At 51.6% G+C, this 70,658-nt stretch overlaps 2 protein-coding genes and 2 long non-coding RNA genes across 4 annotated transcripts; all 4 read left to right on the top strand.

The window, feature by feature from the left end:
- Positions 1–2,524: 2,524 nt before the first annotated feature.
- On the top strand, positions 2,525–9,144 carry LOC140593734 (double homeobox protein 4-like protein 4). The gene is made up of 6 exons (XM_072718806.1): positions 2,525–2,681; positions 3,706–3,771; positions 4,498–4,652; positions 5,431–5,536; positions 6,095–6,249; positions 7,602–9,144. The coding sequence occupies exons 1-6, from the start codon at positions 2,525–2,527 to the stop codon at positions 8,487–8,489; spliced, it is 1,527 nt and encodes a 508-aa protein (XP_072574907.1). The 3' UTR covers positions 8,490–9,144.
- Positions 9,145–24,637: 15,493 nt separating this feature from the next.
- LOC140599931 (double homeobox protein 4-like protein 4) lies at positions 24,638–29,320 on the top strand. The gene is made up of 4 exons (XM_072766430.1): positions 24,638–24,818; positions 25,597–25,702; positions 26,271–26,425; positions 27,778–29,320. Exons 3-4 carry the CDS (start codon positions 26,375–26,377, stop codon positions 28,663–28,665), a joined length of 939 nt encoding a protein of 312 aa, XP_072622531.1. The 5' UTR covers positions 24,638–24,818; positions 25,597–25,702; positions 26,271–26,374; the 3' UTR covers positions 28,666–29,320.
- Positions 29,321–40,972: 11,652 nt separating this feature from the next.
- Positions 40,973–48,432, top strand: LOC140599930 (uncharacterized). The gene is made up of 4 exons (XR_012003011.1): positions 40,973–45,003; positions 45,782–45,887; positions 46,462–46,616; positions 47,968–48,432. It is a non-coding gene; the product is annotated as an uncharacterized lncRNA (long non-coding RNA).
- Positions 48,433–62,006: 13,574 nt separating this feature from the next.
- On the top strand, positions 62,007–68,337 carry LOC112907953 (uncharacterized). The gene is made up of 4 exons (XR_012002818.1): positions 62,007–65,193; positions 65,972–66,077; positions 66,650–66,804; positions 68,157–68,337. It is a non-coding gene; the product is annotated as an uncharacterized lncRNA (long non-coding RNA).
- Positions 68,338–70,658: the final 2,321 nt, after the last annotated feature.

Below are 70,658 nucleotides of genomic sequence, written 5' to 3'. Positions count from 1 at the left end.
CAAGGCACTCAATTCATGTTTCAATAATCTCTCAGAATGTACATGGACTAAAGGCCCCAATTAAAAGATCTAAGGTACCAGAGTGGATTAAAACACAAGATCCGGAATGTCTGGGTGGTTCAGAGATTGAGTGTCTGCCTTCAGATTAGTTTGGAATTCTTTGTGTGCGGCCTGCTTCTCCCTCTGCCTATATCTCTGCCTCTCTCTGTCTCTGTCTCTCTCTCTTGCTCTCTCTCTCTCTCTCGGTCTCTGGCTCTCCCCCTCTCTCTCATGAATACATAAATAAAATCTTTAAAAAAAAAAAAACCAATCCATCGATATGATGTCTACATACCCTAACTTTAGACCTAAGAAAATGGAGGTCCAGGACAGGATGGTTTCCCAGGGCATCTACTGGACATTTAAAGAAGAATTAATACCTATTCTTCTCAAACATTTCCAAAACATAGAAATTGAAGGAATACATCCAAACTTGTTCTATGAGGCCAGCATTACGTCGGTCCAAACCAGAAAAAAAAGAAAAAAAAAAAAACACGAAAAAGGAGAATGACAGACCAATACTCCCAAAGAAACATGGATGCGAAAATTCTCAGTAAAATACTAGCAAATCAAATTCAGCAGTATATTAAAAGAATTATTCACCACAATCTGGTGGGATTTATTCGTGGGTTGCGAGGCTGGTTCAATTTTCACAATTCAATAAACATGATACGCCATATTAATAAAAGAAGGGATAAGAACCGTATGATCTGTCAATAGATGCAGAAAAAAACATTTGACAAAATACAGCATTTTTTCTTGAAAACAAAAAACTCTCAGCAAGGTAGGGATAGAAGGGACATACCTCAGCATCATAAAGGCCATATACCAAATATCCACAACAATATCATGCTCAGGGGGCAAAAACATTATCCTGTAAATAGAAAACCAAAAGACATCACCAAGAAAATTGCGAGAAGTAAAAAAAACTGCAAGAAATGAACACGAATTTGGAATACTTGCAGGATATGAAATTAATGTGGAGAAATGTGTTGCATTTCTATGCAACAATAATTTCTATGCGGCTTCACAGGAGCTGCCGGGAGCCGCCTGGGAGGCGCCTGGGTGTCATTGGAAAGAGAAATTGAGGATTCAATCTCCTTCACAATAACACCAAAAGCAATAAGATACATAAGATTCAGCCTAACCAAAGAGGTGAATGCCCTGTGCTGTGAAAACTATAAAATATTGATGAAAGAAATTGAAGATGACAGACACAAAATGCAAAAACATTACATGTTCAAGGACTGGAAGAACAAATATTGCAAATAAGGTTATACTACTCAAAGCAATCTGCACATTCAATGCAATTGCTATCAACATAGCAACAGCATTTTTCACAGAGCCGGAACAAATAGCCCTAAAATTTTTATGGAACCACAAAAGACTGAAAATAGCCAAAGATACGTAGAAAGAGAAAATCAAGGCTGGGGGCACCACAAATTCAGACTTCAAGTTATATTACAGTTTTCTAGTGATCCAAAGAGTATAGTGCGGGCACAAGAAGAAGACACCTAGATCAATAGAAGAGAATGGAAAACCCGAAACAAGATACAAACCTGTAACTCTGGGCTGAATTAATACTTGACAAAGCAGGAAAGAATATCCAATGGTTAAATGACAGTCTCTTCAGCAAATGATGTTGGGAATACTAGACAGCCACATGCAGGAGAATGGGATTGGAACACTTTCCCACACCATGGATAAAAAAAATAAATTCAAAAGGGATTGAAGACCTAAATGTGAGACCTGAAACCATAAAAGGAAGAAAAGATAGGCAGTGACATCTTTGACTTGGCCATAGGATCTTCTTTCTAGATATGCCCCTGAGACAAGGGAAACAGAAGCAAAAATAAACTGTTGGGACTTCATCAAGACAAAAAGCTCTGCACAGTGAAGGAAACAACCAAAGCTAAGAGGCAACTTACAGAATGAGAAAAGATATTTCTAAAAGACAGATCCAATAAAGATTTAGTATCCAAAATGTAAAGCTCCACATTCAAAACCTGAATTATCCAACTGAACATGGGCAGAAGACACGAATGGACATTTTCTCTAACATGACATTCAGATGGCCACCAGACACATGGAAAGACACTCAATGTCACCCATCATCAGGGAAACGCAAAATCAAAACCACAATGAGATATCACCTGACACTTGCCATAATGGCTAAAAGAAACAGCACAGGAGACAACAGCTATTGGTGAGGATGGGGAGAAAGGAGAACCCTCCTACACTACTGGTGGGAAAGCAAACAGATGCAGCCACGATACAAAAATAGTATGGAGGTTCCTCAGGTTAAAAATAGAACTACCCCAAGACCAGAAATGCACAACTACGTATTTACGCGAAGGATACAAAAGTACACATTCGAAGGGGGATATGATTTTCTTCATGAGCTTTGCAGGTGATTGGACCCGTCTTCCCGGGTCTCCCAGGTCACTAAGCCACGCTCTCCTTGGACACTCATGTCCCTGCGGACATGCCCAGCAGAGGGCGGTCAAGAGCGAGGGGAAGCCGCTGGAGCCGGTCTGAGCACAACAGGAGGAGCTCTGACGGAGCCCGCATTCTTCTCCCCGGGGTAGGCCTGAATCCGTACGAGGCTGCGGAGGGCATTGCCTCCGTGGCCCAAGGACGTGGTAACACACGCACTTGCCCCGAATGGTCCACGTCCACGGGTGCTCTGCGTTCTTTCCTTCAAGGTTGTTGCTCATTCGTGCCCACAGGCTAACCATCGAGGTGCCACCCATCCGCACACGGAGGACGATGGCTGGCGCCCAAGGTCCCGCTCATAGGCCTCCTATCTAAGGGGTCTGATTTCCGTCTCCTGCCTGGCTGGCCAGTGCGGCTTCACAGGAGCTGCCGGGGAGCCGCCGGGGAGCCGCCTGGGAGGCGCCTGGGTGTCATTGGAAACTGCTTCCCCAGATTCCGAGGCTGCCTCCAGACCAAACTGAGAGGCTGACCAGTCCAGATTGGCGGGCCCAGGGTTCAAAACCCACGGGGACCTCAAAGTACATGTTTGTTAAAAAAATACATCCATATATATATATATGAATGTATGTATATAATTTGGAGAAATATATACATATGTATCTCGAAATTACAAAGTCATTGCTACAAATACACCTAAAAAGGAAAAGTGGAACACTCCCAATGAAAAATGACCAAAGTGAAAAGAAATAAACCACACAAGTTTAACTGGAACAAGTAAAAAATAAAGGAAAAAAATTAAAACGGCTTTCCAGGGAGGCGAAGCAGGAGGCTGGTGCCGGGCGGCCAAGGCGGCCAGAGTTCCACAACCTCGGGCCGGAATCCTGAGCGATTGTACGAGGGCCACGAAGGGGTCCGGGCAGAGACACGGTGCACAGGGCCTCCAGGGCGCGTCTCTGTGTCAGAGCTGAGATCCCGAGCGGCCTGAGGGTGCCGGGAAGGCGCCCGTCAGCCCAAGGGCAGGGGGCGGACCCATCCGACGCAAGCCAAGCTCCAACTCTTGCTTCGGGTGGTCCCGAGGCCCCCGTCCCGGAAGACCTCCCTGGTCCCCCCGAGGTCCGCCCCACGGAGGGCAGGGCCACCCAGGAAGCTGTGGGAAGGCCGAGGGGTGGGCCATCCTGGGGCGGGGCCACCCAGGCCGTGGGAAGTCCCGCGCTGCCGCATCCTGCCCAGTCGACCTGCGGGCGCCTGAGAGCGAGCTCCTCCTGCAGCATATGGCTTCCAGCGGCACCCCCGGCGGTGAGTGGCCATCGCGGGGATGCCCCAGGGGCTCTGACGACTTTCCAGGCTTAAGCACAAGAGAAGTCACCACCCGGATCGCTGGGACGCCCGTGGGAGGGCGGGGCTCCCCTGGGGTCTGGGCAAAGGGGCTGGAGAGAGGCTTGCATAGGGCTGCCGGCGGAGGGAACCCTGGACTGGGCCGAGATTCCCAGCAGGAGTCCCGCTTCTGTAAGGCTGCCAGCTGGATCTCGGGGCGCAGAAATTGGGTCAAGGTGGATCACTTCTTAGACGAGTTGACCACTGTAGAACTTTCACCTCGAGGGACCCACGGTGGGCATGGGTTTTCGCATGTTCCCTTGAGGTTTCCTGGTGGACATATGGTCCTCTTTGGTTTTCCCGACGGGCTTTCCACCCCGCCCCACCACCTCTTCAAACCCGACGCCCACCGGAACCCCCACCCAGGGTCTTCTCCATACCTTGGCCTGGAATCACATACCTAGCTCAAGGCTGCCCTTTCCCTAGATCCTTGACAATCACCCATTCCCAAGGGCAGATGCGGAACGGCCTGCCGTTGTCCAGTGGAACAACCCCCTCAGGCTTAGGTGGGTCCATGAGTGGCAAAGGGATGGGTGCCCCTGGATGGGGACGTTTTCGACATCCCAGACACAGAGGCTCTGAGAGCACATCGCCGGTCGATGCTCCTCTGAAAGCCTTCCTCCCGTCGCTGCTCTCTTCCCCACACAGGCCCACTCCCACGAGCACCCCGACGAAGGAGGCTCGTGTTGACGGCAAGCCAGAAGGGGGCCCTGCAGGCATTCTTCCAGGAGAACCCTTACCCCGGCATCACTGCCAGAGAACACCTGGCCCGAGAGCTGGCCATCTCCGAGTCTAGAATCCAGGTAGGCAGCCCCAGTGCTTTTCTCATGGACTCTGGGGGAGGAAGAATGCACACACATGGGGCTAGGTGATTGCCCGTCCTTCTGCGTGGTCAGCTGGGGAGCTCAGAACCTATGGCCTGGGCTGTGCGGGCCCTAGGAGACCTTGCCCTTGGAGGTCCTTCCAAGACCTTCACTCAAGGGACGAGGGAACACTGGGGCCCAAGGCCTGAGGCCTGACGACAGGTCCATGCCCATGGGCTGAGTGTCCCCAGAGATCCTGTGTCCTGACCAATCACTTTCCCACATGAAACACTGTGAGTCCTCCTACAGGGGTGGGGAAGAGACACATAGAGACGCACGTATGCCTATCCATGACGGCACACCTGTCTTTTCCCTCCAGTGGAGAGGAAGCCTAGCCTGCGCACGGGTCCATTGGTGAGGAGAATGACACCCGTTTCCAGTGTCTTCTTGGTCAGTCAAAGTGTCCTCAGCTCCCTACAGGGGACTTCAGCAGGAGCTCCATCCTCTGCCCATGCGGATGACCAAAGAAGAAATGACTCTTGTCCCCATGCCATCTGTTGTAGGTTTCCCTACAGTTCCCGTTCCTCAGGTTAGACCAACGCCTACTTCCTCGTACACCAGAGGGCCATGCAAATAGCACGTGCCACTGGAGGCACCAAGCCAGCTCTGGCTTTCCCTGGGTTGTTGGTTGGTCTTGGGGCCTCGTGTCCCTGCCACATGTGTGGGGTTTCCTGCCCTCCCGCGTTACCTGAACGTTGCTTCTTCTTTTGCCCCTTAGGTCTGGGTCCAAAACCAGAGAACGAGACAGCTAAGGCAGAGCCGCCGACTGGACTCCAGAATTCCCCAAGGAGAAGGGCCACCGAATGGAAAGGGACAGCCTCCAGGTGACTCCCCGGCACCCAAGAAGGGTCCCCTCCTGAGCCACTCCTTGACACAGGGAGTGTGACCTGTGTGCTGACCTGGCTGTGGCAGAAGCCTCAGGAAGGACCCCAAGCTCTGCTCTCAGGCTCTAGCCACCCTTGTGACCCCAGATGGCGACACCCCGCCTGCCATTCCTGGGCAGGCAGCAGGCGGGCTGTTTCTGGGTCAGGAAGTATCTGCATCTTCCTGTCCTGAACCTGCTAGCCAGGACACAGGCCTCTTCTTCCATCAGCTCACCATTGTTATTCAAATGCTGGCTCTGGGACTCACTCCAGGCTCTGTCTCCTTGGCCTCAGGGAAGGAGAGCCTATGAAGACAGAGAACATGGAGAAAAGCTCTCTCTCTCTCTCTCTCTCTCTCTCTCTATCTCACACACACACACACACACACACACACACGCAGTCATATGAATTCAGACACCGTCACACACCATCACACACACCCTGACACCCACTTCTGTCTCCACACTGGCTGTGCTATTGGCGTCCGAGCCCTCCTCTCCAACCTTGTTCTCTCTTTAGGACGTGTCCCGAAGGAAGGCAGGAGAAAACGGACATCCATTTCTGCATCCCAAACCAGTATCCTCCTTCAAGCCTTTGAGGAGGAGCGGTTTCCTGGCATTGGTATGAGGGAAAGCCTGGCCAGAAAAACAGGCATTCCAGAAGCCAGAATTCAGGTGAGTTTTTACAGAGTGTCACGGGCGTTGTTCCCTGTGGAAGGGAAGGTATCCCTTCCATGGTGCTGGAGAGACGTGGGCTCCTGGGGAGGGGCTACCCGCGGGGTGTGTGGCAGAGACACCAAGGGCAGAGTGTTGACCAAGCCTGGAAGAACCCGTCCAAAGGAAGAATTTCCAAACTCAATGTTGGTTAGCACACATGCTTGTAGAAATGGTGACCGGACCAAAGTGGGAATATGTCCAAGTTGGCCCCTCTCGAGAGAAGCCATAGTCTCAGCGGCTTCAAACTCAGCCCAATTATCCATGGAGTATGCCCCCAAGATGCCATTAGTGTGCGTGGGCTTGCCGTCCTTTGTGTGGAGACCGGTGTGATGCTGCCCTGGGCCTCAGGACCATGGGGCTAAAACGGATCCTGCCCAGGAGCCACACCTTGTGTGGATAACCTAATCAGCCGGGATTACAGGCCCTAATCCAGGTGAGGGAGAGGATTCAGGGAGCCCAGCTGTGTGCGGCTCTTCTGCCTTAGTTCTGCACACAGCGCTTTACGGGATGGGAGGTGTGAGGCAGCTTCAGGGAGATATAGGCAGATTCTCTGAAAGACTCTTGGTTGGTGCAAGAGCGTGAGGAGGCTGCTTCAGGGGGCACGCCTTGGCTTTCCTCTGACGCGTCTTTTCCAGGATCAGAAGGGAAACTCCAGGAGCTCACCTGAGCTCCTCTTTTCCTCCAGCCAGGACGGGAGGGAGGGCCGATGCAAACGTAGCTGTTCTGGATGTGGAAGACTGGCTGCCCACGCCTTTCGCTCGGCCCATCACAGATGTGCCTGCAGTCCGACCACGTAGCCATGAGTCCAAGGCTCTGAGGCAGAGGATGTGGTTTTCCACACGTTCACACCCAAGAGTAGATGGGGGCAGAGGTGTTGAGGGCAGCCGGGAGCAGACCTCAGGACGTGGACTATCCTGGGTAAAGTGGGGCAGGCCGTCGGATGAGTCTCGGTCCCAGGACTCAGGGCACGGCTGATCCCCAGGCCGCAATTGGCAAAGAAGGCGAGGGCAGGGCAGGGAGCGAAGAGCGGCAGAAGCACTTGCCAGGCAAAGTGACACAGGCCCAGTATGCTCCCGGCTAGGTAGCCAAGGTTGCCCAGGGCATGCACATGGTTTTCGAGGGCCCATGGAAAGGTAGGGACAGCCGTGGCCTGAGGTTCAGCCCCAACCATTCACTGCGTCTTTCCTGGAGAGAGCACAGGGTGGGGTGGGTGTGTGCGGTGGGTGAGGTGGGACAGGGCAGGTCACGGGTAAGCCGACTTGGCATCCCGTCCTCCTTCTGATGGCCACAACCCCTATTGTCTGTCCCAGGTTTGGTTTCAGAACAGAAGAGCTCGGCACCCAGGGCAGAGCCCAAGTGGGCCCGAGAATGCTTTGGCGGCAAACCACAAACCCAGTCCTCGCGGGACGGTCCCATTGGACCAAAGCCACCTGTGGAGGGTCCCCAGGAGCTCTCCAAATCTGGCTCCCTTTGATCCTTTGGCAAGCATGCAGACGCAGGCTGCAGGGACACCTCCTGTCTCCTCCGTGGATGTTGTCCCTCCAGTTTCCTGTGGGGGCTTTGGGCGCCTGATTCCGGGGGCCAGCCTGGTCCCACCCACCTTAGGTGGGCAAGGAGGAAACACTGCTGCTCCCAGAGACCTGGGGAGCCGATCCTGCCCAGGACTGACTCGAGGAGGGGGCCTCTCACCAGGTCACGCTGACCTTGGCCTCCCCTCCCCTGGGAGATGCCAGCAGCCGAAAGAGCACCCCAGCAAGGCGCCCCTGCTCTTACAAGTTGGCCCGCGGCCTCCACCTGCTGATCCCCCTCAACACTGGGGTCATGCAGGTCCCTCGGGCACCGATCAGGCCATGCCGAGGAGGGGCCAAAGTTCCCAGGCAGTCATGGGCACAGCAGGGTCCCAGGATGGGACAGGGCAGCAGCCCGCCCCCGGGGAGAGCCCCGCTTGGTGGCAACAGCCTCCCCCTCCTGCAGGGCCATGTGTCCCGCTGCCCCCACAACACCAGCTGTGTACGGACACCTCCAGTTTCCTGCAAGAGCTTCTCTCAGCCGATGAGATGGAAGAAGATGTACACCCCTTGTGGGTGGGGCCTCTGCGGGAGGAAGAACCTCCAGGACCCCTGGAAGCACCCCTCAGCGAGGACGATTATCACGCTCTGCTGGAAATGCTACAGGACTCCTTGTGGCCTCAGGCCTAGGATCAGGGAGGCCCTGTCCTCCCCACGCCCAACCCATTCATTCAGGCATCCAGGGGAACATGGGGCCCTAGCGTGACTCAGAGGAGGGGGAACCCACAGTTCAGCCAGGGGCCCGATGGAGCCTGAGGCCAGGAGGAGCAGCCATCATGCTCCAGGTCTGGACTGTGTTGCCCAGGGACACGGATGCATCTAGGCTGTCAGGGTGGGAATGGCCTAAGGGGCAAAGCCTGGGGTCTCCCCCGTCAGCCTCCTGTCCCAGGCTACAGCGGGAATGTCCTGGGGCCTTGGCCTGGCATCTTGCCAGAGCACTGCCAACGGTCAGCAAGTGGCAGCCAGAGGGGTGGCCACAGGCACTCGGGGCGGTCAGTGTGAGACGGTCCCACGGGGGTGCGTTCCAGAACCTCAGCCGTGTGTGTGCCTTTGTGCATGTGCATGTGTTTTCCTTCTGTGGGACCCATCAGCAGGCCCCTGGACCCTCAAGGATCCCTGGCTATTCAGGAAGCAGCAGACGTTAGCGGTCAGCCTGTCACAGGTCTTCCCTCAGCCGGGTCACCCCTCTTCCCTGCCAAGAGTCACTTGAGGAAACCTCATCCCGGCTGTTCAAGCTCCATGGGATGACCCATGGCTACAATAAACATCTCTCTGCCTCCCCCGAGCCATTTCGTGGTGTCATTTGTCCCCTGGGCCTTCGGTCTCCCTTCATTCCTGCCTGTCTTGCAACATTCGCAATGCTTCCCGTGCTTGTGCCCGAAACGGGCTGTGGAGACACCAAGACGCCCACCTGCAGCTCCCAACTTGGCACAGACACACGCACAGGCCTCACTCACCCTCCCCACACACAGCCACCACACTGGATGGAGGCGCTGCTTGTGTGAGCACTCCTCCAAGGGGTCGACGGGGACGCCCAGGGACACACACTCCACGCACGCAATCTTGCCATGGTGGTGTCAGCTGAGGCCTGATTCACCCCTAACCCCGATCCTCTTGGGCGGGCAGTGAATCTCCCCACTCCTCCCTCATGGTCGCCTCCTCCCTCTAGCCTTGTCTCCCTCTATTTCTCTAAATCTCTCTCTCTTTCTCTCCTCTGTCTCTCACTCTGTCTCTCTGTCTCTCTCTGTCTCTCTGTCTATCTCTGTCTCCTGACCCCTCTACCTCATTTTCTCTCACAGGTAGACACACACAGAGGTCACACTGTCACGGGAGCTTCCTTTGCAACTTATTGTCTGGTCATTGAACCTCAGGAAAGGAATGTCGGTGGAAAATTTGGAAGAATAGGGGAGTGGGGGTGGGGTCGGTCCCTTCGGGTTTACTATGCCCCTGACATGGCCCTCACGCCTTGGAGATGAGAGCTGACATCCTCGTCTGAGGCCTCCGGATCCAACACGTAAGTTTCAGCGTTTGCGAGGAAGCGGAGTTCTGAGAGGTGGCCCTTATACCCCAACCTCTCTGCCTCCCCTAGTCACCTCTGTGCACACATACGTGTCCACCATTATCTGTATCTGCATTTCCTTTTCTGTGAAATGCTTTAGAGATTTATGGGGGTGCATGGTGAGAGAGAGCGAGCGAGAGAGCTCGTGCACTGGCAGGAGAGAAGCAGGACCCCACTGAGCAGGGAGCCCCACTTGAGGCTCCATCCTGGACCCTGGGATCATGACCTGAGCCCAGGTGGACACCCAAGCGACGGGGCTGCACAGGCACTCGAGATGTCCCTTTCTATGTGCATCTGGCTCCATGGAAGGGATTGTGTGGACCTGTCCATAGGTAGAGCCGATGCTAGACGCCCTCCACTCATAGTTTCCATAGACACAGTGGGTGGGTCCGGCCGCTTCCCAGAAGGGAATGGGTTGCGACGTCGGAATCCATGGTGTCTGGCGAGGGTGGCCTCAGGACAGATGGGGCTTTCACTAGGTCTAGGGAAACCCCGGGGAAGCATGGCCCCCTTGCTGAGGTGGGAGGACTGCTCTCTCAGTGTGTTGAGGAGAGGTCCCTGGACCCTCGGCCATGGCACGTCTACACCCATGTCGCGGAGGTACGACCGGGGTTACACTCACACTGGGTCTCAAGGCCACACGTCAGCCCTGGAGGCTGTCCCGCCCACGGGTGGCCTGGGCCATCCCTATCCCTGAGCTTTCCAGGGGCCCTGGCATCCATGCAAACCATAGCCACCACGCTGGGAACGAGCCTGGAGGAGAAGGTGTCCAGGTGGGAGCTGGCAGGATGGCTGAGGGTCGTGGCCTTGGAGGCAGGGACCAAGGGCCTTGAACTGGTAAGGACCACCTCACCCCCACTGTCCACCCAAATGGGAATCCTCCAAATGATCCTATGGTTCCGGCCCAGCCTGAGAACTAGGGGCCAGGGTCCACGGGGCTGGTAGACATCCTCCAGGGGCTGCTGGAGGGCTGCTCCCCGTCCTGGTGCTAGACCTCCGCGGGCACTGCCTGGCAACCGACCACCCACAACGTAGTCAGAACAAAGTCCCTGCAAGGGCACTTAGCGACGCCCGTGGCCCTTTGCCGCCATCAGCTCCAATCAGGTTTTGGCCCCTGGAGCTCCCTCGGGGGCGCACCCACTCCTGAAAGGCTCTGCATTTAGGACACCACCCGCAGGAAAGTCTGCGGTGCCCTCGGTGGGGGCCCCCCGCCCTCCCAGCTCCTTGCACTGCAGCCCCAAGCAGACGAGCCCGGCAGGAGATGGACGTCGGAGAGCTGCCCGCTGCCATGCACGGGGTCATCCTTAGGGATCCCAGGAGACGCCTTCCCTCCGTCTCTGCAGATGAGGTGCCCTTCAGCTACAGCCCTGGGGCTCCCAGGACCGACACACAGGCACCACCCGCACGCACCTGACACACACGCGCTCCCGCCCACCGTGACCAGATGCCCATGAACGGCCATCCGCCCGGCCAGACGGGTCCCTTCAGCACACGTTCCTCCCGGCTGCCCCTGTCCCCTTGTGCTTCACCTAATGCGGAAGTGGAGGAGACACTCCCGGGCAGCAAGAGCACAGGTCTCCAACAGGGGAGGCCCTATATTTTGGGGTTTTGAAACTCAGTCCTGCGTCTGAGATTAAATTAAAAGAAAAAAGAAAAAAACCTCGGACACAGGGAGGGTGAATGCAGGGTTCTGACACAAACTGCAGAGACAAGAGGGCTTGATGGCTCTTCTGTGAAGGCTCACTGCATCTGGGGAGCGGGATGTTCATCTCCAGGAAAGGAAACCAGGGCCCCCAAACTCATCCCACCCATCAGCACTGAGAGCTCTCAGCGAGCAGCTTGTCGCCGCCTGGTGGAGACGAGAGACGCTTACACTGAGCCCTGCCTCCGAGCCCTGCAGGGGTATCTCCACTAAGGCAAGTGGGCACCTGACAATCAGGGGAACGGGTCCTCCCCCAGAAGACTGGCACAGACCACTGGCTCCCACCAAGAGTACTGATCACAGAAGCCTGCAAAGCTTCAGCTCTACGGGAAAGTAGGATCTAGCTTCCTTTGCACTTTGTTCTTTATTATTTTTTATTAATTTTCTTCTTTATAAACTCCTAATTTTAATTGTTATGTACATATTTTGTATGTCTCTTATTTTGATTACTTTCCTTGTACTTTAAATTTCCTTCTTATTTTGGGATCTAGATTCTTTTTAAAAGCAGGCCAAGAATCTGGAGGGGCAAGATGGCGGGAGAGTAGGGTCCCCAAATCACCTACCCCACCAAATTACCTAGATAACCTTCAAATCATCCTGAAAATCTACGAATTCGGCCTGAGATTTAAGAGAGAGCAGCTGGAATGCTACAGTGAGAAGAGTTCGCGGTTCTATCAAGGTAGGAAGACGGGGGAAAAAGAATTAAAGAAAAAAAAGGCATCCAAGGAGGAGGGACCCCGCAAGGAGCCGGGCTACGGCTGGGGCGAGCGCCCCCAGGACAGAAAAGCTCCGTCCTGGAGAAGCAGGAGCTGCACCAATCTTCCCGGGCTCAAAGGCACTCGCAGGGAGTTAGAGCAGGACCCCAGGAGGGCGGGGATACCCTCAGGCTCCCTGGGACAGTAACACAACAACTGCGCCCCGGGGAGAGTGCGCCAAGCTCCCTAAAGGGCTGCAGCGTGCACACGGCTGGACCCGGGCGCAGCTCCCAAGGGGCTCAGGTGGCAGCTCCGCGTGGAAGGGCCTGTGTGGCCCCGGGAGCAGCTCAGGGGCGGCACAGGCAGAGGCTACGTGCAGAGGGAGCTGCGCGGCCGGAAGCGTGATTCCAGCAGTGCAGGCCCGGGAGGACAGGGCGCGGGGGACACAGCCCACGATCTGGCGCTCCCCCCGGAACAGGCAGAAGCCGGAAGGGCCCAGGACAGCAAGGACACTCCTACCGCAGTGCGGCCCTGAGCTGAGCAGATCAGCAACCGTGCCCCCAGAGCATCCAGGCCCCTGCAGACAGGGAGCTCCATAGTTACTGCAGGAGCTAAATCCAGGTCTCCAAAGCTGGCTGCCACCACTGTTGTTGTTCCTCCTGGGGCCTCACAGGATAAACAGCCCCAACTGAGCCTCACAGTGGCCTCACCTGATAAACGGCTTACACATCTTTCACTGAGACCTGCACCAGGCAGGGGACTGAGCAGCTCCCCCAAATGGTAACACCTGAAAATCAGAACAGCAGGCCCTCCCCCAGAAGACCACCTAGACCAACAGGGGAAAAACAAACTATTGACCAACCAACACTGGAAAGTTCCAGAGGAAGTCAAGGGATTTACAGTACACAAAATCCAGGATACTACCCCTTGTTTTCTGTTTTCTAATTTCTGTTTACTTACCCCCCCTTTTTTTTCTTTTCTTTTTTCCTGTTTTTATCTTTTTTGCTTTTTTCTTTTATTCTTTTTCTTTTCTCCGTTCTCTTCTCTCCTTTTCTCCTTTTCCCAATAAAACGTGTTTCTGGTCACTCTACACAGAGGAAAATAACTAGAAGGAAAACCTGACCTCAAAAGAAAGAATCAGAAACAGTCCTCTCTCCCAAAGAGCTACAAAATCTGGATTACAATTCAATGTCAGAAAGCCAATTCAGAAACACTATTACAAAGCTACTGGTGTCTCTAGAAAAAGCATAAAGGACTCAAGAGACTTCATGACTGCAGAATTTAGATCTAATCAGGCAGAAATTAAAAATCAATTGAATGAGATGCAATCCAAAATAGAAGTTCTAACGACGAGAGTTAACGAGGTGGAAAAACGAATGAGTGACATAGAGACAGGTTGATGTCAAAGAAGGAAACTGAGGAAAAGAGACAAACAATTAAAAGACCATGAAGATAAATTAAGGGAAATAAACGACAGCCTGAGGAAGAAAAACCTACGTTTAATTGGGGTTCCCGGGGGCACCGAAAGGGACAGAGGGCCAGAATATGTATTTGAACAAATCATAGCTGAAAAATTTCCTAATCTGGGAAGGGAAACAGGCATTCAGATCCAGGAAATAGAGAGATCCCCCCCCCCCCAAAATCAATAAAAACCGTTCAACACCTCGACATTTAATAGTTAAGCTTGCAAATTCCAAAGATAAAGAGAAGATCCTTAAAGCAGCAAGAGACAAGAAATCCCTGACTTTTATGGGGAGGAGTATTAGGGTAACAGCAGACCTCTCCACAGAGACCTGGCAGGCCAGAAAGGGCTGGCAGGATATATTCAGGGTCCTAAATGAGAAGAACATGCAACCAAGAATACTTTATCCAGCAAGGCTCTCATTCAGAATGGAAGGAGAGATAAAGAGCTTCCAAGACAGGCAAGAACTGAAAGAATATGTGACCTCCAAACCAGCTCTGCAAGAAATTTTAAGGGGGACTCTTAAAATTTCCCTTTAAAGAGAAGTCCAGGGATCCCTGGGTGGCGCAGCGGTATAGCGCCTGCCTTTGGTCCAGGGCGCGATCCTGGAGACCCAGGATCGAATCCCATGTCGGGCTCCCAATGCATGGAGCCTGCTTCTCCCTCTGCCTATGTCTCTGCCCCTCTCTCTCTCTGTCTCTCTGTGACTATCATAAATTAAATAAATAAATAAATAAATAAATAAATAAATAAATAAAAGTCCAGTGGAACAATCCACAAAAACAAGGACTGAATAGATATCATATCTTTCAATAGTAACTCTGAACGTGAACGAGCTTAATGACCCCATTAAAAGGTGCAGGGTTTCAGACTGGATAAAAAAGCAGGACCCATCTATTTGCTGTCTACAAGAGACTCATTTTAGACAGAAGAACACCTACAGCCTGAAAATAAAAGGTTGCATAACCATTTACCATTCAAATGGTCCTCAAAAGAAAGCAGGGGTAGCCATCCTTATCTCAGATAAACTAAAATTTACCCCGACGGCTGTAGTGAGAGATGAAGAGGGACATTATATCATACTTAAAAGATCTGTCCAACAAGAGGACTTAACAATCCTCAATATATATGCCCCGAATCTGGGAGCTGCCAAAAATATCAATCAAATAATAACCAAAGTGAAGAAATACTTAGATAATAATACACTTACACTTGGTGACTTCAATCTAGAGTTTTCTACACTCGATAGGTCTTCTAAGCACAACATCTCCAAAGAAACAAGAGCTTTAAATGATACACTGGACCAGATGGATTTCACAGATATCTACAGAACTTTACATCCAAACTCAACTGAATACACATTCTTCTCAAGTGCACATGGAACTTTCTCCAGAAGAGACCACATACTGGGTCAAAATCGGGTCTGAACCGATACCAAAAGATTGGGATCATCCCCTGCATATTCTCAGACCATAATGCCTTGAAATTAGAACTAATTCACAGCAAGAAATTTGGAAGGACCTCAAACACGTGGAGGTTAAGGACCATCTTGCTAAAAGATGAGAGGGTCAACCAGGAAATTAAGGAAGAATTAAAAAGATTCATGGCAACTAATGAGAATGAAGATACAACCGTTCAAAATCTTTGGGATGCAGCAAAAGCAGTCCTGAGGGGGAAATACATCACAATACAAGCAACCATTCAAAAACTGGAAAGAACTCAAATACAAAAGCTAACCTTACACCTAAAGGAGCCAGAGAAAGAACAGCAAATAGATCCTACACACAACAGAAGAGTAGAGTTAATTAAGATTTGAGCAGAACTCAACGAAATCGAGACCAAAAGAACTGTGGAATAGATCAACAAAACCAGGAGCTGGTTCTTTGAAAGAATTAATAAGATAGATAAACCATTAGCCAGCCTTATTAAAACGAAGAGAGAGAAGACTAGAATTAATAAAATCATGAATGAGAAAGGAGAGATCACTACCAACACCAAGGAAATACAAACGATTTTTAAAATATATTATGAACAGCTATACGCCAATAAATTAGGCAATCTAAAGGAAATGGACGCTTTCCTGGAAAGCGACAAACTACCAAAAGTGGAACAGGAAGAAATAGAAAACCTGAACAGGCCAATAACCAGGGAGGAAATTGAAGCAGTCATCAAAAACCTCCCAAGACACAAAAGTCCAGGGCCAGATGGCTTCCCAGGGGAATTTTATCAAACGTTTAAAGAAGAAACCATACCTATTCTACTAAAGCTGTTTGGAAAGATAGAAAGAGATGGGAGTACTTCCAAATTCATTCTATGAGGCCAGCATCACCTTAATTCCAAAACCAGACAAAAACCCCAGCAAAAAGGAGAATTACAGACCAATATCCCTGAAGAACATCGATGCAAAAATCCTCAACAAGATAGTAGCCAATAGGATCCAAGAGTACATTAAGAAAATTATTCACCATGACCAAGTAGGATTTATCCCTGGGACACAAGGCTGGTTCAACACTCGTAAAACAATCAATGTGATTCATCATATCAGCAAGAGAAAAACCAAGAGCCATATGATCCTCTCATTGGATGCAGAGAAAGCATTTGACAAAATACAGCATGCATTCCTGATCAACACTCTTCAGAGTGTAGGGATAGAGGGAATATTCCTCAACATCTTAAAATCCATCTACAAAAAGCCCACAGCAAATATCATTCTCAATGGGGAAGCACTGGGAGCCTTACCCCTAAGATCAGGAACAAGACGGGGATGTCCACTCTCACCACTGCTATTCAACATAATACTGGAAGTCCTAGCCTCAGAAATCAGACAACAAAAAGACATTAAAGGCATTCAAATTGGCAAAGAAGAAGTCAAACTCTCTCTCTTCGCCAATGACATGATACTCTACATAGAAAACCCAAAAGACTCCACCCCAAGGTTGCTAGAACTCATACAGCAATTTGGTAGCGTGGCAGGATACAGAATCAATGCCCAGAAGTCAGTGGCATTTCTATACACTAACAATAAGATTGAAGAAAGAGAAATTAAGGAGTCAATCCCATTTACAATTGCACCCAAATGCATAAGATACCTAGGAATACACCTAACCAAAGAGGTAAAGGATCTATACCCTAAAAACTATGGAACACTTCTGAAAGAAATTGAGGAAGACACAAAGAGATGGAAAAATATTCCATGTTCATGGATTGGAAGAATTAATATTGTGAAAATGTCAATGTTACCCAGGGCAATTTACACATAATGCAATCCCTATCAAAATACCATGGACTTTCTTCAGAGAGTTAGAACAAATTATTTTAAGATTTGTGTGGAATCAAAAAAGACCCCGAATAGCGAAATGAACAAAGGGTAGTGGAAGGAGAGGTGGGCAGGGTTTGCAATAACTGGGTGATGGGCACTGAGGAGGACAGTTGATGGGTTGAGCACTGTGTGTTATACTAAATGTCCTTATATTGAAATTCAATGAAAACAAAAAACAAAATGTGAAGCAAAAATGACCATAACAGCAAACCCCCTAAAAAACAAGATCCTGGGTGTATTTTGGCCTGCTTTAAAAAAAATCTAGATCCCAAAATAAGAAAGAAACTTAAAGTGCAAGGAAAGTAATCAAAATAAGAAATATATAAAGTATATACATAACAAATAAAATTATCGCTTTATAAAAGAGAAAATAAAATATAATGAAGAAAGAACAAAATACAAAGGAAGCTAGATGCTACTTTCCCCGTAGAGCTGAGTTTTGCCAGCCTCTGTGACCAGCACTCTTGGTGGGATCCAGTGGTCTGTGTGGGTCTTCTGAAGGAGGGCCCGTGTCCTTGATTGTCAGGTGCAAACTTGCCTTAGTGGAGATGCACCTGCAGGGCTCAGAGGCTGGGCTCGGTGTAAGCACCTCTGGCCTCCACCACGTGGCACTTTGCTGCTCCCTGAGGACTCTCAGTGCTGATGGGAAAGATGAGTGTAAGGGCCCTGGGTTCCTTGTCCCTGGAGCTGAAGATCCCGCCCCCCAATCTACAGTGAGCCTTCACAGAAGAGCCATCAAGACCTCTTGTCTCTGCAGTTTGTGTCAGAACTCTGCGTTCACCCTGCCTGTGTCCAAACTTTTTTTTTTAATTCACCTAAGACGCAGGACTGAGTTTCAAAATTTAGGGGTGCCCCTGGTGGAGACCTGTGTTCTTCTGGCCTGGGAAGGATTATCCACTTCTCCAGTAGGTGTAGCATTAGGGGACAAGGGGCAGCCAGGAGGAATGTGTGCTGAAGGGACCCGACTGGCCAGGCGGAAGGCCCTTCATGGGCATCTGGTCATGGTGGGTGGGAACGCTTGTGTGTCAGGTGCGTGCTGGTGTCACCTGTATGTCGGCCCTGGGAGCCCCAGAGCTGAAGCTCAAGAGCACCTCATCTGCAGAGACTGAGGGAAGGCGTCTCCTGGAATCCCTAGGGGTGACCCCGTGCAGGGTATTGGGCGGCTCTCCAATGTCTGCCTCCTGCCTGGCTCCTACCTGTGGGGCTGGAGCTCAAGGACCTGGGAAGGCGGGGCACCCCCACTGAGGGCCGCAGACTTCCCTGTGGTCAGCGTCCTAAATGCAGAGCATTTCAGGAGCGGGTGCACCCCCAAAGTGAGCTCCAGGGGCCAAGTCCTTATTGGAGCTGATGGCGGAAAAGGCCCATGGGCATCGCTAGGTGCACCTTGCAGGGACTTTGTTCTTCCTACATTGCAGATGGTCGGTCACCAGGCAGTGCCTGCAGAGGACTAGCACCAGGACCGGGAGCAGCCCTCCAGCCCCTGGAGGATGTCTACCAGCCCCGTGGACCTGGTCCCTAGTTCTCAGGCTGGGCTGGAACCATAGGATCATTTGGAGAATTTCTACTTGGGTGGTCGGTGGGGTGAGGTGGTGCGTACCGATTCAAGGCACTTGGTCCCTGACTCCAAGGCCACAACCCACAGCCATCCTGCCAGCTCTACCCGGACACTTTCTCCTCCAGGCTCATTCCAAGCATGGCGGCTATGGTTTGTGCAGATGCCAGGGCCCCTGGAAAGCTCAGGCATAGGGATGGCTCAGGCCACCCAAGAGCAGGACAGGCTCCAGGGCTGATGTGTGGCCTTGAGACCCAGTGTGGCTGCAACCCCAGTCGTACCTCCCCAACGTGGGTGTAGATGTGTCATAGCTGAGGGTCCAGGGACCTCTCCCCAACAGTCTAAGATAGCAGTCCTCCCACATCAGCAAGTGGGCCATGCTTCCCTGGGGTTTCCCTAGACCTAGCTGAAGCCATATCTGTCCCGAGGCGACCCTGGCCAGACACCATGGATTCTGGCGTTGCAACCCATTCTGTTCCGGGGAGGGAACTGGACCTACCCACTGTGTCTATGGAAACTATTGGTGGAGGGAGTCTAGAATCCGCTCTACCTACAGCTAGGTCCACACATTCCCCACTCCATGGAGCCAGATGCACATAGGAAGGGACATCCTGAGGTGGTTGGGTGGCCTAGTTGCTTGGGTGTTAGCCTGGACTCAGGTCATGTTCCCAGGGTCCAGGAAGGAGCCTCATGTGGGGCTCTCTGTTCAGCGGGAGCCTGCTTCTCCCTCTTGCCCCTGCCTGTGCTTACAGAACTAGAAATAATCTGGATTAATTATAAAATACATATATTTTTAAAATATATACATTTTAAATACAGATAGTACAGTGTGAAAAATATAAACCAGAAGATTCAAGACACAATGGTGAGCAAAATGGATGTATGAATAGCTTTATCAATCTGTTAAAAATGTTCAAATTTACGGTTTTAAAACCACTTGGATCTAAATATTAATCAAAGATACTATAGAAAGAGAAGATCAACATTAAAATAACCTTTGGGTTCTTGTGTTTCTTGGGCTAGAAGAGAGCTCTCGATTAATTTTAGATCTGAGTAACCAATTTGAAGAAAAGGGAAACGGATGTGTGTAAATTCCAAACTAATACAGAGGCAAAAGTAAGATGACTCCTAACTCTGGGAAAAGAACTAGGGGTGGTGGAAGGGGAGGAGGGTGGGGGGTGCTGGTGACAGGGTGACGGGCAATGAGGGGGGCAGATCTGTCCATATAAACTTGGCAGGCCAGAAAGTTCTGGAAGGAAATATTCGATGTACTGAATGGGAAAAGTATGCAGCCACAAACTTTCGTTATACAACAAGGCTGTCAGTCATTCAGGATAGAAGGAGAGATTAAGAATTTCCCAGAGAGACGACAAATAAAGGAGTTCATGACCACTAAACCAGTCCGGCAAGAAATTTTTAAGGGGGACTCTTTTAGTGGGGCGGGGGGGAATGCCAAAAGCAACAAAGACTAGAAAGGACCAGAGAACATCACCAGAAACACCAACACTACTGGTCACCCCAAGGCACTCAATTCATGTTTCAATAATCTCTCAGAATGTACATGGACTAAAGGCCCCAATTAAAAGATCTAAGGTACCAGAGTGGATTAAAACACAAGATCCGGAATGTCTGGGTGGTTCAGAGATTGAGTGTCTGCCTTCAGATTAGTTTGGAATTCTTTGTGTGCGGCCTGCTTCTCCCTCTGCCTATATCTCTGCCTCTCTCTGTCTCTGTCTCTCTCTCTTGCTCTCTCTCTCTCTCTCGGTCTCTGGCTCTCCCCCTCTCTCTCATGAATACATAAATAAAATCTTTAAAAAAAAAAACCAATCCATCGATATGATGTCTACATACCCTAACTTTAGACCTAAGAAAATGGAGGTCCAGGACAGGATGGTTTCCCAGGGCATCTACTGGACATTTAAAGAAGAATTAATACCTATTCTTCTCAAACATTTCCAAAACATAGAAATTGAAGGAATACATCCAAACTTGTTCTATGAGGCCAGCATTACGTCGGTCCAAACCAGAAAAAAAAGAAAAAAAAAAAAAACACGAAAAAGGAGAATGACAGACCAATACTCCCAAAGAAACATGGATGCGAAAATTCTCAGTAAAATACTAGCAAATCAAATTCAGCAGTATATTAAAAGAATTATTCACCACAATCTGGTGGGATTTATTCGTGGGTTGCGAAGCTGGTTCAATTTTCACAATTCAATAAACATGATACGCCATATTAATAAAAGAAGGGATAAGAACCGTATGATCTGTCAATAGATGCAGAAAAAAACATTTGACAAAATACAGCATTTTTTCTTGAAAACAAAAAACTCTCAGCAAGGTAGGGATAGAAGGGACATACCTCAGCATCATAAAGGCCATATACCAAATATCCACAACAATATCATGCTCAGGGGGCAAAAACATTATCCTGTAAATAGAAAACCAAAAGACATCACCAAGAAAATTGCGAGAAGTAAAAAAAACTGCAAGAAATGAACACGAATTTGGAATACTTGCAGGATATGAAATTAATGTGGAGAAATGTGTTGCATTTCTATGCAACAATAATTTCTATGCGGCTTCACAGGAGCTGCCGGGAGCCGCCTGGGAGGCGCCTGGGTGTCATTGGAAAGAGAAATTGAGGATTCAATCTCCTTCACAATAACACCAAAAGCAATAAGATACATAAGATTCAGCCTAACCAAAGAGGTGAATGCCCTGTGCTGTGAAAACTATAAAATATTGATGAAAGAAATTGAAGATGACAGACACAAAATGCAAAAACATTACATGTTCAAGGACTGGAAGAACAAATATTGCAAATAAGGTTATACTACTCAAAGCAATCTGCACATTCAATGCAATTGCTATCAACATAGCAACAGCATTTTTCACAGAGCCGGAACAAATAGCCCTAAAATTTTTATGGAACCACAAAAGACTGAAAATAGCCAAAGATACGTAGAAAGAGAAAATCAAGGCTGGGGGCACCACAAATTCAGACTTCAAGTTATATTACAGTTTTCTAGTGATCCAAAGAGTATAGTGCGGGCACAAGAAGAAGACACCTAGATCAATAGAAGAGAATGGAAAACCCGAAACAAGATACAAACCTGTAACTCTGGGCTGAATTAATACTTGACAAAGCAGGAAAGAATATCCAATGGTTAAATGACAGTCTCTTCAGCAAATGATGTTGGGAATACTAGACAGCCACATGCAGGAGAATGGGATTGGAACACTTTCCCACACCATGGATAAAAAAAATAAATTCAAAAGGGATTGAAGACCTAAATGTGAGACCTGAAACCATAAAAGGAAGAAAAGATAGGCAGTGACATCTTTGACTTGGCCATAGGATCTTCTTTCTAGATATGCCCCTGAGACAAGGGAAACAGAAGCAAAAATAAACTGTTGGGACTTCATCAAGACAAAAAGCTCTGCACAGTGAAGGAAACAACCAAAGCTAAGAGGCAACTTACAGAATGAGAAAAGATATTTCTAAAAGACAGATCCAATAAAGATTTAGTATCCAAAATGTAAAGCTCCACATTCAAAACCTGAATTATCCAACTGAACATGGGCAGAAGACACGAATGGACATTTTCTCTAACATGACATTCAGATGGCCACCAGACACATGGAAAGACACTCAATGTCACCCATCATCAGGGAAACGCAAAATCAAAACCACAATGAGATATCACCTGACACTTGCCATAATGGCTAAAAGAAACAGCACAGGAGACAACAGCTATTGGTGAGGATGGGGAGAAAGGAGAACCCTCCTACACTACTGGTGGGAAAGCAAACAGATGCAGCCACGATACAAAAATAGTATGGAGGTTCCTCAGGTTAAAAATAGAACTACCCCAAGACCAGAAATGCACAACTACGTATTTACGCGAAGGATACAAAAGTACACATTCGAAGGGGGATATGATTTTCTTCATGAGCTTTGCAGGTGATTGGACCCGTCTTCCCGGGTCTCCCAGGTCACTAAGCCACGCTCTCCTTGGACACTCATGTCCCTGCGGACATGCCCAGCAGAGGGCGGTCAAGAGCGAGGGGAAGCCGCTGGAGCCGGTCTGAGCACAACAGGAGGAGCTCTGACGGAGCCCGCATTCTTCTCCCCGGGGTAGGCCTGAATCCGTACGAGGCTGCGGAGGGCATTGCCTCCGTGGCCCAAGGACGTGGTAACACACGCACTTGCCCCGAATGGTCCACGTCCACGGGTGCTCTGCGTTCTTTCCTTCAAGGTTGTTGCTCATTCGTGCCCACAGGCTAACCATCGAGGTGCCACCCATCCGCACACGGAGGACGATGGCTGGCGCCCAAGGTCCCGCTCATAGGCCTCCTATCTAAGGGGTCTGATTTCCGTCTCCTGCCTGGCTGGCCAGTGCGGCTTCACAGGAGCTGCCGGGGAGCCGCCGGGGAGCCGCCTGGGAGGCGCCTGGGTGTCATTGGAAACTGCTTCCCCAGATTCCGAGGCTGCCTCCAGACCAAACTGAGAGGCTGACCAGTCCAGATTGGCGGGCCCAGGGTTCAAAACCCACGGGGACCTCAAAGTACATGTTTGTTAAAAAAATACATCCATATATATATATATGAATGTATGTATATAATTTGGAGAAATATATACATATGTATCTCGAAATTACAAAGTCATTGCTACAAATACACCTAAAAAGGAAAAGTGGAACACTCCCAATGAAAAATGACCAAAGTGAAAAGAAATAAACCACACAAGTTTAACTGGAACAAGTAAAAAATAAAGGAAAAAAATTAAAACGGCTTTCCAGGGAGGCGAAGCAGGAGGCTGGTGCCGGGCGGCCAAGGCGGCCAGAGTTCCACAACCTCGGGCCGGAATCCTGAGCGATTGTACGAGGGCCACGAAGGGGTCCGGGCAGAGACACGGTGCACAGGGCCTCCAGGGCGCGTCTCTGTGTCAGAGCTGAGATCCCGAGCGGCCTGAGGGTGCCGGGAAGGCGCCCGTCAGCCCAAGGGCAGGGGGCGGACCCATCCGACGCAAGCCAAGCTCCAACTCTTGCTTCGGGTGGTCCCGAGGCCCCCGTCCCGGAAGACCTCCCTGGTCCCCCCGAGGTCCGCCCCACGGAGGGCAGGGCCACCCAGGAAGCTGTGGGAAGGCCGAGGGGTGGGCCATCCTGGGGCGGGGCCACCCAGGCCGTGGGAAGTCCCGCGCTGCCGCATCCTGCCCAGTCGACCTGCGGGCGCCTGAGAGCGAGCTCCTCCTGCAGCATATGGCTTCCAGCGGCACCCCCGGCGGTGAGTGGCCATCGCGGGGATGCCCCAGGGGCTCTGACGACTTTCCAGGCTTAAGCACAAGAGAAGTCACCACCCGGATCGCTGGGACGCCCGTGGGAGGGCGGGGCTCCCCTGGGGTCTGGGCAAAGGGGCTGGAGAGAGGCTTGCATAGGGCTGCCGGCGGAGGGAACCCTGGACTGGGCCGAGATTCCCAGCAGGAGTCCCGCTTCTGTAAGGCTGCCAGCTGGATCTCGGGGCGCAGAAATTGGGTCAAGGTGGATCACTTCTTAGACGAGTTGACCACTGTAGAACTTTCACCTCGAGGGACCCACGGTGGGCATGGGTTTTCGCATGTTCCCTTGAGGTTTCCTGGTGGACATATGGTCCTCTTTGGTTTTCCCGACGGGCTTTCCACCCCGCCCCACCACCTCTTCAAACCCGACGCCCACCGGAACCCCCACCCAGGGTCTTCTCCATACCTTGGCCTGGAATCACATACCTAGCTCAAGGCTGCCCTTTCCCTAGATCCTTGACAATCACCCATTCCCAAGGGCAGATGCGGAACGGCCTGCCGTTGTCCAGTGGAACAACCCCCTCAGGCTTAGGTGGGTCCATGAGTGGCAAAGGGATGGGTGCCCCTGGATGGGGACGTTTTCGACATCCCAGACACAGAGGCTCTGAGAGCACATCGCCGGTCGATGCTCCTCTGAAAGCCTTCCTCCCGTCGCTGCTCTCTTCCCCACACAGGCCCACTCCCACGAGCACCCCGACGAAGGAGGCTCGTGTTGACGGCAAGCCAGAAGGGGGCCCTGCAGGCATTCTTCCAGGAGAACCCTTACCCCGGCATCACTGCCAGAGAACACCTGGCCCGAGAGCTGGCCATCTCCGAGTCTAGAATCCAGGTAGGCAGCCCCAGTGCTTTTCTCATGGACTCTGGGGGAGGAAGAATGCACACACATGGGGCTAGGTGATTGCCCGTCCTTCTGCGTGGTCAGCTGGGGAGCTCAGAACCTATGGCCTGGGCTGTGCGGGCCCTAGGAGACCTTGCCCTTGGAGGTCCTTCCAAGACCTTCACTCAAGGGACGAGGGAACACTGGGGCCCAAGGCCTGAGGCCTGACGACAGGTCCATGCCCATGGGCTGAGTGTCCCCAGAGATCCTGTGTCCTGACCAATCACTTTCCCACATGAAACACTGTGAGTCCTCCTACAGGGGTGGGGAAGAGACACATAGAGACGCACGTATGCCTATCCATGACGGCACACCTGTCTTTTCCCTCCAGTGGAGAGGAAGCCTAGCCTGCGCACGGGTCCATTGGTGAGGAGAATGACACCCGTTTCCAGTGTCTTCTTGGTCAGTCAAAGTGTCCTCAGCTCCCTACAGGGGACTTCAGCAGGAGCTCCATCCTCTGCCCATGCGGATGACCAAAGAAGAAATGACTCTTGTCCCCATGCCATCTGTTGTAGGTTTCCCTACAGTTCCCGTTCCTCAGGTTAGACCAACGCCTACTTCCTCGTACACCAGAGGGCCATGCAAATAGCACGTGCCACTGGAGGCACCAAGCCAGCTCTGGCTTTCCCTGGGTTGTTGGTTGGTCTTGGGGCCTCGTGTCCCTGCCACATGTGTGGGGTTTCCTGCCCTCCCGCGTTACCTGAACGTTGCTTCTTCTTTTGCCCCTTAGGTCTGGGTCCAAAACCAGAGAACGAGACAGCTAAGGCAGAGCCGCCGACTGGACTCCAGAATTCCCCAAGGAGAAGGGCCACCGAATGGAAAGGGACAGCCTCCAGGTGACTCCCCGGCACCCAAGAAGGGTCCCCTCCTGAGCCACTCCTTGACACAGGGAGTGTGACCTGTGTGCTGACCTGGCTGTGGCAGAAGCCTCAGGAAGGACCCCAAGCTCTGCTCTCAGGCTCTAGCCACCCTTGTGACCCCAGATGGCGACACCCCGCCTGCCATTCCTGGGCAGGCAGCAGGCGGGCTGTTTCTGGGTCAGGAAGTATCTGCATCTTCCTGTCCTGAACCTGCTAGCCAGGACACAGGCCTCTTCTTCCATCAGCTCACCATTGTTATTCAAAGGCTGGCTCTGGGACTCACTCCAGGCTCTGTCTCCTTGGCCTCAGGGAAGGAGAGCCTATGAAGACAGAGAACATGGAGAAAAGCTCTCTCTCTCTCTCTCTCTCTCTCTCTCTCTATCTCACACACACACACACACACACACACACACACACACACGCAGTCATATGAATTCAGACACCGTCACACACCATCACACACACCCTGACACCCACTTCTGTCTCCACACTGGCTGTGCTATTGGCGTCCGAGCCCTCCTCTCCAACCTTGTTCTCTCTTTAGGACGTGTCCCGAAGGAAGGCAGGAGAAAACGGACATCCATTTCTGCATCCCAAACCAGTATCCTCCTTCAAGCCTTTGAGGAGGAGCGGTTTCCTGGCATTGGTATGAGGGAAAGCCTGGCCAGAAAAACAGGCATTCCAGAAGCCAGAATTCAGGTGAGTTTTTACAGAGTGTCACGGGCGTTGTTCCCTGTGGAAGGGAAGGTATCCCTTCCATGGTGCTGGAGAGACGTGGGCTCCTGGGGAGGGGCTACCCGCGGGGTGTGTGGCAGAGACACCAAGGGCAGAGTGTTGACCAAGCCTGGAAGAACCCGTCCAAAGGAAGAATTTCCAAACTCAATGTTGGTTAGCACACATGCTTGTAGAAATGGTGACCGGACCAAAGTGGGAATATGTCCAAGTTGGCCCCTCTCGAGAGAAGTCATAGTCTCAGCGGCTTCAAACTCAGCCCAATTATCCATGGAGTATGCCCCCAAGATGCCATTAGTGTGCGTGGGCTTGCCGTCCTTTGTGTGGAGACCGGTGTGATGCTGCCCTGGGCCTCAGGACCATGGGGCTAAAACGGATCCTGCCCAGGAGCCACACCTTGTGTGGATAACCTAATCAGCCGGGATTACAGGCCCTAATCCAGGTGAGGGAGAGGATTCAGGGAGCCCAGCTGTGTGCGGCTCTTCTGCCTTAGTTCTGCACACAGCGCTTTACGGGATGGGAGGTGTGAGGCAGCTTCAGGGAGATATAGGCAGATTCTCTGAAAGACTCTTGGTTGGTGCAAGAGCGTGAGGAGGCTGCTTCAGGGGGCACGCCTTGGCTTTCCTCTGACGCGTCTTTTCCAGGATCAGAAGGGAAACTCCAGGAGCTCACCTGAGCTCCTCTTTTCCTCCAGCCAGGACGGGAGGGAGGGCCGATGCAAACGTAGCTGTTCTGGATGTGGAAGACTGGCTGCCCACGCCTTTCGCTCGGCCCATCACAGATGTGCCTGCAGTCCGACCACGTAGCCATGAGTCCAAGGCTCTGAGGCAGAGGATGTGGTTTTCCACACGTTCACACCCAAGAGTAGATGGGGGCAGAGGTGTTGAGGGCAGCCGGGAGCAGACCTCAGGACGTGGACTATCCTGGGTAAAGTGGGGCAGGCCGTCGGATGAGTCTCGGTCCCAGGACTCAGGGCACGGCTGATCCCCAGGCCGCAATTGGCAAAGAAGGCGAGGGCAGGGCAGGGAGCGAAGAGCGGCAGAAGCACTTGCCAGGCAAAGTGACACAGGCCCAGTATGCTCCCGGCTAGGTAGCCAAGGTTGCCCAGGGCATGCACATGGTTTTCGAGGGCCCATGGAAAGGTAGGGACAGCCGTGGCCTGAGGTTCAGCCCCAACCATTCACTGCGTCTTTCCTGGAGAGAGCACAGGGTGGGGTGGGTGTGTGCGGTGGGTGAGGTGGGACAGGGCAGGTCACGGGTAAGCCGACTTGGCATCCCGTCCTCCTTCTGATGGCCACAACCCCTATTGTCTGTCCCAGGTTTGGTTTCAGAACAGAAGAGCTCGGCACCCAGGGCAGAGCCCAAGTGGGCCCGAGAATGCTTTGGCGGCAAACCACAAACCCAGTCCTCGCGGGACGGTCCCATTGGACCAAAGCCACCTGTGGAGGGTCCCCAGGAGCTCTCCAAATCTGGCTCCCTTTGATCCTTTGGCAAGCATGCAGACGCAGGCTGCAGGGACACCTCCTGTCTCCTCCGTGGATGTTGTCCCTCCAGTTTCCTGTGGGGGCTTTGGGCGCCTGATTCCGGGGGCCAGCCTGGTCCCACCCACCTTAGGTGGGCAAGGAGGAAACGCTGCTGCTCCCAGAGACCTGGGGAGCCGATCCTGCCCAGGACTGACTCGAGGAGGGGGCCTCTCACCAGGTCACGCTGACCTTGGCCTCCCCTCCCCTGGGAGATGCCAGCAGCCGAAAGAGCACCCCAGCAAGGCGCCCCTGCTCTTACAAGTTGGCCCGCGGCCTCCACCTGCTGATCCCCCTCAACACTGGGGTCATGCAGGTCCCTCGGGCACCGATCAGGCCATGCCGAGGAGGGGCCAAAGTTCCCAGGCAGTCATGGGCACAGCAGGGTCCCAGGATGGGACAGGGCAGCAGCCCGCCCCCGGGGAGAGCCCCGCTTGGTGGCAACAGCCTCCCCCTCCTGCAGGGCCATGTGTCCCGCTGCCCCCACAACACCAGCTGTGTACGGACACCTCCAGTTTCCTGCAAGAGCTTCTCTCAGCCGATGAGATGGAAGAAGATGTACACCCCTTGTGGGTGGGGCCTCTGCGGGAGGAAGAACCTCCAGGACCCCTGGAAGCACCCCTCAGCGAGGACGATTATCACGCTCTGCTGGAAATGCTACAGGACTCCTTGTGGCCTCAGGCCTAGGATCAGGGAGGCCCTGTCCTCCCCACGCCCAACCCATTCATTCAGGCATCCAGGGGAACATGGGGCCCTAGCGTGACTCAGAGGAGGGGGAACCCACAGTTCAGCCAGGGGCCCGATGGAGCCTGAGGCCAGGAGGAGCAGCCATCATGCTCCAGGTCTGGACTGTGTTGCCCAGGGACACGGATGCATCTAGGCTGTCAGGGTGGGAATGGCCTAAGGGGCAAAGCCTGGGGTCTCCCCCGTCAGCCTCCTGTCCCAGGCTACAGCGGGAATGTCCTGGGGCCTTGGCCTGGCATCTTGCCAGAGCACTGCCAACGGTCAGCAAGTGGCAGCCAGAGGGGTGGCCACAGGCACTCGGGGCGGTCAGTGTGAGACGGTCCCACGGGGGTGCGTTCCAGAACCTCAGCCGTGTGTGTGCCTTTGTGCATGTGCATGTGTTTTCCTTCTGTGGGACCCATCAGCAGGACCCTGGATCCTCAAGGATCCCTGGCTCTTCAGGAAGCAGCAGACGTTAGCGGTCAGCCTGTCACAGGTCTTCCCTCAGCCGGGTCACCCCTCTTCCCTGCCAAGAGTCACTTGAGGAAACCTCATCCCGGCTGTTCAAGCTCCATGGGATGACCCATGGCTACAATAAACATCTCTCTGCCTCCCCCGAGCCATTTCGTGGTGTCATTTGTCCCCTGGGCCTTCGGTCTCCCTTCATTCCTGCCTGTCTTGCAACATTCGCAATGCTTCCCGTGCTTGTGCCCGAAACGGGCTGTGGAGACACTATGACGCCCACCTACAGCTCCCAACTTGGCACAGACACACGCACAGGCCTCACTCACCCTCCCCACACACAGCCACCACACTGGATGGAGGCGCTGCTTGTGTGAGCACTCCTCCAAGGGGTCGACGGGGACGCCCAGGGACACACACTCCACACACGCAATCTTGCCATGGTGGTGTCAGCTGAGGCCTGATTCACCCCTAACCCCGATCCTCTTGGGCGGGCAGTGAATCTCCCCACTCCTCCCTCATGGTCGCCTCCTCCCTCTAGCCTTGTCTCCCTCTATTTCTCTAAATCTCTCTCTCTTTCTCTCCTCTGTCTCTCACTCTGTCTCTCTGTCTCTCTGTCTCTCTCTGTCTCTCTGTCTATCTCTGTCTCCTGACCCCTCTACCTCATTTTCTCTCACAGGTAGACACACACAGAGGTCACACTGTCACGGGAGCTTCCTTTGCAACTTATTGTCTGGTCATTGAACCTCAGGAAAGGAATGTCGGTGGAAAATTTGGAAGAATAGAGGAGTGGGGGCGGGGTCGGTCCCTTCGGGTTTACTATGCCCCTGACATGGCCCTCACGCCTTGGAGATGAGAGCTGACATCCTCGTCTGAGGCCTCCGGATCCAACACGTAAGTTTCAGCGTTTGCGAGGAAGCGGAGTTCTGAGAGGTGGCCCTTATACCCCAACCTCTCTGCCTCCCCTAGTCACCTCTGTGCACATATACGTGTCCACCATTATCTGTATCTGCATTTCCTTTTCTGTGAAATGCTTTAGAGATTTATGGGGGTGCATGGTGAGAGAGAGCGAGCGAGAGAGCTCGTGCACTGGCAGGAGAGAAGCAGGACCCCACTGAGCAGGGAGCCCCACTTGAGGCTCCATCCTGGACCCTGGGATCATGACCTGAGCCCAGGTGGACACCCAAGCGACGGGGCTGCACAGGCACTCGAGATGTCCCTTTCTATGTGCATCTGGCTCCATGGAAGGGATTGTGTGGACCTGTCCATAGGTAGAGCCGATGCTAGACGCCCTCCACTCATAGTTTCCATAGACACAGTGGGTGGGTCCGGCCGCTTCCCAGAAGGGAATGGGTTGCGACGTCGGAATCCATGGTTCTGACGAGGGTGGCCTCAGGACAGATGGGGCTTTCACTAGGTCTAGGGAAACCCCGGGGAAGCATGGCCCCCTTGCTGAGGTGGGAGGACTGCTCTCTCAGTGTGTTGAGGAGAGGTCCCTGGACCCTCGGCCATGGCACGTCTACACCCATGTCGCGGAGGTACGACCGGGGTTACACTCACACTGGGTCTCAAGGCCACACGTCAGCCCTGGAGGCTGTCCCGCCCACGGGTGGCCTGGGCCATCCCTATCCCTGAGCTTTCCAGGGGCCCTGGCATCCATGCAAACCATAGCCACCACGCTGAGAACGAGCCTGGAGGAGAAGGTGTCCAGGTGGGAGCTGGCAGGATGGCTGAGGGTCGTGGCCTTGGAGGCAGGGACCAAGGGCCTTGAACTGGTAAGGACCACCTCACCCCCACTCTCCACCCAAATGGGAATCCTCCAAATGATCCTATGGTTCCGGCCCAGCCTGAGAACTAGGGGCCAGGGTCCACGGGGCTGGTAGACATCCTCCAGGGGCTGCTGGAGGGCTGCTCCCCGTCCTGGTGCTAGACCTCCGCGGGCACTGCCTGGCAACCGACCACCCACAACGTAGTCAGAACAAAGTCCCTGCAAGGGCACTTAGCGACGCCCGTGGCCCTTTGCCGCCATCAGCTCCAATCAGGTTTTGGCCCCTGGAGCTCCCTCGGGGGCGCACCCACTCCTGAAAGGCTCTGCATTTAGGACACCACCCGCAGGAAAGTCTGCGGTGCCCTCGGTGGGGGCCCCCCGCCCTCCCAGCTCCTTGCACTGCAGCCCCAAGCAGACGAGCCCGGCAGGAGACGGACGTCGGAGAGCTGCCCGCTGCCATGCACGGGGTCATCCTTAGGGATCCCAGGAGACGCCTTCCCTCCGTCTCTGCAGATGAGGTGCCCTTCAGCTACAGCCCTGGGGCTCCCAGGACCGACACACAGGCACCACCCGCACGCACCTGACACACACGCGCTCCCGCCCACCGTGACCAGATGCCCATGAACGGCCATCCGCCCGGCCAGACGGGTCCCTTCAGCACACGTTCCTCCCGGCTGCCCCTGTCCCCTTGTGCTTCACCTAATGCGGAAGTGGAGGAGACACTCCCGGGCAGCAAGAGCACAGGTCTCCAACAGGGGAGGCCCTATATTTTGGGGTTTTGAAACTCAGTCCTGCGTCTGAGATTAAATTAAAAGAAAAAAGAAAAAAACCTCGGACACAGGGAGGGTGAATGCAGGGTTCTGACACAAACTGCAGAGACAAGAGGGCTTGATGGCTCTTCTGTGAAGGCTCACTGCATCTGGGGAGCGGGATGTTCATCTCCAGGAAAGGAAACCAGGGCCCCCAAACTCATCCCACCCATCAGCACTGAGAGCTCTCAGCGAGCAGCTTGTCGCCGCCTGGTGGAGACGAGAGACGCTTACACTGAGCCCTGCCTCCGAGCCCTGCAGGGGTATCTCCACTAAGGCAAGTGGGCACCTGACAATCAGGGGAACGGGTCCTCCCCCAGAAGACTGGCACAGACCACTGGCTCCCACCAAGAGTACTGATCACAGAAGCCTGCAAAGCTTCAGCTCTATGGGAAAGTAGGATCTAGCTTCCTTTGCACTTTGTTCTTTATTATTTTTTATTAATTTTCTTCTTTATAAACTCCTAATTTTAATTGTTATGTACATATTTTGTATGTCTCTTATTTTGATTACTTTCCTTGTACTTTAAGTTTCCTTCTTATTTTGGGATCTAGATTCTTTTTAAAAGCAGGCCAAGAATCTGGAGGGGCAAGATGGCGGGAGAGTAGGGTCCCCAAATCACCTACCCCACCAAATTACCTAGATAACCTTCAAATCATCCTGAAAATCTACGAATTCGGCCTGAGATTTAAGAGAGAGCAGCTGGAATGCTACAGTGAGAAGAGTTCGCGGTTCTATCAAGGTAGGAAGACGGGGGAAAAAGAATTAAAGAAAAAAAAGGCATCCAAGGAGGAGGGACCCCGCAAGGAGCCGGGCTACGGCTGGGGCGAGCGCCCCCAGGACAGAAAAGCTCCGTCCTGGAGAAGCAGGAGCTGCACCAATCTTCCCGGGCTCAAAGGCACTCGCAGGGAGTTAGAGCAGGACCCCAGGAGGGCGGGGATACCCTCAGGCTCCCTGGGACAGTAACACAACAACTGCGCCCCGGGGAGAGTGCGCCAAGCTCCCTAAAGGGCTGCAGCGTGCACACGGCTGGACCCGGGCGCAGCTCCCAAGGGGCTCAGGTGGCAGCTCCGCGTGGAAGGGCCTGTGTGGCCCCGGGAGCAGCTCAGGGGCGGCACAGGCAGAGGCTACGTGCAGAGGGAGCTGCGCGGCCGGAAGCGTGATTCCAGCAGTGCAGGCCCGGGAGGACAGGGCGCGGGGGACACAGCCCACGATCTGGCGCTCCCCCCGGAACAGGCAGAAGCCGGAAGGGCCCAGGACAGCAAGGACACTCCTACCGCAGTGCGGCCCTGAGCTGAGCAGATCAGCAACCGTGCCCCCAGAGCATCCAGGCCCCTGCAGACAGGGAGCTCCATAGTTACTGCAGGAGCTAAATCCAGGTCTCCAAAGCTGGCTGCCACCACTGTTGTTGTTCCTCCTGGGGCCTCACAGGATAAACAGCCCCAACTGAGCCTCACAGTGGCCTCACCTGATAAACGGCTTACACATCTTTCACTGAGACCTGCACCAGGCAGGGGACTGAGCAGCTCCCCCAAATGGTAACACCTGAAAATCAGAACAGCAGGCCCTCCCCCAGAAGACCACCTAGACCAACAGGGGAAAAACAAACTATTGACCAACCAACACTGGAAAGTTCCAGAGGAAGTCAAGGGATTTACAGTACACAGAATCCAGGATACTACCCCTTGTTTTCTGTTTTCTAATTTCTGTTTACTTACCCCCCCTTTTTTTCTTTTCTTTTTTCCTGTTTTTATCTTTTTTGCTTTTTTCTTTTATTCTTTTTCTTTTCTCCGTTCTCTTCTCTCCTTTTCTCCTTTTCCCAATAAAACGTGTTTCTGGTCACTCTACACAGAGGAAAATAACTAGAAGGAAAACCTGACCTCAAAAGAAAGAATCAGAAACAGTCCTCTCTCCCAAAGAGCTACAAAATCTGGATTACAATTCAATGTCAGAAAGCCAATTCAGAAACACTATTACAAAGCTACTGGTGTCTCTAGAAAAAGCATAAAGGACTCAAGAGACTTCATGACTGCAGAATTTAGATCTAATCAGGCAGAAATTAAAAATCAATTGAATGAGATGCAATCCAAAATAGAAGTTCTAACGACGAGAGTTAACGAGGTGGAAAAACGAATGAGTGACATAGAGACAGGTTGATGTCAAAGAAGGAAACTGAGGAAAAGAGACAAACAATTAAAAGACCATGAAGATAAATTAAGGGAAATAAACGACAGCCTGAGGAAGAAAAACCTACGTTTAATTGGGGTTCCCGGGGGCACCGAAAGGGACAGAGGGCCAGAATATGTATTTGAACAAATCATAGCTGAAAAATTTCCTAATCTGGGAAGGGAAACAGGCATTCAGATCCAGGAAATAGAGAGATCCCCCCCCCCCAAAATCAATAAAAACCGTTCAACACCTCGACATTTAATAGTTAAGCTTGCAAATTCCAAAGATAAAGAGAAGATCCTTAAAGCAGCAAGAGACAAGAAATCCCTGACTTTTATGGGGAGGAGTATTAGGGTAACAGCAGACCTCTCCACAGAGACCTGGCAGGCCAGAAAGGGCTGGCAGGATATATTCAGGGTCCTAAATGAGAAGAACATGCAACCAAGAATACTTTATCCAGCAAGGCTCTCATTCAGAATGGAAGGAGAGATAAAGAGCTTCCAAGACAGGCAAGAACTGAAAGAATATGTGACCTCCAAACCAGCTCTGCAAGAAATTTTAAGGGGGACTCTTAAAATTTCCCTTTAAAGAGAAGTCCAGGGATCCCTGGGTGGCGCAGCGGTATAGCGCCTGCCTTTGGTCCAGGGCGCGATCCTGGAGACCCAGGATCGAATCCCACGTCGGGCTCCCAATGCATGGAGCCTGCTTCTCCCTCTGCCTATGTCTCTGCCCCTCTCTCTCTCTGTCTCTCTGTGACTATCATAAATTAAATAAATAAATAAATAAATAAATAAATAAATAAATAAATAAAAGTCCAGTGGAACAATCCACAAAAACAAGGACTGAATAGATATCATATCTTTCAATAGTAACTCTGAACGTGAACGAGCTTAATGACCCCATTAAAAGGTGCAGGGTTTCAGACTGGATAAAAAAGCAGGACCCATCTATTTGCTGTCTACAAGAGACTCATTTTAGACAGAAGAACACCTACAGCCTGAAAATAAAAGGTTGCATAACCATTTACCATTCAAATGGTCCTCAAAAGAAAGCAGGGGTAGCCATCCTTATCTCAGATAAACTAAAATTTACCCCGACGGCTGTAGTGAGAGATGAAGAGGGACATTATATCATACTTAAAAGATCTGTCCAACAAGAGGACTTAACAATCCTCAATATATATGCCCCGAATCTGGGAGCTGCCAAAAATATCAATCAAATAATAACCAAAGTGAAGAAATACTTAGATAATAATACACTTACACTTGGTGACTTCAATCTAGAGTTTTCTACACTCGATAGGTCTTCTAAGCACAACATCTCCAAAGAAACAAGAGCTTTAAATGATACACTGGACCAGATGGATTTCACAGATATCTACAGAACTTTACATCCAAACTCAACTGAATACACATTCTTCTCAAGTGCACATGGAACTTTCTCCAGAAGAGACCACATACTGGGTCAAAATCGGGTCTGAACCGATACCAAAAGATTGGGATCATCCCCTGCATATTCTCAGACCATAATGCCTTGAAATTAGAACTAATTCACAGCAAGAAATTTGGAAGGACCTCAAACACGTGGAGGTTAAGGACCATCTTGCTAAAAGATGAGAGGGTCAACCAGGAAATTAAGGAAGAATTAAAAAGATTCATGGCAACTAATGAGAATGAAGATACAACCGTTCAAAATCTTTGGGATGCAGCAAAAGCAGTCCTGAGGGGGAAATACATCACAATACAAGCAACCATTCAAAAACTGGAAAGAACTCAAATACAAAAGCTAACCTTACACCTAAAGGAGCCAGAGAAAGAACAGCAAATAGATCCTACACACAACAGAAGAGTAGAGTTAATTAAGATTTGAGCAGAACTCAACGAAATCGAGACCAAAAGAACTGTGGAATAGATCAACAAAACCAGGAGCTGGTTCTTTGAAAGAATTAATAAGATAGATAAACCATTAGCCAGCCTTATTAAAACGAAGAGAGAGAAGACTAGAATTAATAAAATCATGAATGAGAAAGGAGAGATCACTACCAACACCAAGGAAATACAAACGATTTTTAAAATATATTATGAACAGCTATACGCCAATAAATTAGGCAATCTAAAGGAAATGGACGCTTTCCTGGAAAGCGACAAACTACCAAAAGTGGAACAGGAAGAAATAGAAAACCTGAACAGGCCAATAACCAGGGAGGAAATTGAAGCAGTCATCAAAAACCTCCCAAGACACAAAAGTCCAGGGCCAGATGGCTTCCCAGGGGAATTTTATCAAACGTTTAAAGAAGAAACCATACCTATTCTACTAAAGCTGTTTGGAAAGATAGAAAGAGATGGGAGTACTTCCAAATTCATTCTATGAGGCCAGCATCACCTTAATTCCAAAACCAGACAAAAACCCCAGCAAAAAGGAGAATTACAGACCAATATCCCTGAAGAACATCGATGCAAAAATCCTCAACAAGATAGTAGCCAATAGGATCCAAGAGTACATTAAGAAAATTATTCACCATGACCAAGTAGGATTTATCCCTGGGACACAAGGCTGGTTCAACACTCGTAAAACAATCAATGTGATTCATCATATCAGCAAGAGAAAAACCAAGAGCCATATGATCCTCTCATTGGATGCAGAGAAAGCATTTGACAAAATACAGCATGCATTCCTGATCAACACTCTTCAGAGTGTAGGGATAGAGGGAATATTCCTCAACATCTTAAAATCCATCTACAAAAAGCCCACAGCAAATATCATTCTCAATGGGGAAGCACTGGGAGCCTTACCCCTAAGATCAGGAACAAGACGGGGATGTCCACTCTCACCACTGCTATTCAACATAATACTGGAAGTCCTAGCCTCAGAAATCAGACAACAAAAAGACATTAAAGGCATTCAAATTGGCAAAGAAGAAGTCAAACTCTCTCTCTTCGCCAATGACATGATACTCTACATAGAAAACCCAAAAGACTCCACCCCAAGGTTGCTAGAACTCATACAGCAATTTGGTAGCGTGGCAGGATACAGAATCAATGCCCAGAAGTCAGTGGCATTTCTATACACTAACAATAAGATTGAAGAAAGAGAAATTAAGGAGTCAATCCCATTTACAATTGCACCCAAATGCATAAGATACCTAGGAATACACCTAACCAAAGAGGTAAAGGATCTATACCCTAAAAACTATGGAACACTTCTGAAAGAAATTGAGGAAGACACAAAGAGATGGAAAAATATTCCATGTTCATGGATTGGAAGAATTAATATTGTGAAAATGTCAATGTTACCCAGGGCAATTTACACATAATGCAATCCCTATCAAAATACCATGGACTTTCTTCAGAGAGTTAGAACAAATTATTTTAAGATTTGTGTGGAATCAAAAAAGACCCCGAATAGCGAAATGAACAAAGGGTAGTGGAAGGAGAGGTGGGCAGGGTTTGCAATAACTGGGTGATGGGCACTGAGGAGGACAGTTGATGGGTTGAGCACTGTGTGTTATACTAAATGTCCTTATATTGAAATTCAATGAAAACAAAAAACAAAATGTGAAGCAAAAATGACCATAACAGCAAACCCCCTAAAAAACAAGATCCTGGGTGTATTTTGGCCTGCTTTAAAAAAAATCTAGATCCCAAAATAAGAAAGAAACTTAAAGTGCAAGGAAAGTAATCAAAATAAGAAATATATAAAGTATATACATAACAAATAAAATTATCGCTTTATAAAAGAGAAAATAAAATATAATGAAGAAAGAACAAAATACAAAGGAAGCTAGATGCTACTTTCCCCGTAGAGCTGAGTTTTGCCAGCCTCTGTGACCAGCACTCTTGGTGGGATCCAGTGGTCTGTGTGGGTCTTCTGAAGGAGGGCCCGTGTCCTTGATTGTCAGGTGCAAACTTGCCTTAGTGGAGATGCACCTGCAGGGCTCAGAGGCTGGGCTCGGTGTAAGCACCTCTGGCCTCCACCACGTGGCACTTTGCTGCTCCCTGAGGACTCTCAGTGCTGATGGGAAAGATGAGTGTAAGGGCCCTGGGTTCCTTGTCCCTGGAGCTGAAGATCCCGCCCCCCAATCTACAGTGAGCCTTCACAGAAGAGCCATCAAGACCTCTTGTCTCTGCAGTTTGTGTCAGAACTCTGCGTTCACCCTGCCTGTGTCCAAACTTTTTTTTTTAATTCACCTAAGACGCAGGACTGAGTTTCAAAATTTAGGGGTGCCCCTGGTGGAGACCTGTGTTCTTCTGGCCTGGGAAGGATTATCCACTTCTCCAGTAGGTGTAGCATTAGGGGACAAGGGGCAGCCAGGAGGAATGTGTGCTGAAGGGACCCGACTGGCCAGGCGGAAGGCCCTTCATGGGCATCTGGTCATGGTGGGTGGGAACGCTTGTGTGTCAGGTGCGTGCTGGTGTCACCTGTATGTCGGCCCTGGGAGCCCCAGAGCTGAAGCTCAAGAGCACCTCATCTGCAGAGACTGAGGGAAGGCGTCTCCTGGAATCCCTAGGGGTGACCCCGTGCAGGGTATTGGGCGGCTCTCCAATGTCTGCCTCCTGCCTGGCTCCTACCTGTGGGGCTGGAGCTCAAGGACCTGGGAAGGCGGGGCACCCCCACTGAGGGCCGCAGACTTCCCTGTGGTCAGCGTCCTAAATGCAGAGCATTTCAGGAGTGGGTGCACCCCCAAAGTGAGCTCCAGGGGCCAAGTCCTTATTGGAGCTGATGGCGGAAAAGGCCCATGGGCATCGCTAGGTGCACCTTGCAGGGACTTTGTTCTTCCTACATTGCAGATGGTCGGTCACCAGGCAGTGCCTGCAGAGGACTAGCACCAGGACCGGGAGCAGCCCTCCAGCCCCTGGAGGATGTCTACCAGCCCCGTGGACCTGGTCCCTAGTTCTCAGGCTGGGCTGGAACCATAGGATCATTTGGAGAATTTCTACTTGGGTGGTCGGTGGGGTGAGGTGGTCCGTACCGATTCAAGGCACTTGGTCCCTGACTCCAAGGCCACAACCCACAGCCATCCTGCCAGCTCTACCCGGACACTTTCTCCTCCAGGCTCATTCCAAGCATGGCGGCTATGGTTTGTGCAGATGCCAGGGCCCCTGGAAAGCTCAGGCATAGGGATGGCTCAGGCCACCCAAGAGCAGGACAGGCTCCAGGGCTGATGTGTGGCCTTGAGACCCAGTGTGGCTGCAACCCCGGTCGTACCTCCCCAACGTGGGTGTAGATGTGTCATAGCTGAGGGTCCAGGGACCTCTCCCCAACAGTCTAAGATAGCAGTCCTCCCACATCAGCAAGTGGGCCATGCTTCCCTGGGGTTTCCCTAGACCTAGCTGAAGCCATATCTGTCCCGAGGCGACCCTGGCCAGACACCATGGATTCTGGCGTTGCAACCCATTCTGTTCCGGGGAGGGAACTGGACCTACCCACTGTGTCTATGGAAACTATTGGTGGAGGGAGTCTAGAATCCGCTCTACCTACAGCTAGGTCCACACATTCCCCACTCCATGGAGCCAGATGCACATAGGAAGGGACATCCTGAGGTGGTTGGGTGGCCTAGTTGCTTGGGTGTTAGCCTGGACTCAGGTCATGTTCCCAGGGTCCAGGAAGGAGCCTCATGTGGGGCTCTCTGTTCAGCGGGAGCCTGCTTCTCCCTCTTGCCCCTGCCTGTGCTTACAGAACTAGAAATAATCTGGATTAATTATAAAATACATATATTTTTAAAATATATACATTTTAAATACAGATAGTACAGTGTGAAAAATATAAACCAGAAGATTCAAGACACAATGGTGAGCAAAATGGATGTATGAATAGCTTTATCAATCTGTTAAAAATGTTCAAATTTACGGTTTTAAAACCACTTGGATCTAAATATTAATCAAAGATACTATAGAAAGAGAAGATCAACATTAAAATAACCTTTGGGTTCTTGTGTTTCTTGGGCTAGAAGAGAGCTCTCGATTAATTTTAGATCTGAGTAACCAATTTGAAGAAAAGGGAAACGGATGTGTGTAAATTCCAAACTAATACAGAGGCAAAAGTAAGATGACTCCTAACTCTGGGAAAAGAACTAGGGGTGGTGGAAGGGGAGGAGGGTGGGGGGTGCTGGTGACAGGGTGACGGGCAATGAGGGGGGCAGATCTGTCCATATAAACTTGGCAGGCCAGAAAGTTCTGGAAGGAAATATTCAATGTACTGAATGGGAAAAGTATGCAGCCACACACTTTCGTTATACAACAAGGCTGTCAGTCATTCAGGATAGAAGGAGAGATTAAGAATTTCCCAGAGAGACGACAAATAAAGGAGTTCATGACCACTAAACCAGTCCGGCAAGAAATTTTTAAGGGGGACTCTTTTAGTGGGGCGGGGGGGAATGCCAAAAGCAACAAAGACTAGAAAGGACCAGAGAACATCACCAGAAACACCAACACTACTGGTCACCCCAAGGCACTCAATTCATGTTTCAATAATCTCTCAGAATGTACATGGACTAAAGGCCCCAATTAAAAGATCTAAGGTACCAGAGTGGATTAAAACACAAGATCCGGAATGTCTGGGTGGTTCAGAGATTGAGTGTCTGCCTTCAGATTAGTTTGGAATTCTTTGTGTGCGGCCTGCTTCTCCCTCTGCCTATATCTCTGCCTCTCTCTGTCTCTGTCTCTCTCTCTTGCTCTCTCTCTCTCTCTCGGTCTCTGGCTCTCCCCCTCTCTCTCATGAATACATAAATAAAATCTTTAAAAAAAAAAAACCAATCCATCGATATGATGTCTACATACCCTAACTTTAGACCTAAGAAAATGGAGGTCCAGGACAGGATGGTTTCCCAGGGCATCTACTGGACATTTAAAGAAGAATTAATACCTATTCTTCTCAAACATTTCCAAAACATAGAAATTGAAGGAATACATCCAAACTTGTTCTATGAGGCCAGCATTACGTCGGTCCAAACCAGAAAAAAAAGAAAAAAAGAAAAACACGAAAAAGGAGAATGACAGACCAATACTCCCAAAGAAACATGGATGCGAAAATTCTCAGTAAAATACTAGCAAATCAAATTCAGCAGTATATTAAAAGAATTATTCACCACAATCTGGTGGGATTTATTCGTGGGTTGCGAGGCTGGTTCAATTTTCACAATTCAATAAACATGATACGCCATATTAATAAAAGAAGGGATAAGAACCGTATGATCTGTCAATAGATGCAGAAAAAAACATTTGACAAAATACAGCATTTTTTCTTGAAAACAAAAAACTCTCAGCAAGGTAGGGATAGAAGGGACATACCTCAGCATCATAAAGGCCATATACCAAATATCCACAACAATATCATGCTCAGGGGGCAAAAACATTATCCTGTAAATAGAAAACCAAAAGACATCACCAAGAAAATTGCGAGAAGTAAAAAAAACTGCAAGAAATGAACACGAATTTGGAATACTTGCAGGATATGAAATTAATGTGGAGAAATGTGTTGCATTTCTATGCAACAATAATTTCTATGCGGCTTCACAGGAGCTGCCGGGAGCCGCCTGGGAGGCGCCTGGGTGTCATTGGAAAGAGAAATTGAGGATTCAATCTCCTTCACAATAACACCAAAAGCAATAAGATACATAAGATTCAGCCTAACCAAAGAGGTGAATGCCCTGTGCTGTGAAAACTATAAAATATTGATGAAAGAAATTGAAGATGACAGACACAAAATGCAAAAACATTACATGTTCAAGGACTGGAAGAACAAATATTGCAAATAAGGTTATACTACTCAAAGCAATCTGCACATTCAATGCAATTGCTATCAACATAGCAACAGCATTTTTCACAGAGCCGGAACAAATAGCCCTAAAATTTTTATGGAACCACAAAAGACTGAAAATAGCCAAAGATACGTAGAAAGAGAAAATCAAGGCTGGGGGCACCACAAATTCAGACTTCAAGTTATATTACAGTTTTCTAGTGATCCAAAGAGTATAGTGCGGGCACAAGAAGAAGACACCTAGATCAATAGAAGAGAATGGAAAACCCGAAACAAGATACAAACCTGTAACTCTGGGCTGAATTAATACTTGACAAAGCAGGAAAGAATATCCAATGGTTAAATGACAGTCTCTTCAGCAAATGATGTTGGGAATACTAGACAGCCACATGCAGGAGAATGGGATTGGAACACTTTCCCACACCATGGATAAAAAAAATAAATTCAAAAGGGATTGAAGACCTAAATGTGAGACCTGAAACCATAAAAGGAAGAAAAGATAGGCAGTGACATCTTTGACTTGGCCATAGGATCTTCTTTCTAGATATGCCCCTGAGACAAGGGAAACAGAAGCAAAAATAAACTGTTGGGACTTCATCAAGACAAAAAGCTCTGCACAGTGAAGGAAACAACCAAAGCTAAGAGGCAACTTACAGAATGAGAAAAGATATTTCTAAAAGACAGATCCAATAAAGGTTTAGTATCCAAAATGTAAAGCTCCACATTCAAAACCTGAATTATCCAACTGAACATGGGCAGAAGACACGAATGGACATTTTCTCTAACATGACATTCAGATGGCCACCAGACACATGGAAAGACACTCAATGTCACCCATCATCAGGGAAACGCAAAATCAAAACCACAATGAGATATCACCTGACACTTGCCATAATGGCTAAAAGAAACAGCACAGGAGACAACAGCTATTGGTGAGGATGGGGAGAAAGGAGAACCCTCCTACACTACTGGTGGGAAAGCAAACAGATGCAGCCACGATACAAAAATAGTATGGAGGTTCCTCAGGTTAAAAATAGAACTACCCCAAGACCAGAAATGCACAACTACGTATTTACGCGAAGGATACAAAAGTACACATTCGAAGGGGGATATGATTTTCTTCATGAGCTTTGCAGGTGATTGGACCCGTCTTCCCGGGTCTCCCAGGTCACTAAGCCACGCTCTCCTTGGACACTCATGTCCCTGCGGACATGCCCAGCAGAGGGCGGTCAAGAGCGAGGGGAAGCCGCTGGAGCCGGTCTGAGCACAACAGGAGGAGCTCTGACGGAGCCCGCATTCTTCTCCCCGGGGTAGGCCTGAATCCGTACGAGGCTGCGGAGGGCATTGCCTCCGTGGCCCAAGGACGTGGTAACACACGCACTTGCCCCGAATGGTCCACGTCCACGGGTGCTCTGCGTTCTTTCCTTCAAGGTTGTTGCTCATTCGTGCCCACAGGCTAACCATCGAGGTGCCACCCATCCGCACACGGAGGACGATGGCTGGCGCCCAAGGTCCCGCTCATAGGCCTCCTATCTAAGGGGTCTGATTTCCGTCTCCTGCCTGGCTGGCCAGTGCGGCTTCACAGGAGCTGCCGGGGAGCCGCCGGGGAGCCGCCTGGGAGGCGCCTGGGTGTCATTGGAAACTGCTTCCCCAGATTCCGAGGCTGCCTCCAGACCAAACTGAGAGGCTGACCAGTCCAGATTGGCGGGCCCAGGGTTCAAAACCCACGGGGACCTCAAAGTACATGTTTGTTAAAAAAATACATCCATATATATATATATGAATGTATGTATATAATTTGGAGAAATATATACATATGTATCTCGAAATTACAAAGTCATTGCTACAAATACACCTAAAAAGGAAAAGTGGAACACTCCCAATGAAAAATGACCAAAGTGAAAAGAAATAAACCACACAAGTTTAACTGGAACAAGTAAAAAATAAAGGAAAAAAATTAAAACGGCTTTCCAGGGAGGCGAAGCAGGAGGCTGGTGCCGGGCGGCCAAGGCGGCCAGAGTTCCACAACCTCGGGCCGGAATCCTGAGCGATTGTACGAGGGCCACGAAGGGGTCCGGGCAGAGACACGGTGCACAGGGCCTCCAGGGCGCGTCTCTGTGTCAGAGCTGAGATCCCGAGCGGCCTGAGGGTGCCGGGAAGGCGCCCGTCAGCCCAAGGGCAGGGGGCGGACCCATCCGACGCAAGCCAAGCTCCAACTCTTGCTTCGGGTGGTCCCGAGGCCCCCGTCCCGGAAGACCTCCCTGGTCCCCCCGAGGTCCGCCCCACGGAGGGCAGGGCCACCCAGGAAGCTGTGGGAAGGCCGAGGGGTGGGCCATCCTGGGGCGGGGCCACCCAGGCCGTGGGAAGTCCCGCGCTGCCGCATCCTGCCCAGTCGACCTGCGGGCGCCTGAGAGCGAGCTCCTCCTGCAGCATATGGCTTCCAGCGGCACCCCCGGCGGTGAGTGGCCATCGCGGGGATGCCCCAGGGGCTCTGACGACTTTCCAGGCTTAAGCACAAGAGAAGTCACCACCCGGATCGCTGGGACGCCCGTGGGAGGGCGGGGCTCCCCTGGGGTCTGGGCAAAGGGGCTGGAGAGAGGCTTGCATAGGGCTGCCGGCGGAGGGAACCCTGGACTGGGCCGAGATTCCCAGCAGGAGTCCCGCTTCTGTAAGGCTGCCAGCTGGATCTCGGGGCGCAGAAATTGGGTCAAGGTGGATCACTTCTTAGACGAGTTGACCACTGTAGAACTTTCACCTCGAGGGACCCACGGTGGGCATGGGTTTTCGCATGTTCCCTTGAGGTTTCCTGGTGGACATATGGTCCTCTTTGGTTTTCCCGACGGGCTTTCCACCCCGCCCCACCACCTCTTCAAACCCGACGCCCACCGGAACCCCCACCCAGGGTCTTCTCCATACCTTGGCCTGGAATCACATACCTAGCTCAAGGCTGCCCTTTCCCTAGATCCTTGACAATCACCCATTCCCAAGGGCAGATGCGGAACGGCCTGCCGTTGTCCAGTGGAACAACCCCCTCAGGCTTAGGTGGGTCCATGAGTGGCAAAGGGATGGGTGCCCCTGGATGGGGACGTTTTCGACATCCCAGACACAGAGGCTCTGAGAGCACATCGCCGGTCGATGCTCCTCTGAAAGCCTTCCTCCCGTCGCTGCTCTCTTCCCCACACAGGCCCACTCCCACGAGCACCCCGACGAAGGAGGCTCGTGTTGACGGCAAGCCAGAAGGGGGCCCTGCAGGCATTCTTCCAGGAGAACCCTTACCCCGGCATCACTGCCAGAGAACACCTGGCCCGAGAGCTGGCCATCTCCGAGTCTAGAATCCAGGTAGGCAGCCCCAGTGCTTTTCTCATGGACTCTGGGGGAGGAAGAATGCACACACATGGGGCTAGGTGATTGCCCGTCCTTCTGCGTGGTCAGCTGGGGAGCTCAGAACCTATGGCCTGGGCTGTGCGGGCCCTAGGAGACCTTGCCCTTGGAGGTCCTTCCAAGACCTTCACTCAAGGGACGAGGGAACACTGGGGCCCAAGGCCTGAGGCCTGACGACAGGTCCATGCCCATGGGCTGAGTGTCCCCAGAGATCCTGTGTCCTGACCAATCACTTTCCCACATGAAACACTGTGAGTCCTCCTACAGGGGTGGGGAAGAGACACATAGAGACGCACGTATGCCTATCCATGACGGCACACCTGTCTTTTCCCTCCAGTGGAGAGGAAGCCTAGCCTGCGCACGGGTCCATTGGTGAGGAGAATGACACCCGTTTCCAGTGTCTTCTTGGTCAGTCAAAGTGTCCTCAGCTCCCTACAGGGGACTTCAGCAGGAGCTCCATCCTCTGCCCATGCGGATGACCAAAGAAGAAATGACTCTTGTCCCCATGCCATCTGTTGTAGGTTTCCCTACAGTTCCCGTTCCTCAGGTTAGACCAACGCCTACTTCCTCGTACACCAGAGGGCCATGCAAATAGCACGTGCCACTGGAGGCACCAAGCCAGCTCTGGCTTTCCCTGGGTTGTTGGTTGGTCTTGGGGCCTCGTGTCCCTGCCACATGTGTGGGGTTTCCTGCCCTCCCGCGTTACCTGAACGTTGCTTCTTCTTTTGCCCCTTAGGTCTGGGTCCAAAACCAGAGAACGAGACAGCTAAGGCAGAGCCGCCGACTGGACTCCAGAATTCCCCAAGGAGAAGGGCCACCGAATGGAAAGGGACAGCCTCCAGGTGACTCCCCGGCACCCAAGAAGGGTCCCCTCCTGAGCCACTCCTTGACACAGGGAGTGTGACCTGTGTGCTGACCTGGCTGTGGCAGAAGCCTCAGGAAGGACCCCAAGCTCTGCTCTCAGGCTCTAGCCACCCTTGTGACCCCAGATGGCGACACCCCGCCTGCCATTCCTGGGCAGGCAGCAGGCGGGCTGTTTCTGGGTCAGGAAGTATCTGCATCTTCCTGTCCTGAACCTGCTAGCCAGGACACAGGCCTCTTCTTCCATCAGCTCACCATTGTTATTCAAAGGCTGGCTCTGGGACTCACTCCAGGCTCTGTCTCCTTGGCCTCAGGGAAGGAGAGCCTATGAAGACAGAGAACATGGAGAAAAGCTCTCTCTCTCTCTCTCTCTCTCTCTCTCTCTCTATCTCACACACACACACACACACACACACACACACACACACACACGCAGTCATATGAATTCAGACACCGTCACACACCATCACACACACCCTGACACCCACTTCTGTCTCCACACTGGCTGTGCTATTGGCGTCCGAGCCCTCCTCTCCAACCTTGTTCTCTCTTTAGGACGTGTCCCGAAGGAAGGCAGGAGAAAACGGACATCCATTTCTGCATCCCAAACCAGTATCCTCCTTCAAGCCTTTGAGGAGGAGCGGTTTCCTGGCATTGGTATGAGGGAAAGCCTGGCCAGAAAAACAGGCATTCCAGAAGCCAGAATTCAGGTGAGTTTTTACAGAGTGTCACGGGCGTTGTTCCCTGTGGAAGGGAAGGTATCCCTTCCATGGTGCTGGAGAGACGTGGGCTCCTGGGGAGGGGCTACCCGCGGGGTGTGTGGCAGAGACACCAAGGGCAGAGTGTTGACCAAGCCTGGAAGAACCCGTCCAAAGGAAGAATTTCCAAACTCAATGTTGGTTAGCACACATGCTTGTAGAAATGGTGACCGGACCAAAGTGGGAATATGTCCAAGTTGGCCCCTCTCGAGAGAAGCCATAGTCTCAGCGGCTTCAAACTCAGCCCAATTATCCATGGAGTATGCCCCCAAGATGCCATTAGTGTGCGTGGGCTTGCCGTCCTTTGTGTGGAGACCGGTGTGATGCTGCCCTGGGCCTCAGGACCATGGGGCTAAAACGGATCCTGCCCAGGAGCCACACCTTGTGTGGATAACCTAATCAGCCGGGATTACAGGCCCTAATCCAGGTGAGGGAGAGGATTCAGGGAGCCCAGCTGTGTGCGGCTCTTCTGCCTTAGTTCTGCACACAGCGCTTTACGGGATGGGAGGTGTGAGGCAGCTTCAGGGAGATATAGGCAGATTCTCTGAAAGACTCTTGGTTGGTGCAAGAGCGTGAGGAGGCTGCTTCAGGGGGCACGCCTTGGCTTTCCTCTGACGCGTCTTTTCCAGGATCAGAAGGGAAACTCCAGGAGCTCACCTGAGCTCCTCTTTTCCTCCAGCCAGGACGGGAGGGAGGGCCGATGCAAACGTAGCTGTTCTGGATGTGGAAGACTGGCTGCCCACGCCTTTCGCTCGGCCCATCACAGATGTGCCTGCAGTCCGACCACGTAGCCATGAGTCCAAGGCTCTGAGGCAGAGGATGTGGTTTTCCACACGTTCACACCCAAGAGTAGATGGGGGCAGAGGTGTTGAGGCAGCCGGGAGCAGACCTCAGGACGTGGACTATCCTGGGTAAAGTGGGGCAGGCCGTCGGATGAGTCTCGGTCCCAGGACTCAGGGCACGGCTGATCCCCAGGCCGCAATTGGCAAAGAAGGCGAGGGCAGGGCAGGGAGCGAAGAGCGGCAGAAGCACTTGCCAGGCAAAGTGACACAGGCCCAGTATGCTCCCGGCTAGGTAGCCAAGGTTGCCCAGGGCATGCACATGGTTTTCGAGGGCCCATGGAAAGGTAGGGACAGCCGTGGCCTGAGGTTCAGCCCCAACCATTCACTGCGTCTTTCCTGGAGAGAGCACAGGGTGGGGTGGGTGTGTGCGGTGGGTGAGGTGGGACAGGGCAGGTCACGGGCAAGCCGACTTGGCATCCCGTCCTCCTTCTGATGGCCACAACCCCTATTGTCTGTCCCAGGTTTGGTTTCAGAACAGAAGAGCTCGGCACCCAGGGCAGAGCCCAAGTGGGCCCGAGAATGCTTTGGCGGCAAACCACAAACCCAGTCCTCGCGGGACGGTCCCATTGGACCAAAGCCACCTGTGGAGGGTCCCCAGGAGCTCTCCAAATCTGGCTCCCTTTGATCCTTTGGCAAGCATGCAGACGCAGGCTGCAGGGACACCTCCTGTCTCCTCCGTGGATGTTGTCCCTCCAGTTTCCTGTGGGGGCTTTGGGCGCCTGATTCCGGGGGCCAGCCTGGTCCCACCCACCTTAGGTGGGCAAGGAGGAAACACTGCTGCTCCCAGAGACCTGGGGAGCCGATCCTGCCCAGGACTGACTCGAGGAGGGGGCCTCTCACCAGGTCACGCTGACCTTGGCCTCCCCTCCCCTGGGAGATGCCAGCAGCCGAAAGAGCACCCCAGCAAGGCGCCCCTGCTCTTACAAGTTGGCCCGCGGCCTTCACCTGCTGATCCCCCTCAACACTGGGGTCATGCAGGTCCCTCGGGCACCGATCAGGCCATGCCGAGGAGGGGCCAAAGTTCCCAGGCAGTCATGGGCACAGCAGGGTCCCAGGATGGGACAGGGCAGCAGCCCGCCCCCGGGGAGAGCCCCGCTTGGTGGCAACAGCCTCCCCCTCCTGCAGGGCCATGTGTCCCGCTGCCCCCACAACACCAGCTGTGTACGGACACCTCCAGTTTCCTGCAAGAGCTTCTCTCAGCCGATGAGATGGAAGAAGATGTACACCCCTTGTGGGTGGGGCCTCTGCGGGAGGAAGAACCTCCAGGACCCCTGGAAGCACCCCTCAGCGAGGACGATTATCACGCTCTGCTGGAAATGCTACAGGACTCCTTGTGGCCTCAGGCCTAGGATCAGGGAGGCCCTGTCCTCCCCACGCCCAACCCATTCATTCAGGCATCCAGGGGAACATGGGGCCCTAGCGTGACTCAGAGGAGGGGGAACCCACAGTTCAGCCAGGGGCCCGATGGAGCCTGAGGCCAGGAGGAGCAGCCATCATGCTCCAGGTCTGGACTGTGTTGCCCAGGGACACGGATGCATCTAGGCTGTCAGGGTGGGAATGGCCTAAGGGGCAAAGCCTGGGGTCTCCCCCGTCAGCCTCCTGTCCCAGGCTACGGCGGGAATGTCCTGGGGCCTTGGCCTGGCATCTTGCCAGAGCACTGCCAACGGTCAGCAAGTGGCAGCCAGAGGGGTGGCCACAGGCACTCGGGGCGGTCAGTGTGAGACGGTCCCACGGGGGTGCGTTCCAGAACCTCAGCCGTGTGTGTGCCTTTGTGCATGTGCATGTGTTTTCCTTCTGTGGGACCCATCAGCAGGACCCTGGATCCTTAAGGATCCCTGGCTCTTCAGGAAGCAGCAGACGTTAGCGGTCAGCCTGTCACAGGTCTTCCCTCAGCCGGGTCACCCCTCTTCCCTGCCAAGAGTCACTTGAGGAAACCTCATCCCGGCTGTTCAAGCTCCATGGGATGACCCATGGCTACAATAAACATCTCTCTGCCTCCCCCGAGCCATTTCGTGGTGTCATTTGTCCCCTGGGCCTTCGGTCTCCCTTCATTCCTGCCTGTCTTGCAACATTCGCAATGCTTCCCGTGCTTGTGCCCGAAACGGGCTGTGGAGACACTATGACGCCCACCTACAGCTCCCAACTTGGCACAGACACACGCACAGGCCTCACTCACCCTCCCCACACACAGCCACCACACTGGATGGAGGCGCTGCTTGTGTGAGCACTCCTCCAAGGGGTCGACGGGGACGCCCAGGGACACACACTCCACGCACGCAATCTTGCCATGGTGGTGTCAGCTGAGGCCTGATTCACCCCTAACCCCGATCCTCTTGGGCGGGCAGTGAATCTCCCCACTCCTCCCTCATGGTCGCCTCCTCCCTCTAGCCTTGTCTCCCTCTATTTCTCTAAATCTCTCTCTCTTTCTCTCCTCTGTCTCTCACTCTGTCTCTCTGTCTCTCTGTCTCTCTCTGTCTCTCTGTCTATCTCTGTCTCCTGACCCCTCTACCTCATTTTCTCTCACAGGTAGACACACACAGAGGTCACACTGTCACGGGAGCTTCCTTTGCAACTTATTGTCTGGTCATTGAACCTCAGGAAAGGAATGTCGGTGGAAAATTTGGAAGAATAGGGGAGTGGGGGCGGGGTCGGTCCCTTCGGGTTTACTATGCCCCTGACATGGCCCTCACGCCTTGGAGATGAGAGCTGACATCCTCGTCTGAGGCCTCCGGATCCAACACGTAAGTTTCAGCGTTTGCGAGGAAGCGGAGTTCTGAGAGGTGGCCCTTATACCCCAACCTCTCTGCCTCCCCTAGTCACCTCTGTGCACATATACGTGTCCACCATTATCTGTATCTGCATTTCCTTTTCTGTGAAATGCTTTAGAGATTTATGGGGGTGCATGGTGAGAGAGAGCGAGCGAGAGAGCTCGTGCACTGGCAGGAGAGAAGCAGGACCCCACTGAGCAGGGAGCCCCACTTGAGGCTCCATCCTGGACCCTGGGATCATGACCTGAGCCCAGGTGGACACCCAAGCGACGGGGCTGCACAGGCACTCGAGATGTCCCTTTCTATGTGCATCTGGCTCCATGGAAGGGATTGTGTGGACCTGTCCATAGGTAGAGCCGATGCTAGACGCCCTCCACTCATAGTTTCCATAGACACAGTGGGTGGGTCCGGCCGCTTCCCAGAAGGGAATGGGTTGCGACGTCGGAATCCATGGTGTCTGACGAGGGTGGCCTCAGGACAGATGGGGCTTTCACTAGGTCTAGGGAAACCCCGGGGAAGCATGGCCCCCTTGCTGAGGTGGGAGGACTGCTCTCTCAGTGTGTTGAGGAGAGGTCCCTGGACCCTCGGCCATGGCACGTCTACACCCATGTCGCGGAGGTACGACCGGGGTTACACTCACACTGGGTCTCAAGGCCACACGTCAGCCCTGGAGGCTGTCCCGCCCACGGGTGGCCTGGGCCATCCCTATCCCTGAGCTTTCCAGGGGCCCTGGCATCCATGCAAACCATAGCCACCACGCTGGGAACGAGCCTGGAGGAGAAGGTGTCCAGGTGGGAGCTGGCAGGATGGCTGAGGGTCGTGGCCTTGGAGGCAGGGACCAAGGGCCTTGAACTGGTAAGGTCCACCTCACCCCCACTGTCCACCCAAATGGGAATCCTCCAAATGATCCTATGGTTCCGGCCCAGCCTGAGAACTAGGGGCCAGGGTCCACGGGGCTGGTAGACATCCTCCAGGGGCTGCTGGAGGGCTGCTCCCCGTCCTGGTGCTAGACCTCCGCGGGCACTGCCTGGCAACCGACCACCCACAACGTAGTCAGAACAAAGTCCCTGCAAGGGCACTTAGCGACGCCCGTGGCCCTTTGCCGCCATCAGCTCCAATCAGGTTTTGGCCCCTGGAGCTCCCTCGGGGGCGCACCCACTCCTGAAAGGCTCTGCATTTAGGACACCACCCGCAGGAAAGTCTGCGGTGCCCTCGGTGGGGGCCCCCCGCCCTCCCAGCTCCTTGCACTGCAGCCCCAAGCAGACGAGCCCGGCAGGAGACGGACGTCGGAGAGCTGCCCGCTGCCATGCACGGGGTCATCCTTAGGGATCCCAGGAGACGCCTTCCCTCCGTCTCTGCAGATGAGGTGCCCTTCAGCTACAGCCCTGGGGCTCCCAGGACCGACACACAGGCACCACCCGCACGCACCTGACACACACGCGCTCCCGCCCACCGTGACCAGATGCCCATGAACGGCCATCCGCCCGGCCAGACGGGTCCCTTCAGCACACGTTCCTCCCGGCCGCCCCTGTCCCCTTGTGCTTCACCTAATGCGGAAGTGGAGGAGACACTCCCGGGCAGCAAGAGCACAGGTCTCCAACAGGGGAGGCCCTATATTTTGGGGTTTTGAAACTCAGTCCTGCGTCTGAGATTAAATTAAAAGAAAAAAGAAAAAAACCTCGGACACAGGGAGGGTGAATGCAGGGTTCTGACACAAACTGCAGAGACAAGAGGGCTTGATGGCTCTTCTGTGAAGGCTCACTGCATCTGGGGAGCGGGATGTTCATCTCCAGGAAAGGAAACCAGGGCCCCCAAACTCATCCCACCCATCAGCACTGAGAGCTCTCAGCGAGCAGCTTGTCGCCGCCTGGTGGAGACGAGAGACGCTTACACTGAGCCCTGCCTCCGAGCCCTGCAGGGGTATCTCCACTAAGGCAAGTGGGCACCTGACAATCAGGGGAACGGGTCCTCCCCCAGAAGACTGGCACAGACCACTGGCTCCCACCAAGAGTACTGATCACAGAAGCCTGCAAAGCTTCAGCTCTACGGGAAAGTAGGATCTAGCTTCCTTTGCACTTTGTTCTTTATTATTTTTTATTAATTTTCTTCTTTATAAACTCCTAATTTTAATTGTTATGTACATATTTTGTATGTCTCTTATTTTGATTACTTTCCTTGTACTTTAAGTTTCCTTCTTATTTTGGGATCTAGATTCTTTTTAAAAGCAGGCCAAGAATCTGGAGGGGCAAGATGGCGGGAGAGTAGGGTCCCCAAATCACCTACCCCACCAAATTACCTAGATAACCTTCAAATCATCCTGAAAATCTACGAATTCGGCCTGAGATTTAAGAGAGAGCAGCTGGAATGCTACAGTGAGAAGAGTTCGCGGTTCTATCAAGGTAGGAAGACGGGGGAAAAAGAATTAAAGAAAAAAAAGGCATCCAAGGAGGAGGGACCCCGCAAGGAGCCGGGCTACGGCTGGGGCGAGCGCCCCCAGGACAGAAAAGCTCCGTCCTGGAGAAGCAGGAGCTGCACCAATCTTCCCGGGCTCAAAGGCACTCGCAGGGAGTTAGAGCAGGACCCCAGGAGGGCGGGGATACCCTCAGGCTCCCTGGGACAGTAACACAACAACTGCGCCCCGGGGAGAGTGCGCCAAGCTCCCTAAAGGGCTGCAGCGTGCACACGGCTGGACCCGGGCGCAGCTCCCAAGGGGCTCAGGTGGCAGCTCCGCGTGGAAGGGCCTGTGTGGCCCCGGGAGCAGCTCAGGGGCGGCACAGGCAGAGGCTACGTGCAGAGGGAGCTGCGCGGCCGGAAGCGTGATTCCAGCAGTGCAGGCCCGGGAGGACAGGGCGCGGGGGACACAGCCCACGATCTGGCGCTCCCCCCGGAACAGGCAGAAGCCGGAAGGGCCCAGGACAGCAAGGACACTCCTACCGCAGTGCGGCCCTGAGCTGAGCAGATCAGCAACCGTGCCCCCAGAGCATCCAGGCCCCTGCAGACAGGGAGCTCCATAGTTACTGCAGGAGCTAAATCCAGGTCTCCAAAGCTGGCTGCCACCACTGTTGTTGTTCCTCCTGGGGCCTCACAGGATAAACAGCCCCAACTGAGCCTCACAGTGGCCTCACCTGATAAACGGCTTACACATCTTTCACTGAGACCTGCACCAGGCAGGGGACTGAGCAGCTCCCCCAAATGGTAACACCTGAAAATCAGAACAGCAGGCCCTCCCCCAGAAGACCACCTAGACCAACAGGGGAAAAACAAACTATTGACCAACCAACACTGGAAAGTTCCAGAGGAAGTCAAGGGATTTACAGTACACAGAATCCAGGATACTACCCCTTGTTTTCTGTTTTCTAATTTCTGTTTACTTACCCCCCCTTTTTTTCTTTTCTTTTTTCCTGTTTTTATCTTTTTTGCTTTTTTCTTTTATTCTTTTTCTTTTCTCCATTCTCTTCTCTCCTTTTCTCCTTTTCCCAATAAAACGTGTTTCTGGTCACTCTACACAGAGGAAAATAACTAGAAGGAAAACCTGACCTCAAAAGAAAGAATCAGAAACAGTCCTCTCTCCCAAAGAGCTACAAAATCTGGATTACAATTCAATGTCAGAAAGCCAATTCAGAAACACTATTACAAAGCTACTGGTGTCTCTAGAAAAAGCATAAAGGACTCAAGAGACTTCATGACTGCAGAATTTAGATCTAATCAGGCAGAAATTAAAAATCAATTGAATGAGATGCAATCCAAAATAGAAGTTCTAACGACGAGAGTTAACGAGGTGGAAAAACGAATGAGTGACATAGAGACAGGTTGATGTCAAAGAAGGAAACTGAGGAAAAGAGACAAACAATTAAAAGACCATGAAGATAAATTAAGGGAAATAAACGACAGCCTGAGGAAGAAAAACCTACGTTTAATTGGGGTTCCCGGGGGCACCGAAAGGGACAGAGGGCCAGAATATGTATTTGAACAAATCATAGCTGAAAAATTTCCTAATCTGGGAAGGGAAACAGGCATTCAGATCCAGGAAATAGAGAGATCCCCCCCCCCCAAAATCAATAAAAACCGTTCAACACCTCGACATTTAATAGTTAAGCTTGCAAATTCCAAAGATAAAGAGAAGATCCTTAAAGCAGCAAGAGACAAGAAATCCCTGACTTTTATGGGGAGGAGTATTAGGGTAACAGCAGACCTCTCCACAGAGACCTGGCAGGCCAGAAAGGGCTGGCAGGATATATTCAGGGTCCTAAATGAGAAGAACATGCAACCAAGAATACTTTATCCAGCAAGGCTCTCATTCAGAATGGAAGGAGAGATAAAGAGCTTCCAAGACAGGCAAGAACTGAAAGAATATGTGACCTCCAAACCAGCTCTGCAAGAAATTTTAAGGGGGACTCTTAAAATTTCCCTTTAAAGAGAAGTCCAGGGATCCCTGGGTGGCGCAGCGGTATAGCGCCTGCCTTTGGTCCAGGGCGCGATCCTGGAGACCCAGGATCGAATCCCACGTCGGGCTCCCAATGCATGGAGCCTGCTTCTCCCTCTGCCTATGTCTCTGCCCCTCTCTCTCTCTGTCTCTCTGTGACTATCATAAATTAAATAAATAAATAAATAAATAAATAAATAAATAAATAAATAAAAGTCCAGTGGAACAATCCACAAAAACAAGGACTGAATAGATATCATATCTTTCAATAGTAACTCTGAACGTGAACGAGCTTAATGACCCCATTAAAAGGTGCAGGGTTTCAGACTGGATAAAAAAGCAGGACCCATCTATTTGCTGTCTACAAGAGACTCATTTTAGACAGAAGAACACCTACAGCCTGAAAATAAAAGGTTGCATAACCATTTACCATTCAAATGGTCCTCAAAAGAAAGCAGGGGTAGCCATCCTTATCTCAGATAAACTAAAATTTACCCCGACGGCTGTAGTGAGAGATGAAGAGGGACATTATATCATACTTAAAAGATCTGTCCAACAAGAGGACTTAACAATCCTCAATATATATGCCCCGAATCTGGGAGCTGCCAAAAATATCAATCAAATAATAACCAAAGTGAAGAAATACTTAGATAATAATACACTTACACTTGGTGACTTCAATCTAGAGTTTTCTACACTCGATAGGTCTTCTAAGCACAACATCTCCAAAGAAACAAGAGCTTTAAATGATACACTGGACCAGATGGATTTCACAGATATCTACAGAACTTTACATCCAAACTCAACTGAATACACATTCTTCTCAAGTGCACATGGAACTTTCTCCAGAAGAGACCACATACTGGGTCAAAATCGGGTCTGAACCGATACCAAAAGATTGGGATCATCCCCTGCATATTCTCAGACCATAATGCCTTGAAATTAGAACTAATTCACAGCAAGAAATTTGGAAGGACCTCAAACACGTGGAGGTTAAGGACCATCTTGCTAAAAGATGAGAGGGTCAACCAGGAAATTAAGGAAGAATTAAAAAGATTCATGGCAACTAATGAGAATGAAGATACAACCGTTCAAAATCTTTGGGATGCAGCAAAAGCAGTCCTGAGGGGGAAATACATCACAATACAAGCAACCATTCAAAAACTGGAAAGAACTCAAATACAAAAGCTAACCTTACACCTAAAGGAGCCAGAGAAAGAACAGCAAATAGATCCTACACACAACAGAAGAGTAGAGTTAATTAAGATTTGAGCAGAACTCAACGAAATCGAGACCAAAAGAACTGTGGAATAGATCAACAAAACCAGGAGCTGGTTCTTTGAAAGAATTAATAAGATAGATAAACCATTAGCCAGCCTTATTAAAACGAAGAGAGAGAAGACTAGAATTAATAAAATCATGAATGAGAAAGGAGAGATCACTACCAACACCAAGGAAATACAAACGATTTTTAAAATATATTATGAACAGCTATACGCCAATAAATTAGGCAATCTAAAGGAAATGGACGCTTTCCTGGAAAGCGACAAACTACCAAAAGTGGAACAGGAAGAAATAGAAAACCTGAACAGGCCAATAACCAGGGAGGAAATTGAAGCAGTCATCAAAAACCTCCCAAGACACAAAAGTCCAGGGCCAGATGGCTTCCCAGGGGAATTTTATCAAACGTTTAAAGAAGAAACCATACCTATTCTACTAAAGCTGTTTGGAAAGATAGAAAGAGATGGGAGTACTTCCAAATTCATTCTATGAGGCCAGCATCACCTTAATTCCAAAACCAGACAAAAACCCCAGCAAAAAGGAGAATTACAGACCAATATCCCTGAAGAACATCGATGCAAAAATCCTCAACAAGATAGTAGCCAATAGGATCCAAGAGTACATTAAGAAAATTATTCACCATGACCAAGTAGGATTTATCCCTGGGACACAAGGCTGGTTCAACACTCGTAAAACAATCAATGTGATTCATCATATCAGCAAGAGAAAAACCAAGAGCCATATGATCCTCTCATTGGATGCAGAGAAAGCATTTGACAAAATACAGCATGCATTCCTGATCAACACTCTTCAGAGTGTAGGGATAGAGGGAATATTCCTCAACATCTTAAAATCCATCTACAAAAAGCCCACAGCAAATATCATTCTCAATGGGGAAGCACTGGGAGCCTTACCCCTAAGATCAGGAACAAGACAGGGATGTCCACTCTCACCACTGCTATTCAACATAATACTGGAAGTCCTAGCCTCAGAAATCAGACAACAAAAAGACATTAAAGGCATTCAAATTGGCAAAGAAGAAGTCAAACTCTCTCTCTTCGCCAATGACATGATACTCTACATAGAAAACCCAAAAGACTCCACCCCAAGGTTGCTAGAACTCATACAGCAATTTGGTAGCGTGGCAGGATACAGAATCAATGCCCAGAAGTCAGTGGCATTTCTATACACTAACAATAAGATTGAAGAAAGAGAAATTAAGGAGTCAATCCCATTTACAATTGCACCCAAATGCATAAGATACCTAGGAATACACCTAACCAAAGAGGTAAAGGATCTATACCCTAAAAACTATGGAACACTTCTGAAAGAAATTGAGGAAGACACAAAGAGATGGAAAAATATTCCATGTTCATGGATTGGAAGAATTAATATTGTGAAAATGTCAATGTTACCCAGGGCAATTTACACATAATGCAATCCCTATCAAAATACCATGGACTTTCTTCAGAGAGTTAGAACAAATTATTTTAAGATTTGTGTGGAATCAAAAAAGACCCCGAATAGCGAAATGAACAAAGGGTAGTGGAAGGAGAGGTGGGCAGGGTTTGCAATAACTGGGTGATGGGCACTGAGGAGGACAGTTGATGGGTTGAGCACTGTGTGTTATACTAAATGTCCTTATATTGAAATTCAATGAAAACAAAAAACAAAATGTGAAGCAAAAATGACCATAACAGCAAACCCCCTAAAAAACAAGATCCTGGGTGTATTTTGGCCTGCTTTAAAAAAAATCTAGATCCCAAAATAAGAAAGAAACTTAAAGTGCAAGGAAAGTAATCAAAATAAGAAATATATAAAGTATATACATAACAAATAAAATTATCGCTTTATAAAAGAGAAAATAAAATATAATGAAGAAAGAACAAAATACAAAGGAAGCTAGATGCTACTTTCCCCGTAGAGCTGAGTTTTGCCAGCCTCTGTGACCAGCACTCTTGGTGGGATCCAGTGGTCTGTGTGGGTCTTCTGAAGGAGGGCCCGTGTCCTTGATTGTCAGGTGCAAACTTGCCTTAGTGGAGATGCACCTGCAGGGCTCAGAGGCTGGGCTCGGTGTAAGCACCTCTGGCCTCCACCACGTGGCACTTTGCTGCTCCCTGAGGACTCTCAGTGCTGATGGGAAAGATGAGTGTAAGGGCCCTGGGTTCCTTGTCCCTGGAGCTGAAGATCCCGCCCCCCAATCTACAGTGAGCCTTCACAGAAGAGCCATCAAGACCTCTTGTCTCTGCAGTTTGTGTCAGAACTCTGCGTTCACCCTGCCTGTGTCCAAACTTTTTTTTTTAATTCACCTAAGACGCAGGACTGAGTTTCAAAATTTAGGGGTGCCCCTGGTGGAGACCTGTGTTCTTCTGGCCTGGGAAGGATTATCCACTTCTCCAGTAGGTGTAGCATTAGGGGACAAGGGGCAGCCAGGAGGAATGTGTGCTGAAGGGACCCGACTGGCCAGGCGGAAGGCCCTTCATGGGCATCTGGTCATGGTGGGTGGGAACGCTTGTGTGTCAGGTGCGTGCTGGTGTCACCTGTATGTCGGCCCTGGGAGCCCCAGAGCTGAAGCTCAAGAGCACCTCATCTGCAGAGACTGAGGGAAGGCGTCTCCTGGAATCCCTAGGGGTGACCCCGTGCAGGGTATTGGGCGGCTCTCCAATGTCTGCCTCCTGCCTGGCTCCTACCTGTGGGGCTGGAGCTCAAGGACCTGGGAAGGCGGGGCACCCCCACTGAGGGCCGCAGACTTCCCTGTGGTCAGCGTCCTAAATGCAGAGCATTTCAGGAGCGGGTGCACCCCCAAAGTGAGCTCCAGGGGCCAAGTCCTTATTGGAGCTGATGGCGGAAAAGGCCCATGGGCATCGCTAGGTGCACCTTGCAGGGACTTTGTTCTTCCTACATTGCAGATGGTCGGTCACCAGGCAGTGCCTGCAGAGGACTAGCACCAGGACCGGGAGCAGCCCTCCAGCCCCTGGAGGATGTCTACCAGCCCCGTGGACCTGGTCCCTAGTTCTCAGGCTGGGCTGGAACCATAGGATCATTTGGAGAATTTCTACTTGGGTGGTCGGTGGGGTGAGGTGGTCCGTACCGATTCAAGGCACTTGGTCCCTGACTCCAAGGCCACAACCCACAGCCATCCTGCCAGCTCTACCCGGACACTTTCTCCTCCAGGCTCATTCCAAGCATGGCGGCTATGGTTTGTGCAGATGCCAGGGCCCCTGGAAAGCTCAGGCATAGGGATGGCTCAGGCCACCCAAGAGCAGGACAGGCTCCAGGGCTGATGTGTGGCCTTGAGACCCAGTGTGGCTGCAACCCCGGTCGTACCTCCCCAACGTGGGTGTAGATGTGTCATAGCTGAGGGTCCAGGGACCTCTCCCCAACAGTCTAAGATAGCAGTCCTCCCACATCAGCAAGTGGGCCATGCTTCCCTGGGGTTTCCCTAGACCTAGCTGAAGCCATATCTGTCCCGAGGCGACCCTGGCCAGACACCATGGATTCTGGCGTTGCAACCCATTCTGTTCCGGGGAGGGAACTGGACCTACCCACTGTGTCTATGGAAACTATTGGTGGAGGGAGTCTAGAATCCGCTCTACCTACAGCTAGGTCCACACATTCCCCACTCCATGGAGCCAGATGCACATAGGAAGGGACATCCTGAGGTGGTTGGGTGGCCTAGTTGCTTGGGTGTTAGCCTGGACTCAGGTCATGTTCCCAGGGTCCAGGAAGGAGCCTCATGTGGGGCTCTCTGTTCAGCGGGAGCCTGCTTCTCCCTCTTGCCCCTGCCTGTGCTTACAGAACTAGAAATAATCTGGATTAATTATAAAATACATATATTTTTAAAATATATACATTTTAAATACAGATAGTACAGTGTGAAAAATATAAACCAGAAGATTCAAGACACAATGGTGAGCAAAATGGATGTATGAATAGCTTTATCAATCTGTTAAAAATGTTCAAATTTACGGTTTTAAAACCACTTGGATCTAAATATTAATCAAAGATACTATAGAAAGAGAAGATCAACATTAAAATAACCTTTGGGTTCTTGTGTTTCTTGGGCTAGAAGAGAGCTCTCGATTAATTTTAGATCTGAGTAACCAATTTGAAGAAAAGGGAAACGGATGTGTGTAAATTCCAAACTAATACAGAGGCAAAAGTAAGATGACTCCTAACTCTGGGAAAAGAACTAGGGGTGGTGGAAGGGGAGGAGGGTGGGGGGTGCTGGTGACAGGGTGACGGGCAATGAGGGGGGCAGATCTGTCCATATAAACTTGGCAGGCCAGAAAGTTCTGGAAGGAAATATTCAATGTACTGAATGGGAAAAGTATGCAGCCACACACTTTCGTTATACAACAAGGCTGTCAGTCATTCAGGATAGAAGGAGAGATTAAGAATTTCCCAGAGAGACGACAAATAAAGGAGTTCATGACCACTAAACCAGTCCGGCAAGAAATTTTTAAGGGGGACTCTTTTAGTGGGGCGGGGGGGAATGCCAAAAGCAACAAAGACTAGAAAGGACCAGAGAACATCACCAGAAACACCAACACTACTGGTCACCCCAAGGCACTCAATTCATGTTTCAATAATCTCTCAGAATGTACATGGACTAAAGGCCCCAATTAAAAGATCTAAGGTACCAGAGTGGATTAAAACACAAGATCTGGAATGTCTGGGTGGTTCAGAGATTGAGTGTCTGCCTTCAGATTAGTTTGGAATTCTTTGTGTGCGGCCTGCTTCTCCCTCTGCCTATATCTCTGCCTCTCTCTGTCTCTGTCTCTCTCTCTTGCTCTCTCTCTCTCTCTCGGTCTCTGGCTCTCCCCCTCTCTCTCATGAATACATAAATAAAATCTTTAAAAAAAAAAACCAATCCATCGATATGATGTCTACATACCCTAACTTTAGACCTAAGAAAATGGAGGTCCAGGACAGGATGGTTTCCCAGGGCATCTACTGGACATTTAAAGAAGAATTAATACCTATTCTTCTCAAACATTTCCAAAACATAGAAATTGAAGGAATACATCCAAACTTGTTCTATGAGGCCAGCATTACGTCGGTCCAAACCAGAAAAAAAAGAAAAAAAAAAAAACACGAAAAAGGAGAATGACAGACCAATACTCCCAAAGAAACATGGATGCGAAAATTCTCAGTAAAATACTAGCAAATCAAATTCAGCAGTATATTAAAAGAATTATTCACCACAATCTGGTGGGATTTATTCGTGGGTTGCGAGGCTGGTTCAATTTTCACAATTCAATAAACATGATACGCCATATTAATAAAAGAAGGGATAAGAACCGTATGATCTGTCAATAGATGCAGAAAAAAACATTTGACAAAATACAGCATTTTTTCTTGAAAACAAAAAACTCTCAGCAAGGTAGGGATAGAAGGGACATATCTCAGCATCATAAAGGCCATATACCAAATATCCACAACAATATCATGCTCAGGGGGCAAAAACATTATCCTGTAAATAGAAAACCAAAAGACATCACCAAGAAAATTGCGAGAAGTAAAAAAAACTGCAAGAAATGAACACGAATTTGGAATACTTGCAGGATATGAAATTAATGTGGAGAAATGTGTTGCATTTCTATGCAACAATAATTTCTATGCGGCTTCACAGGAGCTGCCGGGAGCCGCCTGGGAGGCGCCTGGGTGTCATTGGAAAGAGAAATTGAGGATTCAATCTCCTTCACAATAACACCAAAAGCAATAAGATACATAAGATTCAGCCTAACCAAAGAGGTGAATGCCCTGTGCTGTGAAAACTATAAAATATTGATGAAAGAAATTGAAGATGACAGACACAAAATGCAAAAACATTACATGTTCAAGGACTGGAAGAACAAATATTGCAAATAAGGTTATACTACTCAAAGCAATCTGCACATTCAATGCAATTGCTATCAACATAGCAACAGCATTTTTCACAGAGCCGGAACAAATAGCCCTAAATTTTTTATGGAACCACAAAAGACTGAAAATAGCCAAAGATACGTAGAAAGAGAAAATCAAGGCTGGGGGCACCACAAATTCAGACTTCAAGTTATATTACAGTTTTCTAGTGATCCAAAGAGTATAGTGCGGGCACAAGAAGAAGACACCTAGATCAATAGAAGAGAATGGAAAACCCGAAACAAGATACAAACCTGTAACTCTGGGCTGAATTAATACTTGACAAAGCAGGAAAGAATATCCAATGGTTAAATGACAGTCTCTTCAGCAAATGATGTTGGGAATACTAGACAGCCACATGCAGGAGAATGGGATTGGAACACTTTCCCACACCATGGATAAAAAAAATAAATTCAAAAGGGATTGAAGACCTAAATGTGAGACCTGAAACCATAAAAGGAAGAAAAGATAGGCAGTGACATCTTTGACTTGGCCATAGGATCTTCTTTCTAGATATGCCCCTGAGACAAGGGAAACAGAAGCAAAAATAAACTGTTGGGACTTCATCAAGACAAAAAGCTCTGCACAGTGAAGGAAACAACCAAAGCTAAGAGGCAACTTACAGAATGAGAAAAGATATTTCTAAAAGACAGATCCAATAAAGATTTAGTATCCAAAATGTAAAGCTCCACATTCAAAACCTGAATTATCCAACTGAACATGGGCAGAAGACACGAATGGACATTTTCTCTAACATGACATTCAGATGGCCACCAGACACATGGAAAGACACTCAATGTCACCCATCATCAGGGAAACGCAAAATCAAAACCACAATGAGATATCACCTGACACTTGCCATAATGGCTAAAAGAAACAGCACAGGAGACAACAGCTATTGGTGAGGATGGGGAGAAAGGAGAACCCTCCTACACTACTGGTGGGAAAGCAAACAGATGCAGCCACGATACAAAAATAGTATGGAGGTTCCTCAGGTTAAAAATAGAACTACCCCAAGACCAGAAATGCACAACTACGTATTTACGCGAAGGATACAAAAGTACACATTCGAAGGGGGATATGATTTTCTTCATGAGCTTTGCAGGTGATTGGACCCGTCTTCCCGGGTCTCCCAGGTCACTAAGCCACGCTCTCCTTGGACACTCATGTCCCTGCGGACATGCCCAGCAGAGGGCGGTCAAGAGCGAGGGGAAGCCGCTGGAGCCGGTCTGAGCACAACAGGAGGAGCTCTGACGGAGCCCGCATTCTTCTCCCCGGGGTAGGCCTGAATCCGTACGAGGCTGCGGAGGGCATTGCCTCCGTGGCCCAAGGACGTGGTAACACACGCACTTGCCCCGAATGGTCCACGTCCACGGGTGCTCTGCGTTCTTTCCTTCAAGGTTGTTGCTCATTCGTGCCCACAGGCTAACCATCGAGGTGCCACCCATCCGCACACGGAGGACGATGGCTGGCGCCCAAGGTCCCGCTCATAGGCCTCCTATCTAAGGGGTCTGATTTCCGTCTCCTGCCTGGCTGGCCAGTGCGGCTTCACAGGAGCTGCCGGGGAGCCGCCGGGGAGCCGCCTGGGAGGCGCCTGGGTGTCATTGGAAACTGCTTCCCCAGATTCCGAGGCTGCCTCCAGACCAAACTGAGAGGCTGACCAGTCCAGATTGGCGGGCCCAGGGTTCAAAACCCACGGGGACCTCAAAGTACATGTTTGTTAAAAAAATACATCCATATATATATATATGAATGTATGTATATAATTTGGAGAAATATATACATATGTATCTCGAAATTACAAAGTCATTGCTACAAATACACCTAAAAAGGAAAAGTGGAACACTCCCAATGAAAAATGACCAAAGTGAAAAGAAATAAACCACACAAGTTTAACTGGAACAAGTAAAAAATAAAGGAAAAAAATTAAAACGGCTTTCCAGGGAGGCGAAGCAGGAGGCTGGTGCCGGGCGGCCAAGGCGGCCAGAGTTCCACAACCTCGGGCCGGAATCCTGAGCGATTGTACGAGGGCCACGAAGGGGTCCGGGCAGAGACACGGTGCACAGGGCCTCCAGGGCGCGTCTCTGTGTCAGAGCTGAGATCCCGAGCGGCCTGAGGGTGCCGGGAAGGCGCCCGTCAGCCCAAGGGCAGGGGGCGGACCCATCCGACGCAAGCCAAGCTCCAACTCTTGCTTCGGGTGGTCCCGAGGCCCCCGTCCCGGAAGACCTCCCTGGTCCCCCCGAGGTCCGCCCCACGGAGGGCAGGGCCACCCAGGAAGCTGTGGGAAGGCCGAGGGGTGGGCCATCCTGGGGCGGGGCCACCCAGGCCGTGGGAAGTCCCGCGCTGCCGCATCCTGCCCAGTCGACCTGCGGGCGCCTGAGAGCGAGCTCCTCCTGCAGCATATGGCTTCCAGCGGCACCCCCGGCGGTGAGTGGCCATCGCGGGGATGCCCCAGGGGCTCTGACGACTTTCCAGGCTTAAGCACAAGAGAAGTCACCACCCGGATCGCTGGGACGCCCGTGGGAGGGCGGGGCTCCCCTGGGGTCTGGGCAAAGGGGCTGGAGAGAGGCTTGCATAGGGCTGCCGGCGGAGGGAACCCTGGACTGGGCCGAGATTCCCAGCAGGAGTCCCGCTTCTGTAAGGCTGCCAGCTGGATCTCGGGGCGCAGAAATTGGGTCAAGGTGGATCACTTCTTAGACGAGTTGACCACTGTAGAACTTTCACCTCGAGGGACCCACGGTGGGCATGGGTTTTCGCATGTTCCCTTGAGGTTTCCTGGTGGACATATGGTCCTCTTTGGTTTTCCCGACGGGCTTTCCACCCCGCCCCACCACCTCTTCAAACCCGACGCCCACCGGAACCCCCACCCAGGGTCTTCTCCATACCTTGGCCTGGAATCACATACCTAGCTCAAGGCTGCCCTTTCCCTAGATCCTTGACAATCACCCATTCCCAAGGGCAGATGCGGAACGGCCTGCCGTTGTCCAGTGGAACAACCCCCTCAGGCTTAGGTGGGTCCATGAGTGGCAAAGGGATGGGTGCCCCTGGATGGGGACGTTTTCGACATCCCAGACACAGAGGCTCTGAGAGCACATCGCCGGTCGATGCTCCTCTGAAAGCCTTCCTCCCGTCGCTGCTCTCTTCCCCACACAGGCCCACTCCCACGAGCACCCCGACGAAGGAGGCTCGTGTTGACGGCAAGCCAGAAGGGGGCCCTGCAGGCATTCTTCCAGGAGAACCCTTACCCCGGCATCACTGCCAGAGAACACCTGGCCCGAGAGCTGGCCATCTCCGAGTCTAGAATCCAGGTAGGCAGCCCCAGTGCTTTTCTCATGGACTCTGGGGGAGGAAGAATGCACACACATGGGGCTAGGTGATTGCCCGTCCTTCTGCGTGGTCAGCTGGGGAGCTCAGAACCTATGGCCTGGGCTGTGCGGGCCCTAGGAGACCTTGCCCTTGGAGGTCCTTCCAAGACCTTCACTCAAGGGACGAGGGAACACTGGGGCCCAAGGCCTGAGGCCTGACGACAGGTCCATGCCCATGGGCTGAGTGTCCCCAGAGATCCTGTGTCCTGACCAATCACTTTCCCACATGAAACACTGTGAGTCCTCCTACAGGGGTGGGGAAGAGACACATAGAGACGCACGTATGCCTATCCATGACGGCACACCTGTCTTTTCCCTCCAGTGGAGAGGAAGCCTAGCCTGCGCACGGGTCCATTGGTGAGGAGAATGACACCCGTTTCCAGTGTCTTCTTGGTCAGTCAAAGTGTCCTCAGCTCCCTACAGGGGACTTCAGCAGGAGCTCCATCCTCTGCCCATGCGGATGACCAAAGAAGAAATGACTCTTGTCCCCATGCCATCTGTTGTAGGTTTCCCTACAGTTCCCGTTCCTCAGGTTAGACCAACGCCTACTTCCTCGTACACCAGAGGGCCATGCAAATAGCACGTGCCACTGGAGGCACCAAGCCAGCTCTGGCTTTCCCTGGGTTGTTGGTTGGTCTTGGGGCCTCGTGTCCCTGCCACATGTGTGGGGTTTCCTGCCCTCCCGCGTTACCTGAACGTTGCTTCTTCTTTTGCCCCTTAGGTCTGGGTCCAAAACCAGAGAACGAGACAGCTAAGGCAGAGCCGCCGACTGGACTCCAGAATTCCCCAAGGAGAAGGGCCACCGAATGGAAAGGGACAGCCTCCAGGTGACTCCCCGGCACCCAAGAAGGGTCCCCTCCTGAGCCACTCCTTGACACAGGGAGTGTGACCTGTGTGCTGACCTGGCTGTGGCAGAAGCCTCAGGAAGGACCCCAAGCTCTGCTCTCAGGCTCTAGCCACCCTTGTGACCCCAGATGGCGACACCCCGCCTGCCATTCCTGGGCAGGCAGCAGGCGGGCTGTTTCTGGGTCAGGAAGTATCTGCATCTTCCTGTCCTGAACCTGCTAGCCAGGACACAGGCCTCTTCTTCCATCAGCTCACCATTGTTATTCAAAGGCTGGCTCTGGGACTCACTCCAGGCTCTGTCTCCTTGGCCTCAGGGAAGGAGAGCCTATGAAGACAGAGAACATGGAGAAAAGCTCTCTCTCTCTCTCTCTCTCTCTCTCTCTCTCTCTCTCTATCTCACACACACACACACACACACACACACACACACGCAGTCATATGAATTCAGACACCGTCACACACCATCACACACACCCTGACACCCACTTCTGTCTCCACACTGGCTGTGCTATTGGCGTCCGAGCCCTCCTCTCCAACCTTGTTCTCTCTTTAGGACGTGTCCCGAAGGAAGGCAGGAGAAAACGGACATCCATTTCTGCATCCCAAACCAGTATCCTCCTTCAAGCCTTTGAGGAGGAGCGGTTTCCTGGCATTGGTATGAGGGAAAGCCTGGCCAGAAAAACAGGCATTCCAGAAGCCAGAATTCAGGTGAGTTTTTACAGAGTGTCACGGGCGTTGTTCCCTGTGGAAGGGAAGGTATCCCTTCCATGGTGCTGGAGAGACGTGGGCTCCTGGGGAGGGGCTACCCGCGGGGTGTGTGGCAGAGACACCAAGGGCAGAGTGTTGACCAAGCCTGGAAGAACCCGTCCAAAGGAAGAATTTCCAAACTCAATGTTGGTTAGCACACATGCTTGTAGAAATGGTGACCGGACCAAAGTGGGAATATGTCCAAGTTGGCCCCTCTCGAGAGAAGCCATAGTCTCAGCGGCTTCAAACTCAGCCCAATTATCCATGGAGTATGCCCCCAAGATGCCATTAGTGTGCGTGGGCTTGCCGTCCTTTGTGTGGAGACCGGTGTGATGCTGCCCTGGGCCTCAGGACCATGGGGCTAAAACGGATCCTGCCCAGGAGCCACACCTTGTGTGGATAACCTAATCAGCCGGGATTACAGGCCCTAATCCAGGTGAGGGAGAGGATTCAGGGAGCCCAGCTGTGTGCGGCTCTTCTGCCTTAGTTCTGCACACAGCGCTTTACGGGATGGGAGGTGTGAGGCAGCTTCAGGGAGATATAGGCAGATTCTCTGAAAGACTCTTGGTTGGTGCAAGAGCGTGAGGAGGCTGCTTCAGGGGGCACGCCTTGGCTTTCCTCTGACGCGTCTTTTCCAGGATCAGAAGGGAAACTCCAGGAGCTCACCTGAGCTCCTCTTTTCCTCCAGCCAGGACGGGAGGGAGGGCCGATGCAAACGTAGCTGTTCTGGATGTGGAAGACTGGCTGCCCACGCCTTTCGCTCGGCCCATCACAGATGTGCCTGCAGTCCGACCACGTAGCCATGAGTCCAAGGCTCTGAGGCAGAGGATGTGGTTTTCCACACGTTCACACCCAAGAGTAGATGGGGGCAGAGGTGTTGAGGGCAGCCGGGAGCAGACCTCAGGACGTGGACTATCCTGGGTAAAGTGGGGCAGGCCGTCGGATGAGTCTCGGTCCCAGGACTCAGGGCACGGCTGATCCCCAGGCCGCAATTGGCAAAGAAGGCGAGGGCAGGGCAGGGAGCGAAGAGCGGCAGAAGCACTTGCCAGGCAAAGTGACACAGGCCCAGTATGCTCCCGGCTAGGTAGCCAAGGTTGCCCAGGGCATGCACATGGTTTTCGAGGGCCCATGGAAAGGTAGGGACAGCCGTGGCCTGAGGTTCAGCCCCAACCATTCACTGCGTCTTTCCTGGAGAGAGCACAGGGTGGGGTGGGTGTGTGCGGTGGGTGAGGTGGGACAGGGCAGGTCACGGGTAAGCCGACTTGGCATCCCGTCCTCCTTCTGATGGCCACAACCCCTATTGTCTGTCCCAGGTTTGGTTTCAGAACAGAAGAGCTCGGCACCCAGGGCAGAGCCCAAGTGGGCCCGAGAATGCTTTGGCGGCAAACCACAAACCCAGTCCTCGCGGGACGGTCCCATTGGACCAAAGCCACCTGTGGAGGGTCCCCAGGAGCTCTCCAAATCTGGCTCCCTTTGATCCTTTGGCAAGCATGCAGACGCAGGCTGCAGGGACACCTCCTGTCTCCTCTGTGGATGTTGTCCCTCCAGTTTCCTGTGGGGGCTTTGGGCGCCTGATTCCGGGGGCCAGCCTGGTCCCACCCACCTTAGGTGGGCAAGGAGGAAACGCTGCTGCTCCCAGAGACCTGGGGAGCCGATCCTGCCCAGGACTGACTCGAGGAGGGGGCCTCTCACCAGGTCACGCTGACCTTGGCCTCCCCTCCCCTGGGAGATGCCAGCAGCCGAAAGAGCACCCCAGCAAGGCGCCCCTGCTCTTACAAGTTGGCCCGCGGCCTCCACCTGCTGATCCCCCTCAACACTGGGGTCATGCAGGTCCCTCGGGCACCGATCAGGCCATGCCGAGGAGGGGCCAAAGTTCCCAGGCAGTCATGGGCACAGCAGGGTCCCAGGATGGGACAGGGCAGCAGCCCGCCCCCGGGGAGAGCCCCGCTTGGTGGCAACAGCCTCCCCCTCCTGCAGGGCCATGTGTCCCGCTGCCCCCACAACACCAGCTGTGTACGGACACCTCCAGTTTCCTGCAAGAGCTTCTCTCAGCCGATGAGATGGAAGAAGATGTACACCCCTTGTGGGTGGGGCCTCTGCGGGAGGAAGAACCTCCAGGACCCCTGGAAGCACCCCTCAGCGAGGACGATTATCACGCTCTGCTGGAAATGCTACAGGACTCCTTGTGGCCTCAGGCCTAGGATCAGGGAGGCCCTGTCCTCCCCACGCCCAACCCATTCATTCAGGCATCCAGGGGAACATGGGGCCCTAGCGTGACTCAGAGGAGGGGGAACCCACAGTTCAGCCAGGGGCCCGATGGAGCCTGAGGCCAGGAGGAGCAGCCATCATGCTCCAGGTCTGGACTGTGTTGCCCAGGGACACGGATGCATCTAGGCTGTCAGGGTGGGAATGGCCTAAGGGGCAAAGCCTGGGGTCTCCCCCGTCAGCCTCCTGTCCCAGGCTACGGCGGGAATGTCCTGGGGCCTTGGCCTGGCATCTTGCCAGAGCACTGCCAACGGTCAGCAAGTGGCAGCCAGAGGGGTGGCCACAGGCACTCGGGGCGGTCAGTGTGAGACGGTCCCACGGGGGTGCGTTCCAGAACCTCAGCCGTGTGTGTGCCTTTGTGCATGTGCATGTGTTTTCCTTCTGTGGGACCCATCAGCAGGCCCCTGGACCCTCAAGGATCCCTGGCTATTCAGGAAGCAGCAGACGTTAGCGGTCAGCCTGTCACAGGTCTTCCCTCAGCCGGGTCACCCCTCTTCCCTGCCAAGAGTCACTTGAGGAAACCTCATCCCGGCTGTTCAAGCTCCATGGGATGACCCATGGCTACAATAAACATCTCTCTGCCTCCCCCGAGCCATTTCGTGGTGTCATTTGTCCCCTGGGCCTTCGGTCTCCCTTCATTCCTGCCTGTCTTGCAACATTCGCAATGCTTCCCGTGCTTGTGCCCGAAACGGGCTGTGGAGACACCAAGACGCCCACCTGCAGCTCCCAACTTGGCACAGACACACGCACAGGCCTCACTCACCCTCCCCACACACAGCCACCACACTGGATGGAGGCGCTGCTTGTGTGAGCACTCCTCCAAGGGGTCGACGGGGACGCCCAGGGACACACACTCCACGCACGCAATCTTGCCATGGTGGTGTCAGCTGAGGCCTGATTCACCCCTAACCCCGATCCTCTTGGGCGGGCAGTGAATCTCCCCACTCCTCCCTCATGGTCGCCTCCTCCCTCTAGCCTTGTCTCCCTCTATTTCTCTAAATCTCTCTCTCTTTCTCTCCTCTGTCTCTCACTCTGTCTCTCTGTCTCTCTGTCTCTCTCTGTCTCTCTGTCTATCTCTGTCTCCTGACCCCTGTACCTCATTTTCTCTCACAGGTAGACACACACAGAGGTCACACTGTCACGGGAGCTTCCTTTGCAACTTATTGTCTGGTCATTGAACCTCAGGAAAGGAATGTCGGTGGAAAATTTGGAAGAATAGGGGAGTGGGGGTGGGGTCGGGCCCTTCGGGTTTACTATGCCCCTGACATGGCCCTCACGCCTTGGAGATGAGAGCTGACATCCTCGTCTGAGGCCTCCGGATCCAACACGTAAGTTTCAGCGTTTGCGAGGAAGCGGAGTTCTGAGAGGTGGCCCTTATACCCCAACCTCTCTGCCTCCCCTAGTCACCTCTGTGCACACATACGTGTCCACCATTATCTGTATCTGCATTTCCTTTTCTGTGAAATGCTTTAGAGATTTATGGGGGTGCATGGTGAGAGAGAGCGAGCGAGAGAGCTCGTGCACTGGCAGGAGAGAAGCAGGACCCCACT

The sequence above is a fragment of the Vulpes vulpes genome, chromosome 8 (assembly GCF_048418805.1).
Source record: "Vulpes vulpes isolate BD-2025 chromosome 8, VulVul3, whole genome shotgun sequence".
In the NCBI taxonomy this organism is placed as follows: domain Eukaryota; kingdom Metazoa; phylum Chordata; class Mammalia; order Carnivora; family Canidae; genus Vulpes; species Vulpes vulpes.
Note: the sequence above shows the minus strand (reverse complement) of the source record. Positions and strands in the feature narration are given on the sequence as shown.

Coding starts and splice junctions, on each gene's coding strand:
- LOC140593734 (XM_072718806.1), top strand. CDS start 2,525: ATGCCCAGCAGAGGGCGGTCAAGAGCGAGGGGAAGCCGCTGGAGCCGG. Junction 5,537..6,094: donor TGGAAAGGGACAGCCTCCAG/GTGACTCCCCGG, acceptor TTCTCTCTTTAG/GACGTGTCCCGAAGGAAGGC. Junction 6,250..7,601: donor TTCCAGAAGCCAGAATTCAG/GTGAGTTTTTAC, acceptor TGTCTGTCCCAG/GTTTGGTTTCAGAACAGAAG.
- LOC140599931 (XM_072766430.1), top strand. CDS start 26,375: ATGAGGGAAAGCCTGGCCAGAAAAACAGGCATTCCAGAAGCCAGAATT. Junction 26,426..27,777: donor TTCCAGAAGCCAGAATTCAG/GTGAGTTTTTAC, acceptor TGTCTGTCCCAG/GTTTGGTTTCAGAACAGAAG.